The 71,527-nt window shown below is 45.8% G+C and overlaps 2 protein-coding genes and 6 non-coding genes across 8 annotated transcripts; 3 read left to right on the top strand and 5 right to left on the bottom strand.

The window, feature by feature from the left end:
- The first annotated feature begins 2,351 nt into the window (after window positions 1-2,351).
- On the top strand, window positions 2,352-6,375 carry LOC8026440. The gene is made up of 3 exons (XM_002403658.4): window positions 2,352-2,750; window positions 2,858-3,071; window positions 4,243-6,375. The coding sequence occupies exons 2-3, from the start codon at window positions 2,865-2,867 to the stop codon at window positions 5,239-5,241; spliced, it is 1,206 nt and encodes a 401-aa protein (XP_002403702.3). The 5' UTR covers window positions 2,352-2,750; window positions 2,858-2,864; the 3' UTR covers window positions 5,242-6,375.
- A 1,335-nt stretch (window positions 6,376-7,710) lies between these two features.
- Window positions 7,711-23,930, bottom strand: LOC8026441 (coiled-coil domain-containing protein 130). Its single transcript, XM_029971952.3, has 7 exons — window positions 23,662-23,930; window positions 23,006-23,139; window positions 17,697-17,871; window positions 16,812-16,896; window positions 13,247-13,419; window positions 9,611-9,749; window positions 7,711-8,214 (listed from the first exon to the last, which is right to left on the bottom strand). Exons 1-7 carry the CDS (start codon window positions 23,662-23,664, stop codon window positions 7,958-7,960), a joined length of 966 nt encoding a protein of 321 aa, XP_029827812.2. The 5' UTR covers window positions 23,665-23,930; the 3' UTR covers window positions 7,711-7,957.
- Window positions 23,931-24,368: 438 nt separating this feature from the next.
- Window positions 24,369-24,452, top strand: Trnal-cag. The gene has a single exon. It is a non-coding gene; the product is annotated as a tRNA-Leu (tRNA).
- Window positions 24,453-25,430: 978 nt separating this feature from the next.
- LOC115313066 lies at window positions 25,431-25,594 on the top strand. The gene has a single exon (XR_003917295.2). It is a non-coding gene; the product is annotated as a U1 spliceosomal RNA (small nuclear RNA).
- A 10,060-nt stretch (window positions 25,595-35,654) lies between these two features.
- Window positions 35,655-35,725, bottom strand: Trnag-gcc. The gene has a single exon. It is a non-coding gene; the product is annotated as a tRNA-Gly (tRNA).
- A 910-nt stretch (window positions 35,726-36,635) lies between these two features.
- Window positions 36,636-36,791, bottom strand: LOC120849291. The gene has a single exon (XR_005717899.1). It is a non-coding gene; the product is annotated as a U1 spliceosomal RNA (small nuclear RNA).
- Window positions 36,792-47,486: 10,695 nt separating this feature from the next.
- On the bottom strand, window positions 47,487-47,558 carry Trnam-cau. Its single transcript has one exon. It is a non-coding gene; the product is annotated as a tRNA-Met (tRNA).
- Window positions 47,559-49,173: 1,615 nt separating this feature from the next.
- Window positions 49,174-49,245, bottom strand: Trnam-cau. Its single transcript has one exon. It is a non-coding gene; the product is annotated as a tRNA-Met (tRNA).
- Window positions 49,246-71,527: the final 22,282 nt, after the last annotated feature.

Here is a 71,527-nt window from a genome sequence, read left to right on the forward strand (position 1 = left end):
GCAATCACTTTCAGCAGTTTGTACTCCACAAGAACTCGCGCGTCGTGCATCGTCCAGCTCTTCACAAGACACAACTTCGGTTGGTGACGGAAAATGATAAAGCATGCATGCACGTGTGCTGTGTGGCGACAGACAGCTAAGAATTCGGAGCTCATGCCATGAAGGCGAGCAGACAGTAGACGAGCATATTGGCAATGGCCATCACGATGACCCGGGAACGAACGGTCTCACGAGCGATGTCGTCGTTGTGGGTAACTAGAAAAACGAGCACCACAAGGAAGGCGGACGAGGCAAGCATGTAGTGCATGCGGCAGGCGTGCTGGAAGGCCGGAAGGTTCTCGATGCCCGGCGACGCCAAGATGATGAAGATGGTGAGCGCGGTAGAGTAGACGACGATGAGCAGGAAGACAAACGGGATGGTGCTGAAGAGGCAGACGCCGAAGCCTGTGGCATGGTGATAACTCACAGTGTCCCAGACGGACAGAATGCCCAGTACCACCGTGATCGCTTGAACTGTCGCGAGGCCCGCCAAGCACCGCCAGTTCAACGCGAAAACATCCTTGTGCATCACGCCCCCTATCCTGCGGTCGGCTCGGGCTCTCCACGATGGTGTGATGGTGTCCCAGCCGTGGTGGCGTCTGGTGTGGCTGACAAGAGCTCCTCTTCTTCTTTTCTTCTTATTTTGTGTGTCTGTGCGTGTGTGTGTGTGTGTGTGTGTGTGCGCGCAAATAATGTTGCTAACATCTGCGCTCAAATAGCAAGACACTTCTCACCATAAAATTCACGGAGTGCGCACCACTGCAGACGCTGCTGGCTATCGGAACCGACCAAACATATGTATACCGGAGCGTGGTGGAGCTCGGTCAGAGGGTCACGTGACACGGTCGGCAGTGGCGCACCAACTTGTTTTTAGGGGGGGGGGGGGGGGGGGAGACTCTATCCCAGGGCCGGGGGGGGGGGGGGGTGCCCTTGGTATCCCTTGCCCTTGGGCGCCGCCAGCCATGCAGCGCCTCAGGTCAAGGGATACCAGCCAGACGCCCAATGGACAAGGAATCCCTTGCACTTGGGCCCTGCGTAGTGGCGGCTGTTTGGGGGGGGGGGGGGGGGGGGGGGGGACAAAACGAATGCTTTGCCTTCCCACTCTGAGAACTGTGTGTGCGTGTGTGTGTGTGTGTGTGGGGGGGGGCGGGTCTTGACCCCCCCCCCCGGTTGGTACGCCCATGACGGTCGGGGTGCTAGATTGAGTCGATGACCTTGCTGTGGTGTACAAAGTAAGCGTCCCCTCCCCCCCCCCCCCTTACACACACACACACACTTTACAGGGTTCTTTTAAGCGCCGAACGCTCATTCTCCAAACGAGATGCCAAAGTTTCAGAACTATAGCCATGATCTTATTTAAAAGCTATGTGATTTCCTGAAATTTTCAATGGGAAAAGTAGGCGCGTGGTTTCAATCGAATACCGCAGCGTCATTCCCATCATCGACACTGCAAAGACTACCTGTAGGTCTTGGTTTCCCCTAGCGCTGTGAAAAGTGGCGTAGCAGCGGGGGGTGCTGGGGGGCCATGGGCCCCGGGTGCGTACCAGGCGTTCCAGTCACGTAGGTGGGTGCCACCTCTGGCAGCACCCGGCACTTCCACCCCCCTCCGTTTTAGTGGCTGGTTGCGATCTCGCTGTTCGCTAAAACGAAATTCGCTCACGTGTTATAAACCCCTTCCTAAAAAAAAGATGGCTAAGGATTGGTGTAATTAGAATGCCTTCATACACAAGCGCGCTTTTGGTTGAGTGGTAACATCTTAGCCATTTTTCCGCCCGATCGTTTTTTTTTTTTTTTATGCATTTTGAAGTGCGCGCAATACGGTGTCACTCAGTTCGAGCGCATAGCTTTGGCTAATGCATAGACGCCATTTTACCGCCTAAGCCATGCACCGAGTGCGCGAGAGCGTCACGCGCTGGCACATCCAGGGCAACAATGAAGTTCACCCCAACAATGGACGTCTTCACCCTGAGACAGACAGACATGTAGGCATCCAAACCTAATCCAGTGTTCAATCGGAGCTTCCAAGCTGGCAACGATCGACTATTTTTACCATAATTAACTCCTCCCCCTCCTCCTCCCCTTCCCTCTCCCCCTCGTCCCCCCCCCCCCCCCCCCCCCCCCTCCCCCCTTCCGCACCGCCTCAGATGACTAGATAAGGTCACGTAGTCTTTGAAGTTCAATAAAGGCTGCAGATAGATGCCGCCCCAATACTTCGTCGGCTTCGTATTTTCCTGGACGTGTCCGCCTCGGTGAAAAAACGGCGCCATCGGTGTCATTGTCAGCGCCAGTGCGAACATGTCACGCCATCTATTGCGCTTCCGAAACACCGAGAGGAAAGAGGCTTCGAGAACGTTCGAAAACCCGTTGAAACAAAAATCAATGTGCTGACGTCAAACTCACGTGGCTGCGTCGTGTCCCTCTTGCGTCACGCACAGAGAGCGCAGAGCTCAGCCAGGCTCAGCCACTCAGCAAGCTGCGCCATAGCCTTTGCAGCCAGAAGCCTTGGATACAATTGACAAAAAACAAATCTTAGAAAGATAAGGTTTGCCGAAGCCACGTAGGCTTTGAGGTCACCTTAAGAAGTTAGCGACACGATCAGCTGTTCGTTGAGTCCTTGCGTGGACAGACGCATCGCCAGAGACATTTAAATTTTTGCTTTCGGATCCCCGTGTTTCGGATTGAGAAAAGAGCTTTCCCGAAAAAAATAACGGGTGAGTGTTGCGCAACTCAGCGCGGCTCTGTTTCTTTGCCCGTGCTACCGATGCTCAACGGGTACCAAACCTAACAAACCTATTCTGTTTTATGGCTTCTCGGATAGGCGAGTCATGGCTTTCACGAAGCCCCTTCCTGCGTGGAAAGTGTGCAACCTGTGCGGAGTTTCTCCGAGGATTGGAGTCGTCTTGCCTTGTTCGCATACGTACTGCGAGCTGTGCTTTGAGGACTTCGCTGACGGAGGATGCTGCCTGATCGACAACGAGCATTTCAAACCGGATCAGGTCTGGCGTGTGGTGTTTCAGCTCACCACCCGAGTGGTAAGTGCGTCGACTGCTTGCTTCGATTTGCCGCTCAAAAACGAAACCAATTTTTGCGGGGAGTACGCGCCCCTCTGGATAAGAACCAGCTTTTGTCGGAGCACGCGAACGTGCGTAAAGATTTTTTAAGAAAATATACGTACTGTAAAGGATATAATACCTGTCTAATATCGAAAGAAAAAAAATCTATATATTTATACACCAAGGTACTGAAATTTTGAGGTAAATGGACTCGAGAAGGTCGAACAGCTGTCAGTCTCAATAAGATCACCCACTAGAAACTACTGGTGATTGTAGCTGTAATTTGTAAAGATGTATTCTCGGGAAAATTCCCACTATACTGACGTACCGGCAAACGCTGGCAGGCTCAGAAAGGCTGAGGCACTTAATTAGGGCACCACTGAAGTTTGCACACAACACAATGACCAGCAGCTGTAGCCCCTCTGGTAACCTAGCCTGTTCAGCTTGCTTGAGACATAGCGTCAGAGACATTAGGGAGTTTTAGAATAGAAAGCCCCACAGCTTCGGCGTCATGCCGCAAGCACAGTGCAAAACCTCAAGCTGCTTGGGGAACTCCAAACCATGGGGCCCCTTATTCTAAAACTCCCTATTGAACTGAAATCTTCTGGGTGAAACTAAAGCAGGGGGTCCACATAATAAAAGCTACCATTTTACAAGTTGTAAGCTAGCCTGCAGGGTAACATGTCGACCTCCTCTTTTGTTGGTCATGCCACACTACTCTAAACGGTTTGAAAATGGGAGTCTTTTTACCCCCAACACCCGAGCTGACGAAGCCGAATGTTTGGCCCAGAAATATAACCAGTAAAGTACAACTAAGAAAAATATTACCACGCCAATCCCACATCCTTTTATGGGCTTCCATTATCCAATAAACCACTCTCACCAAGTGTTCCACACTTGCGTGGTGCTGCCTTAGCTGTACTTTGCAGAAGGCAGGCGCCATTGCACAAGACAGCTCGTCACCTTGTGCCATCTCAGGCTCCGCTTGCACGGAACTGCAGCTCAGTTGCATGTGTAGAAAGGCTAGTTACTACAGTGCATGCCAGCAGCGGCAGCCATTTGAAACTGGCTCGTGTGACCTGTCCATCTGGTTTGTTCTGCAGACAGCCCATAGCAGAAAACCTTCCCAAACCCGACGATTTATTTCCAGGTAAGCTGCTGGAACGCCCAAAATGGCTGCAACTTTGTGGGCTCTCTGAAAGACCTGCGGAACCACTACCAGACGGACTGCGAGTTCCACGCGGCCTCCTGTCCCCGCTGCAAGGCATCCGTGCTGCGGAGGGACCTCGTGGCGCACTTCAAGGCCGGCTGCGGTGTTGCCCCTTCGACCAACGACGATCCGTCTTCCCCTGCATCCGACTCCCTCCGGATTTCTGACGTCCAACGGGCGTACTTCAACGCGAGAGAGGCGTTGGGAAAGGTGGCAGACGACCGCACGTGTCTTCAGCGAGCCGTCGACAACCTGTCGGGGAACCTGAAAGCCCTGACGCTGCGGCTCGCCGAAGAGAGCGACGTTGAGGCAAATGCCGCCGACTCGAGGCGGGTCCAGGAACTCTTGCGCGAGATACTGACGGTCCTGGTGGTGCGAGTTGCAAGCGGCAACTCCACATGCAGGATACACCTTGGCGAAGAAGTAGAGCAGCTCAACTTGGACCTGCCCGCCGTGATACAGGGCGTCTCGAGGGAGCTGTACCGCTTGTTCACAGCCAGAGCGTTTGAGTGGGATCTCAGATGGCCCGACGCAGCTACCTTCGAGCACAGCTCGTGGGGAAGTGTGTGTATTGACAGCGGGAAGCGGTATGCACACGGCTACTGCGTTTCTCAGGGGGTCGTGATACTGAGTCGCGGCGACCGGTTCAATGTCTTGCTCGGCTTGACTCTGCACAAGGGCCTGCACGATGACGAGGTTGAGTGGCCCTTCGGTAAGGTCTGCGTCCTCCGCATAGTTCACCCCGATGATGCAGAGCGAACGATCAGCGTGGAAATTGACACCGGCGACTGTCCGACGCACCGTGCTTTCCAGAGGCCGGTGAGGGAGAAAAATGCGAGCTTCGGAACGGGGGTCGTGGCGACAAAGGCGCAACTTGAAGAGGAAGGGTTCTTTGTTGACGGCTCGGTGCTGCGGTTGCGCATGGAGGTGATGCCGTGACGAATCTCTTTCCGGTATAAGTGCTATCTTCAGCTTACTTCAGCATGTGTCTTGGGACACATTACAATGTCTTAAAGACATGAAGTCACAGGTCTAAAGGCCCGCTCACACACTAGTGACCTCTTATAACCGAGTTCCTTGGAACCTCTTAATATCTCTTGCGATGAGAGCACACACTAGTACCATCTATTGGGTAGCAGTGTAAACTTGGCGGTTCTGCATATTTTCTATTTCTCTCGTGCATTATGCTTTCTTTCTTGGCTCGAAAAACTTTTGTGAACGTTATAAACAGGCCTTTCTCATAGGCATTACGCATATTTGACTTTGAAAATCCCGCAAAATTTTCGCTCTTGTGAAATGTGGTTCCAGGGTCATCGCATAGATGGTGCCAGCGTGTTCTCTCATCCTAAGAAATTAACAGAGGTTTCAATAGGTCTTGTCTCTCTCGGTCATACTCGGTTGCAAGTGTGTAAACGGGCCCTAACACATTGTCATGTGTCCCGAGACACGTTACAAATGTCTTGGAAACGTGGCATAGGTCCCAAGACACATGCCAACTCACTTCAGTGTGTGTCTTAAGAAATTTCCCGTACGGCCGTTGTAACTTGTTTTGTACCCCATGTGTTGTAGACTGTACTTTCGTGCTGCTCATTGTGCCGTTTGCTTTGTTTTCATGTGCAACCCCCATTTGCAAGTTTTTTGTTTGATTATGCTGCTTTTGGCAGAGAGTGCTGCAGCTGCTGGGGCTAAACAGAGTGTGCTCCAAGCATTAGAAAGGACCTGAAGATTGTTTTGCAAATTCTCAATGTGCTACCATGCTTGCTACCATCCTAAGGTAGTTTGTAGGTAAACATATATAATGTAAGAGTGTGCAAATACTGCTCTGAATAGTACTACAGCGTCATCCGTAGCTTCAACACTGCAAAAAGCCAGTATGTCGTGGGTCCGAGTAGCACTACGAAAGCTATGAATGACACGGTGCTATTCAATTAAAACCACTGCTTGCACGCCCCTAATACAATGCACATAATACCAGGGAGTGTCTTTACTCATCGAACTTTGTATTGTGTCATACATGTAATGTGCCATACATAGTCATCTGATAATATATAGAAATGTTTTGGCTGTGAAAAAGCATTTGGTATATTTTTGTATTTATGTCCATTTTGTCCTTGCCACATTAGCACCAACCATCTACTCAGCTTGTCCACTAGGACTCTACAGACTCACACTGAAGAACAATAGACAACTTAATAATTTAAGTAGACTGTTTTAAAACATTTTTTTCTCAAGCAATATATTAGGTTAGAATAACCTATCTCCACTCAGTCCATATGACTATCGTTCCCAGCACAAACTGAATGCCACATAGTCAACAAACCTGGATTTCCCTGTTGTGTTCACCTGTTATCAATGGCCTTTCTCCTTTACCCCTTTCCTACTGTATGCTGTCTTGGGTAGCAGTAGTGATAAATAATAATAAAAAAAAATCACTTGCACTGACCTATGTCTCCACTTGATTTTGCACAGAAAAATTTGTTCTAGTCTGCCTTAAAATATTGCTCCCAGCTGTAAATGGGGAAGTAGGGAATTTGGCTAATGCAGTAAGACAGTTAACTTAGGGACTTTGACATGTGTTTGCATCACATAGACGTGATTTAGTATGAAGTTACCCTGAAATCATCTATGCATCCAATTTTGCGGTCTAGCGTTAGGTGCCCTTTGAAGGACGCACATTTTTAAGGTCAGCCTGAGGCAACCTAAAAGCCGTTTTAATTTTGTAATGTATAACATTTTAGCTTCGTCAAGCACGCTTTCCCCCGCGGTGAAGGCGCACTGTGGCAAAGTTCCACCCATGATGACTGTGTACCGGTGCAGCTTTCCCGCAGAAAAACCCCTCCCAGGCTGCTTGGTGCGTGTGTGCATTTGTTCAAAGTTGGCAGACTTAAAAATAAAAAGAAAGAAATGTCTATGCTAACGTTTAGGACTCAAAACAATAAGAAAGGCATCTTGAATCTGAGGGTTTTGTAGTCATCATTTAGCAGAAATTTCAACAAGGTAAAATGGGAAATTATTAGCCACAAAAGCAAGAAACAAAAATTAGCCTTCTTCTGTGTAAACATTTAGCACCTAAAAAAAATGAATCCCCGTTTTTAAAAAAATTGCTCAGCCCTCGGATACTGTCGCAGTAAAATAATTCAGTAAACATTACACCAATAAACTTTTTTTTTTTTTTTTTTTCTCATTCTGAGGTTGTGATAAAGCAGCCATGGAAATCATTTGTATGAAAACCTGTGCTATCTACAGGATGCCATGTATACCCGCAGCGGTGCAGTATCATTATAACGGCAACATTCCGAATACATCGGCAGTTTTCAAGTTGGGCAATTATACAGACGTAACGAGATTGCCGCATGGCTCAAGTAAAGATAATTAGCTTAGATTCGGCTTTAGTGGACAAAACTCCTGTGCAAGAAGTTCAAAAGCTTTATTTCTTAGTTCTTATCCCCAACCCTCGAGTAATGTATCCATATTGGCTGTCTTCCGTACAGAATTAAACAACAGAGTCAAAACAGCTGTTCGAGTAAAGACAATTGCTGCTATGTACAAAAGGTAATGGAACAGCTAACGAGTCCGCATTTGATTTAGGTTTCGCCATATTTACACAGCTGAAGGGGAGAGAAAAAACACACTCCCCCCCGCGCGACTAGATAGGCTATGTTTCTTCGTCGGAGCTTTCGTTGCAGTAGTCTACGGATACCAGAGAGCAGTTGGTGCTACTGGGCTCCTTCGAAACAGAAGGCTCAGTTTCGTCCACCGGGTTTGGCTTCTTGGGGTGTTTTACGAGTCCCGACAGCGCCGAGCCCGTTTTCTCGGTCGGTGCCTTGGCCCTCGGATGCTGCGCACTGGACGGTGGAAACAGTGGCCGCTCCGTGATCTCCGTCCTCTTCAGCCTCTGCCTTTCGTCCGAGGCTGCGAGAAGAAAGAAACGTTTCACGCTGTCTTTCTGTAGTCCATAATGACGAATCGATGTCAGGATCACAAATAATAAATAACAAGCGTGGCCCCAAAAAGATTTGGGGAAGCTTCACGTCTGACATAGCTTTGCCACTTACTAAGTGGCGAGGGAAGTGTCCTGCTTTTTCGGGGTGTAGCCGAAGGGGGAGCTTATGGGCTGGCTTCACCCGAAATGCAGTCGACTCTATAATATACAGTGTGCTAATTGTGAATTTTGAGTTTGAAGAGAGTTGAAAGTGAATGGTGGTTTTGGGCAAATCCCGCAAGCTTTGTGTCTTGCGGTATTACTTGTGAATCGACTAACCAATAGTTTCTTAAAGTTTTTTTATTACTGTGCACCATGTTTGAACAAAAATTTGGCTGAACTCCTGAAGGTTGTTCCCAACCTTCCACTTTTCCACCTCTAAGCTCAGTTAATAATATGTGAACCGTGGCATGTAAATGAGAGATTTGTCGCAGCTATCCTAATCACAGTGATTTGTAAATCTCCTTGCTATATGCAAATATTTTTTCTTCTATTTCAAATTCGACAAAAAAAAACCAAGCACAAATGATGAATGCAGGCTGTCAAGACATCGCTGATATACACTCTCGCATAATCCCGGTGGGTTAGCCCCGTTGAGCGCGCTTCTCGCCGAGCACTTGAGCATTGTGGCACAGAGCTTGCGGGATTCAAGGGTATTGCTTCCCCGCAGTACACGGGTGCTCAGTAAAAAGTCCACCCAACATGACCAACCCCCCGGGATCAAAACTTAGAAAAGTATGAATATCGCAGTTCACCTCGAAGCGAATCTGGAATAGCGTATTATACGAAACTACTATTCGAAAATTCTAATAATCGTACAACACTACTACAGTGTTTGCTTTAGGCTTTACAGACAGTTTTTTTTAAAAAGCCGTCAAACTACACCAATGCAGTCTGTGCAGGTAGGCGAGTTATACGGCCACAGGAGATAAATAGGGGGCTAAGTGTCACAATAAGTCAGTTAATTAACTACAACTCATTGATTCACAGTTTAGTTGGTGAAGATAAACATCTGGTTTGAACTTGCTGAGCGTCATCCAACAGCACTAAATCAGTGAATTTTAGAAAGACTTGGAACGCGCGGGAAATGCGGTGGCGCGATAAAGTTGCCACTCATGCAAGAGGCGTGAGGCTAGAGGTGCAAAAACGTGCCCGCGCGGTCTTTCCGCATCTGCATTTCCGATGGCCAAGTGCGAACCAGCCTACAGATGGCGCCAGTGGGATCTCTCGTTGCAAGCGGCTACAAATAAGCATGGCCCACTCGAGTGCACTCAGACAGGAATGTAAGAACCAGCTCTCACGGGTAGGTCAAGTAGCGCCACTTACTGTGTGTCGGCATCAGGGCAAGCAGCTTGGCTATTCGGCCGTCCTCCGACGCCTCTGGAACAAGGCTGATCTGAAGAGACGACTTGGCGAGCAAAGCTCTGTCCTTCTCTGCCTGGAGTTGCAGTTCCTTCTTCTTTGTCTGGAATGGGAACAAAGTCCTTTGAACTAATGCATCCTACACACCGGTGGACTGAGCACGCTTCTCACCGAGCTGAACTCTGAGCTAGGCAAAACGAAAAGAGCTTGCTAATTTTAGCGAGCTGCACATAAAAACACCGGCCAAGTACTGGTCATTTTAGACTAACCTCACAGGGGCACAGAAACAAAATTTCGGCACTTATTGCTTTGCCTAAATATAGACTAATGAGCACCTCAGAAACACCAGGGCCCGTTTGCTTGAAGCCGGTTAACTGCAACTGCGGCAAGAAGTTAACCGCGCTTCCCTACTAGGTACGCACAAGTACCTAGCCAAGTCTGAAGAGGGCTGGATGCGCGAGCCCCATGTTTTATTATAGGGCTCATGTCACCTACTCATTGTAGCGAATACAGTAGAAACTTGTTGATATCTGTCTCGGGGGACCGCGAAAAAGAAACAATGTATGATCCATGAAAAGGTAAAAAACTTTCAACATTTCCACTCTGGTGAAGAAGGAAGACCAGCAAAGCTGTACTATGGTGAGAATGAAGTAATGGCTGACCAGCCGCAAGTTGGCAAGCCAGAGTGGAAAAGCTCCAAAGGTTGCCGCCATCGCTCATAGATGGCGATAGCTGTCCAGAGTTCTGTGTCATCAGGTCATTTGAGGACAGACACGATCCTGGGGAAACTAGCCCTTAACAGCTCTGCTGTAAAAATGAGAAAGTTCTTGGGGAGCTAGGAGCTCGGTGGGACTGGCAGTTTTGAACGTAAAAGCCGAGGAAACATAAAAACCGGGAACGAATCAATGAGGTCCTATTGTACAAGTGATTTTCGTGGAAGCTTTCTGAAAAAGAGGGACCCGGGCAAACGCTCTGTTGAGTTTCCGCGGCTCAGCGCGGCACATATCTGAGCTTAAGACACACTTTTTGTTGCTCGTGGTACAAATAACGGGTAAGGTAAAGCCAAATTAGCCCGTGTCTGGCAAATTATTCAATGTTTGGCTGTCCGAAGTCAAGACGAGCCTTGTTGAAATTTACTTCCCAGTGCGAAAGAAGACGACGAAGTTCAGTGCTAGGAACGACAAAGAAGTGAGTAGTGAAAGGCAGACGGCGCATTGGCAGCATAGTTCGCCAGCATGCAAGAACTGTGCATATGAAAATCGTCTACTTCGGCTCCAGTGGAAATTGCTACGCGGTCTGCTTCTGCGTGCCATCAAAGCCCAGACGATAGAGTCAAGACAATCTACAAGGATTCGAAAGACGTTGCCATGTTCGTTATTACCGCGTCTGTCTAGGCTTAGGAATGGACAACCTAAGAATATGGGACGAGATCATTGCCCATATTTTGCGATTTAAGAGAGTTAAGGCAAAGCAAAAGCCATCTGCCCTGTCCATTGCTGACAAACATGCACAATAGTGCAGCAACTACAACATATTAGTTCCGAAGTGACCGACGCTCGCAGGGAGGGACACTGCCATGTTTCCCAACCGTCCCTGCTGTGCTAGTCACGTGAACTAGAATACCTCCTCGTAGAAAAATGCGGTTAACTTTCTGATGCGTTTAAACTTAACCAGGTTTGTTTGCAAACAATCTGTGCACTTACTGCGGGACGCTGTGCTATAGCGCGACAGAGGACTGGGGCACCAGCGTGGTGTACCAAGTGCCGTGAGACGCTGGTGTGCTGGTCCATCAGTGTGCGAACAAGGCGGAACTGTCGAAGCTGTCCGCATTGCTTGTACGTCGTGTCTCACGCTTGCGCAGCAGTCATATTTGTAGTAAGGACTTTTACTACGAAAGGAGCGCGAACAGCGCTAAAGTAACACACAAACCCACCAACAGCGCGGCTTGACTGAACAACTGAATCGCTTGACCGCGACCTCGCTGTGAGCAAGCCGGTGGCAGTGTCATTGATTATACACGCACGATTGCAGGAAGCCTGCAGCATGAGCTCAGACTGACGGGATCAATGAGACTGTGCGGTCGTTCAGTCCTCGGGTAGTTTCTCTAAGCGAAAGCGTAACGCGTTGATGCCACCAAGTGACAAAGCTCATAACCATGGTATCCTTGGCCACGGTACGAGGTACACATATAGGTGTGGGCACCATGCGCGTCGCAGATGCCTGATAAAGTCCCCTCCTTGCCTTGATTGCAACTGGCCCCACTAGATGACTCTTCGATAAGCGGCTAGTGGTAGTCTGTTGCGGGTCCCGTTTCCCAAGCTGTGAAAGACACGATCGTTCTTAAAGTCGTTTTCTAGGCGTGCTGCCACATGTAGAACATGGCACTTGCGCTGCACGTGTTGCTTAGACAAACTTCTGTCATTGACCCTAGTTTTATGGCTTAATGGCGGCAAGACCAGTTTTATGAACACGTTGAAGTGGAGAGATATCTGGCACGGTGTTCGAGCCAAATGTCCGTCAAGATCGGAGCAGATGTGCCGAGCGGAGAGTGCATACGCCCAAGTGCCATGGCAAGGGAAAACTGTGTTTTACAGCAAAGCTGTTATGTGCTCGGATCTGGAAAAAAATGCGTCCATGGATGTTAACAAAAAAACGCCCATTTAAATTGTGCTCCTTCGTTTTGATTGGTCGTGGCAAGTATAAATGAAAAAAGTGGCAACCTGCATGAGTCAGCCTTCCTTGGCATTACTAGATAGTGAGGTCCTGATCCCTCGTTATCATCTACGGTCACCGACTTACCTCAGCTAAGAGTGCGCTGTGACGAGGCTGAGTGCAAAACGCGCCGATCCAACCCTCTTTTCTTTCGGTTCCGCTATGCTGATAAAGAGACTTGGGCTCAACCGGAAAAAACTGTCTTCGAGGTGTGCCTCGAAAAACTGGGTTTAGAACTTGCCCATAAGTGACCATAAGGCAGTGATCATTTTATCAGACAACTAAACAACAAAGTCATGTCCGTGTCTTTATTGCAATTATATGTAAATCGTATAGATGTCGTATAGTTGTCGTCAAGATAACAGCTTCGCTGGTCCTCCATCTTCACGTGAAGTGGATGGGCTCTACAATGTTTTGTTTGTTTATTTTTTCTCAATTGTTCCGTCTGACCCGTGAAGACACTGTCGGCATAGGCTACTTGGGTGCGCCCCGATGAAATTTTATCCGGTCGATCGTGTCATAGCGTTTGCCGTGCTGTGTGTCGCGACCTAAAGTGTCTTACACTGTGCCCTTGGCCCTGCTGAGGGTACTGGAACATTCAGTATTGTTTTAACAGTTTTGTGTTCTGGCCGCCAAGCACAACATAGTTTGGATGCGTCGCAAATAAATGACTGCACTCGCTGCTAATGATTATGGCTTGGCACGAAGTTGTGACGACACCTGGTGAAAACCGTGCAGATCTGTCAAAACAAGGATTACCTTTTACATACAATCATATTCAGAATTCACAACACCTGGCGACCGAAACACGAGGCTGCGATAGACGGTCAAAAGAAGGTTTAGCTGGAGCCACGAATAGTTTTATATGGAGGGTAAGTGGAGGCATACCCTGAAGCCCTTGCGCAGGAGCTGGTTTGCGGTGTAGTCGTCTCTCCAGCGGTCTTGAAGGTGCTCTAGTCTGGCAAGCGAGGGAGTGGCTATCTTCACCTTCGCCTTGTCGTCCTCGCCGTGCTCCAACTTAAACATGGCATCCGTGGCCAACTTCTTTCCAACTTCCTTGTCTGTAGACGTGGGCAGAAGGACAAAGCAAGTTGATCTATTAGTATCTCTGGCTAGCCACCAGTTTTACTGGTTTGCAAAGTGAGCTTTCGAGCCTCAGCATGGTCTCGTGCACTGCTATGCATGCGTTCACATTGTCGATGCCCTTACGTTTTCTCCTTTGCTATCCTTGCCCATCATCACCTTATGATTTTGAACAACAGACTATACTACTTTCACCCCTGTGCTGCCGGTGCGGAAAAAGCTACATGCTCGATGAGCCAGTCGTATGTCCATCTTTTGCTATGCGATTGCGCTCCCTTCCATGCCCACTCGCAGGGGGCGGAGTCCGGTGAAGAAAGGGAGGCGGTCAATTGGTCAACAATCATGTAGCACCCACTGCACTGTCAGCTTATAGGTGAACAGAGGTTAGCACATAACTTTGTAGAATTAGTTATCAAGATTGCCTCCTTCTTCAATGTTCAATCTGACCACATAATTAAGCTCCAGTGGACAGACTGATTGCTCTCTGGAAGACGTCCAACATTTTGTCACTCAGTACCATGGGATCACACTCATATATTCATGATGTCAGTGTTTTTTGACCAGCATTGTCTAAGGATTTAACAGCCCCTCCACTTAGATTACTCTGTTTCAGCTAAAAAGTAACAAGGATAGAAATTACGAGTTGAGGTTGTGCCTTGTCATTGTGGAGATCATGGATACCCACTAAATGAGCGATAAAACCGCAAGAAATTAGTGCAGGAATTAGAAAACCTTTTGTATTTCAAGGAACATGCCTCTCTACAGATGAATAGCCAAGGAACCCCTCTTGCTCTCAGCGCAAGGAAGCAGTACAGAAGCCTGCAGGAATCGGAAAACCTTTCTATTTCAAGGAATATGCCTCTCTATGGATGGATAGCCGAGGAGCCAGTCTTGCTCTCTGTGCAAGGAAGCAGTACAGAAACCTGCAAACCTTGAAACAATAATGCACACATTATGGAGTGTCTGGCGCATGCCCCTAAAATCCCGTGTGAATGCCCTGCCCCGAGAGATTGCCTGTCCCGTCCTTCTGGCTTATATCAATAGGCTAAAAATTACGAAACATCGCACACCATCGATTCCTGTTGGAGAGCATGTGATGTTCGATGGGAATCGCATCAACTGCGCAATTTGCGGTGTAGGTAGGTGTGACCAGCGGGTTCGTCAAGGGTTCTACGCGTTTGTAGCACCATGGAAACTGTTGCCATGTCCGCAATCAACGTGCGCAAAATCTGTTCCTGTGACATGAGAGTTCCTAGGGGGCTCCTGCGTGCTACTGCACCACGAAACATGAACCTGCTGCGTCCGCGATCTGTGATAGTAGTTGTCGTGTCATCTAATTGATAGTGGGTGCCGTGGTGTTTATTTTGATCAACTTGTGCCCTGTCATTCCCAAGGATTGCCCACCCTATATTATCACCATGAGTCTTTTCAAAATGGGTAGGTAGTCATATGGGATTTTATGGGAATTATGAATCAAGGCACGGTTCAGACCTTCTCAAAGAGTGCTTATGCCAGAAAAGCACCTTGCTTAGGGGTGGTACGACCAAGGAAACTTGCAAGCTCAGGAAACCCCTTGGGATACTCTGGGAAACCCCTACCGTAATATCCTGAGAGATGCCTCTACTCCGAAAGAAAACGCATCACTATTTTTGGCTTGATTTGCTATTTTATTTTAAACAGTGAAAGAGAGTCCACTCCTAGCAATCGTAGCGTTCAGATCAATGAGGACCTCGGCATAGATGGGGCTAGTTCACTATGATGGGATATAAGCGAACATTGCTGACTGGGAAGCGCAGTCATCTTTGCTTCATTGTCCCTCACTGCGATAACAAGTTTGGCTGAAAAACATGATCTACAAATGGTGTTTTTTCTACTTTTCATGATCGTACACTGAAAGTAAGCCCACTCCTTATTTTGACCCGATTTACTCTCGATTTAAGGAGGGCTATCTCTCTGGATATTACGGTGGGTTCCTAGGAACCTAAGGCTTTCCCAAAGTACTCATACATTTCTGGTTTGCACTGGTAACAGTATTATCATAACTTAAAGTTAAAAAATGAAAGCCGCTTACAACTCCCTGTAACGCCGAATTAGAGCGCAGCTCTTGAGGAGGAGGAGGGAAGGGCACTGGGGGGGGGGGGGGGGGGTTAAACTAACCAGGGGGGGGGTCACGTTACCTTGGGGGTCACGTGACCCCCAATGCCGATGATGTCATCACTGACGTCACTGATGACGTCATCAGTGACGATGACGATGCGGGTACCGATGACGTCATTAGTGACGTCACTGATGACTTCACCAGTGATGATGACGATGACGATGCGAATGTCGGTGACGTCATCAGTGACGACGCTGATGACGTCATCAGTGATGATGACGATGACGATGCGGATGCCGGTGACGACATCAGTGACGTCACTGATGACGTCATCAGTGATGATGACGATGACAATGCGGATGTCGGTGACGTCATCAGTGATGATGACGATGACGATGTGGATGCCGGTGACGTCATCAGTGATGATGACGATGACGATGTGGATGCCGGTGACGTCATCAGTGATGATGACGATGACGATGTGGATGCCGGTGACGTCATCAGTGATGATGACGATGACGATGCGGATGCCGGTGACGTCATCAGTGATGATGACAATGACGATGTGGATGCCGGTGACGTCATCAGTGATGATGACGATGACGATGTGGATGCCGGTGACGTCATCAGTGATGATGACGATGACGATGCGGATGCCGGTGACGTCATCAGTGATGACGATGACGATGTGGATGCCGGTGACGTCATCAGTGATGATGACGATGACGATGTGGATGCCGGTGACGTCATCAGTGATGATGACGATGACGATGTGGATGCCGGTGACGTCATCAGTGACGATGACGTCATCGGGGGGTCACGCGACATCGGCGGGGGTCACGTGACCTCGAGGACGGGGCCACGTGACCTCAGGGGAGTCACGTGACTTCGGGGGGTCACGTGACCCCCCACGAGGTCACGTGACCTTGGTGGGGGGCTCGCGCGGTGCATTATGGGACATTTCCCATGATGCACCGCGCGGTTACGCCGACGCCGACGGCGACGCCGCTCAAGCCGGAAACGGGCCCCTAAGAGCTGCGCTCTAAAACAAATATGCACCAAGAGAGAGCAGAACAGTGAGAAATACCACCATCATTCAAAAGGTATAATGCCGCTGAGCTACCACTAAGGACAGACACGAGTGCACACCTCAATATTTGGTGTCGTCACTGAGTTGGCTAAAACTAGACGCAACGTCCAGTGTCATATCTTAACGCTAGCAGTGGCTGACGCTTCACATGCAGGAAAGCTCTAACGGAGAAACGAACGTACCGTCCGGAGCAACTTGCTCGTTTTCGGTCGGATCCCACCTCCTCTCTTGGCGCCTTGCACCGCACACAATCTCGTAGTCCATGTTCTGGAAAGGGATTTGTTTCACGGTGAGTCCGCAAGCTTACGGATGCAACTGATAGAAAAGATACATCAAAGGAAATGAGGCAAACTGCAAATATTCTTTCATGAGATTGTCAAGGCTTTATGGCTGCGTTTTCAGAAAAAGGTCGCCACGCACGTGCGCATCGTTGACCCTCAGTTGCACTCCCGTGCGAGTTCAATTTCGGTTTGCTCTCAGTCACTCCCAACTGGGCTGCCAATTTTTGTTTTCTGTGTGTAGTTCTGTGCATGAGCAAGCAATGAAAACAATGTTTTATCTTGTGGTGACGCTTTTTGAAGGCATGCAAAAATATTTGTGTTTAGGCGACTTTTGCTTCGGTGTGCTGCTTCGTTGGTATAGAATGGCGAATCTATCTAGTAGTTCTACCGCATGCTTCATGGCAAAACTAGATCTAAAAATTACTAATGAACTCTGTATTTGATAACTGTGAAAACAAAAAAGTTGCACTAAAAAAAAGTTAAAAAAAAAACGCATAGTAAGGCCATTTATAAGAGTGACCTCAGTGTGTGAGGTCGAGGTGCCACTGCATAGTACTGTGTCTCAATAAGAATGGTACTAGAAAAACTGTCCTAGTTTGGAGGCATGCAGAATTTTTGCCCATAGAGTTACGTGTCTTGCACAAATAAATAGCCCTCGCAAGGCACGCTACGGTGTTACCCAGACCAAAAGTTGGATTCGGCATGTGGAGAAAAAGAACCCCGAGATCAAAGGGTTAAAGGCCTTCTAAAAGTCCCAAAGTGGGTCGACTCCGCGCCATGGCTCACCTGCGGGTCGGTCTTGATCTCGAAGTGGTTGTCGCAGAGGTGGCACTTCATGCGGAACTTGTAGACGGGGGTGGAGTAGTACATCCCGACCTTCGACTTCTCCGCGTTGTACCTCACCCCGGTGCCAATGTGGTTGCCGCAGCCGTCGCACCAGATGTTGTACGGCATCTCGAACCTGGAAGAAGCAGAGCCAGAGCGGCATGGATGCTTTGAGTGAAGGAAACCAAACGACGGGGTCTGGGACCGTCCTCTCCCGCCTAGAGCCACCAAATGAGCCACGCTTAAGAGTATCGGCACTCTGTTCCCCGATATCGTTGTGGGCGCCACCATCTTGGTGCTTGTGCAGAGCAGACGCAACTGCCAAACGTCACGATTCAAAAGTGCGACTTCCTCGGCACAGTGTTTGGTGTTGCTTACGTGATATTACTCTGCTCTGTCGCAAACTGTTTGAACCTTTGTGAGGGACAGAAAAGCGTTTCCTGTGATTTCAGATAAAGCTTCGGATAACTGGCAACCACGATTTTAAGCCCTAAGATGGGAAAGTGTCGTTACTCTGAAGCGTAGCTTATTTAGTGGCTCTAATCCTGCCCGTACATCGAAAGTGATCCCAAAGTGGCAACAAAAGCGCGTCGCAGGAGTCTGCTCGTTGCGCCGTCGGACGTTGCGATTGATTGTGAAAATGCCAGCGAAAAAGGCGAGCGGTTCTGTAAGGGTGGCTATCGTTGCGGCGTCTCTCGTCTGCTCTGGTTTCCGTTGACAGTGTGGCTACGGAGTGACACTTTTTATGACATCGTCAGACGGAAATTGAGAAACCACCTCTGGGGACGCGGTACACGGGCTAGTCGGAGACCTGCTCCGGGCATCGTAACAAAACGGGCGGACACTTGACGGCTGCGATTAGACGACGTGAACAAGGAATGCGTAAAAGGTTAGACTGGAGAGATACGCCGATGACTAAAGGAGGTATTTCACCATTTCTTTTCACGATCATTGACTTGCCTCGAAATTGGCCTGACAGACCAATAGATTAAATTGAACTGTAGCCTCCTTTATTCTAAAAAGTCTGTCAAATTGCGAAAGAATCTGGCCGCTGTAAAGGGGAGAGGAGGGACAAAGGAAAGGCAGCACGCAGGGGGCAACACCGCCTAGGCAGGGGGCCTGCTCTGCTGCCACCAAAACTGCCGCAGCGGGAGTTTGAAAACACAGACTCTCTCTTTTTTTGTGGGAAAGGAGAAAAAACATTGCATCGACCCTCCGCTTTCCGCTCCACTTCCGTTCCTCCGTGCGCCTGTAGACTCCTTTCAAAGCTTCTTTTCTCCTTTCTTTATTTCTCCGTTGCGGCTTGATCTTGTTTGGGAGCTCGCCAGTTCATCTGCTGCTGGCAATGCAAATGCAGATGCGTTTTGCGGAGAGGCCGCAAGCTGCCGCGTGGTGCTGGCTGAGGGGTCACCCCAAAAGTGGCTCTGCGTTACCATATCAGTAACCGTTCGGCACTGCTCCTCGCCTTTTTTTAGGCGGCTGGGTGCTCCGTGGCTTTCCCGAGGAATTCACAGGCTTTCAAGAATAAAGGAGGCTACGATTGAACGAATAGCTCCGATTATACACAAAATAATTGTTTCTTGCAAAGTCATTACATTATCGATTTTGCTCCTCACCATATTTTCAAACTGAAATCTTCACTTGCAACAGTGGAAGTGTTGAGCCAGTGGCAGGCACAGGTTCACTCTCCGGGCAAAAAAAAAACTTATTCTCAAGTGATTTCAGGAATTTTGATGGCCGGAAGTGAATGTTGTGGAAGTTCACTTCAGCACTTGCTCAGCAGAGAGCCAGCCATCGCCCCACCCACCTCCCCGAATTAAAGAAAATGGGTAAGACACTCTTTTTCCTAGACTGCTTGTTTCTGCCTGCCAATGACGTCGCGCCACTGGAAAGTGTGTGAAAATTAAATGTTTGTTTTGGCATTGCTTTTGTTTTCCGTTTTCTCAATATCCGTTCAAAATTTAGTGACACAAACTAGAATGCTCCGAACAGTGAAGCCTGGGTATTCAGAAAATGTAGTTTGTTCGGCTGCCTAAAAAGTCGACGGCTAACGAGAGTCGTCTTTACAACTAATGTGAGCAATGTCTGCTGAGACTTCGGCGACCCGCAGCACAAACCACACTAGATTTTCTGAAACAGTGCTTAAGAGAAAAGAAAGAACAATGCCACAGCACTCGTAGATATAGTTCCACATCAGAGTAATGGCGTTTAAATTGGTGCATTGCTTAACAACCATTATTTGTATTTGTGATAATTAAAAACAGCGCAAAGATGGACAAGGGACGAGCAGACGCACACAGACAAAGCACTGGACTGCAGCGCTCCGTCTGTCTGCTCATCCCTCGTCCATCTTTGCACTGTTTTTAATAGTCACAAATGCAGAAGCAACTCGCCCAAGTTTCAATGATACTATTATTTGTAGGTTCGAAAAAATACAGAAAGCACTCTGAGGTATAAGTTCTTACAGTTTAGGATTTGTTCGGAAAGCTCTCGTATCTAAAATGGCAATAGACCTTTCCAAAAAGAGCGCTCTGGCCGCCGCCATTTTGCGAATCGAGCGACCCCTATCAGCCAGAAATTTCTGGCACCCGCCTGAGCTGTGGAAACCCGGTCAGCATGACTCCCCACCTGCATTTTGCATTCGGAGTTCGCCGGCTTTTCTTGGAAGTTTTTATTTTATTCGCCTGTTTAGGATGCTTACCCTTTGTATGTTATTTTCCAGTGTGTGAACCAGGGAATACCAGGGCTCGTAGCCCGCTCGGCCTTCGCAGGAAACGAACGAAGAGAGCGAACGTCAAGCAGCCCGCGACGCAGGCAGTTCGACGTGCTTGGAGGATTATTTCCATCGAGATAATCTCCAAAAAGCCTTCCAGGCTGTGTTCCGGGTCTTCGCAAAAACTAGCTGATAGGGTCGGGTCCGGGGTGTGGTGACATAATAAGCACGTTCGTTCATTTGCTATGAAGCTGTGCAAAAAAGGAGCTCTCTTCTACATGTTCCACAAAACACGCCGGATTCCGTCCGATCGTCGTGAAGTGACTATCGTCGACACTGTATATTGGACATTCTGTGTCATTTGAGACCTTTCTCAAATCCTGTTCGGATAACGCGGCACCGAGGGGTACGTACAATATATTTTTTGTTCGATTGATGATTGATGATTTTATGTTGTGGGCGGGGAATATCCATGCAGTACGGATATCCTGTGTGGTCAAATATTTTGACCTTTATAGATTGACACGGCTGAGTTTACGGTGCCGTAAAACAATGAACATAAAATGAAACAAACATTCCAGTTGCATTTGTACTGTCGCGCACGGACTCACCAAAACAGCTTTCATTTCTTTGTTTTTGTTCCCAAAAATAGAGCACTGCTTTCTTAAACACCTCTATAAATTATGCTCGCCACAGAATACAAGATAAAAAAGAAAACGCGGCAATTCAGCCGCCAACAGCGTCCGGAATTGCGCCAACGCAGGCTGCCACAGCCTACTGACGAGAAACTCCACAGCTCAGCGCAGTCGGGCAACACTGACGTACACTCTCAAAACCAGGGACACGCGCTGTAAATCGCTTCGTTCGAGACTGCCGCTGGAAAGGTCTATAGCAAAGAAAAAGAAAAAAAAAAGGAAAAGAAAAAAAAGGTTGGGACATTTTGCATTACTCCCGGTAGAGTGCTAAAGCAGCAGTAGCTCTGAGTAGGGACTGCTTCTGTCTCCTTTTTAACCCTTGGAAAATTGACAAGGGGACTAACTGTCAGTGTCCAGTCAGGACGACTGGTCAATGTGGCTGCATTGACGGGTCACGACAAAAGACAACTGAGCATGTGCTGTACTCCGTTTCACCTAATGAAGGAGACCGCAGCGGACACTACGAGCCATCGCAGCCAGTCCGGAGCCAGAACACATCACTTGACTACGTGGTCCCAGGCATCACCGAGTCCCTCCCAAAAATCATGCGACACTCATACAGCACTAGACTGGCTCCGATGGTTCATGACGTCTGCTGCGGTCTATAGTGAGGTGAGGCAGTCTATACATGCCTTGCGCCTACGTCACATGATGACGTCGAACATCGGTATCCACCATGCTCGTGGTTGACTCGCAGCGACAGCAATGGTAAACTGTGCCGCGCTCGGCTGTGGCAATTACCCCATATCCCGACAATCGTACGATCGTTTCGTCGGCATGCCCCGTGAGACAGAGTAGCCGTCAAGTTAGAGAAACTACGAGCGGCAGAAAAGGGATTCGGCCGCGGATTACCGAGTTTGAGGGACGCATTTCAAAGCTAGCGCTGAGCGACGGCACTTTTCTACCGTTGTTTACGTTCGCGCACGCCTTGCATCGGTTTTTGCCCGTTCATTGTGTAGATTGCCTTTGCCTTTCGTTACATAATGCCGTTTCCACGCTTCGAGCGCATCTTCGGGGCTTTCGGCTAAGTACGGGCGATTGTCGTGCCGCGAGCCCGGCCAGACGTGCGATCGGTCGGCAGCGGCCCCCGCGTGTGCAACTCGCCGAGACGCCGCCGCCGCGGCATCGGTTTTCTGCCATCCGCGAAAGTATGCAGGCGAGCCGGTTAGGAAACATCATAATATAAACTCCGAGACAATGAGAGTCGTCTTGTCCATTATTTGATTTACCCTTGTCTCAGCGTTTAGATTATGACGGTAACCTTGCGTTGTATTTCGCAAAATCGTAAACATTTTTCTACAAGCGACTCCAGAGCGCTCGTCAAATTTTCAAACGCGCAATTAAGCTTTTTTATTCATTTATTTATTTATTTTCTATTTTTTTTTGCGACGCGACAGTTTTTTGCTTTAAACCTTCGTCGGCGGCATATCGAAACTTTCTGCTCGTAGCGCAATCGCAACCAATGCCGAAAACTTCCGCTCGTACTGGCTAAACGTCATCATCGTAAGCTCGGCGCGTTTTTCCAAGTTCACATGTAACACAACTAGGTACCTTTGTTGAATATGATGCACGTCAGCGCATGTACGGGCAGTTAGCGGCATCATACGCCTTGGTAAGCGCATCCGCGCGGTGTCAAGTCAACTACCAGTATAGTGCGGGGCCCCGTCCTTCCCTAGCGTGACGTCACTTGCAAGGCATGTATAGCCCACCATTCCGGTTCAGTTTCAGAGCGATACTACTAAAGACAATGAAACCCATTGAACAGTGTAGCTAATACACAATCAAACTTTGTAACGCCAAAAAATCGAGAAAGCGCAAATCAAACTGGAGTCGAGCATCTTTCAGGGACTTCGGTCACCTACCTGATGACAAGAATGCCCAGGTGGAGTTTCCGAGCCCTGTCCCGCAAGGGGTGAGAGTTTCGGAATTTGTTGATGGATCCATGGCCAGGCGTCCACTCCGGTGGGTAGTACTTGTTCACTGCTTTCCTCTCCGCCTGGTTTAGTGGAAAAAAAAGAACAACAAAAAAACATTAGAGTGAGGTGGCGTTTTTATTGCGGCATCCAAAAATGACTATGTGATTACTAGCGGAAATTTTGCGGGGAAGGCGGTTACATTTATGACTACACTCGTATATTAAGTATGACAGAAACGTCTGTTCCGTGGTTTATTTTGTGTGCTGTCAACATCACACTGCAACAGCTCCAAGACCAAGAAAACTTTTCTTTCCTAATCTCGACTGACAGCCTATCCAAGCTTATCCTGTCGTTGCGATTATTCCTCGTTATATTTTCGTTTGCACCTCAATATTACGTGATGTTTTGTAAATGTAAGTGTGCGTTCACTTGTGTTGACGAACGCAGTACGACCCAGGCGTAAAAAAATCGTTTGGCAGACCACCAAACACTTTTGTGAACAATCTAATGGATGAATATTTGAGGAAAAGGTAGTATTGCAACTCTCACGAAACGAACTGTGACAAGCTGCGAAATGGAACATACGGGAACGTTTTACTCACCATTTTCCGACGTCAAATGTCGTTCTCAGTCGTAAGAGCGAGGAACAGTTTGTTATTGCTAGATCACCGGAAAAGGTGTGGTCAATATTTAGAGTATTGATGTCTCATGAAAAAAAGGGGGGTTTCGCTTAACGTCAACGATAGTAAGCGACTGTAACGAATTGAACTGCCCGATCTATCGTTTTCGATTCGCCAACCTGCGCAAACGCTACGATCCTTCTCGTCGAAGGACGGCCGCCGCCATATTTATCACGTTCGGACGGACAGGTTCGGAACATAAAACACAATAACAAGACAAAAACCCGCGAAACCAAATGCAATCTTCACGATTAGTGTTTTTTTATTTTATTACGATAGCATTTTAATGCCATGAAAACATTTTAAATTGAGCAGACCTGTTTAAGTATTTTTAGGTTAACAACGCAGTCTTAATTGCTCGATAGCCACGATCAGAGCTGAGTCAATCCAATCCAACCCTGTGCTCGCTGCCGTTCTTGGGCTTCTTGGGTTCGTCGCTGGAGACCTCGTCCGTTTCTGGTGCTTACAGTTTTCCCTTCACACCCACAGAAGTGCACCGGAAACATAAGAAAACACCAATGTACTCAAAAGTCAGTGGCGATCATTGTTAGCCATTTTGATTACCACTGAAACTATCAGTTGGTAGAATGATAAGTTGGAAACCCCGTTTGAAAATGTCGCATTCCGTCGTCAGGATGGCCGAGCGGTCCAAGGCGCTGCGTTCAGGTCGCAGTCCGGTCTTCCGGGCGTGGGTTCGAATCCCACTTCTGACATAAATTTTGCAGAGTGGCACTGTGCCCCCCCAAATAGGAAGCTCCACATCTCTTTTTGTGTGCAGGCACCGGTCTACACGGGGAAGTTATAACTTTAGACTTTAAAAAGTGTCTATCGTACCTACAGTCTCGTTTTTTTGTTATTCATGTTTAATATACACCACATCGTTTGCGCTCTGACATTTATTTCATTAAAACTTATATAAGATACCGATGAATCGAATGTTCCTCGGTGATCAATCATTTTTGACACAGGGTAGTGATGGCCTCTTCCAGTTCGTAGGTGACAAGGCTTGCCATGCGCAAGCAAAACAAGGAAACCCTACGCTATGCTTGAACGAACTTGTTTTAACTGGATGCGCACTTCCAGTACATAATTTCACGTTTAAGTAATTGGTTCCTTAGATCCACCTAGATTTGCGACTATTACTTTTTTTTTCTTGGTAGGGAACAGAAACGGGATAACATTTGCCATCATCTGCACAAAATAGAAGGGTTTCAAAACCAAAACGCTGAACGGCCATACTAAAAAGAGAAAGAAAAAGAAGACTTCACAACGACGTCTCAAACACAGACGTCGTTGCGTTGTTCTTTTTTATTATTTTTCCCCTTTGGTTTGGGGTTTTGTAAGTATGACGGCGTAACAATCCCGCCATGGCCCACCGGCCACCGCCAGCAGTGTTGGCAACGTTCACAATAGTGCCATCGTCTTTTCATAGATGGCGCCACGTAAGCCGGCGCTCGTGGAATTTTAAATGATATTATAAACGGAAAACATAAATAAAATAAAGTTCATAATTAAATATCAAAAGTTTCATATAAGGGATGAAACTAATATGGCCGTTTGTTTACCTTGTTTTATATTAAACCTAATAAAACTTCAAATTAAAACAGCAACGCCATACAAGTCCACTCAGTCACCGGGTAGATATGGTAGCAGGTCTATGTAGCGTTAATTTTTTCGAAGGTTATAAAGGCATACTTACCTGGTGCTGGGACTACCCTGATCAATTAGGGGGTGTCTCCAGGAAGAGGCGCGGCCATTGCACCTCGGTCGTGCTGACGCCTGCCACTATCCCAAACTGGGGCAGATGGGGCATGCAATTTTTGGTAGTGGGGGTCTGCGTTCGCGCTAACCCCCTCATTAATACAATCGAAAGAAAGATAAAATGAAACGAAGTGGTGACGTAAGCGGTGGCTAAGCGTGTCGCATGGTATTGCCCGCCAGAGACCTTTGCAGCCGGTGCTGCGTCCGTTCAAAAGCCGCCGCGCCTCGTCACATGCCATCCAGTTCGGTTTTGGACTTACGATCGAGACCTCTGTCCCCAAGCGGGAGGCACTCACTTGATCGAATGCCGTTTTAGCGAACGCCCACGTTTCATCGAACGACACTTTAGCGAATAGTCCCACGCCGCGAAGCGGCGTTTTCGGGTGGGCCAAGTGAAGCGCGAGACACATGCGCGAAAAAACCATCCGATCCGACGTCCGATCCGGCAATGCGACTGGCTGATCCGAAAAATTTGGTCGCTTCAGACGCCGGATCGGCGATCCGACGTGCGTCCAACGCGCCAGATAGTTTCGCACGGCGGACGGATTGTCGGATGCGTCCAGCCAATGACAACACAGCTAGCGCGAACGTCATGATGACGCACTGAGTCTGGCGGGACGAAGCGAACGGCGGGGGGAAGGAAGCCGGAAGCGTGGATCCCGCTGACCCATTCGAGAAATACGGCTTCGGCAAAGAATGCACGCGCTAACGAGAACGAGCTTCTAACTTCGCTCGTGTGAGCGAAACCGTCAATCTAGAACCAGAGATCTGTGAACGCGGACCTCCGCTGGAGTGCTTGGATCTCCTGGGCGGAGCCGAACGGATAGTCGTGTCGCATGCAAGTTCGGAAGCGTGTGTCTCAAACTGTCGCGTGCGGCGATTCGGAGCGGCGTTCGTACTGTCGGATCGGACGTCGGATCGGACGATTCTGCCGTCTATGTGTCTCGCGCTTGAGTTCATATTTTTGTAATGAGTTGCCGCAGACTGTCGCCGCGAAGCGGCGTAAAGCGCAGCGCGACGGATGGGTTAACGCGCGCCCCCGTTATTCGCTAAAACGACCATTCGCTCAAATGTCGCCGTTCGCTAAAATGTCATTCGCTCTTGTGATATGGACCCGTCCCAAGCTGTTGCTACGCCGCAGCTAACAGGCTACTACGCCTGTGGAAAAGTCCGCGCGGTTGGCGAGAGCCTTTCAGTGTTCCCTCTAGAACAGAAAGTGAACCTCGGAGGAAAGTTCTTGCTTCACCGAATCTGTCGAAAAGATTTCAACCTCACGGGAGCCGCAAAGTTATAAAGTTATGCGATGTAAGTGCTCTGTACAAAGCTTGCCTTCATGTACAAAGACAGCTGTTTAGAGCGAGTTATGCACTGCACCCCACCACGTGGCATGCCAAACGGCTAGAGTCACTGTATATGCTCCGCAGGCAGGGCCTATAGAGTTACTCTATAAGCGGCGAGTGCCACTCGGCGCCCACTTTCACCGCTCATATGTTCCATGCTTTAGAGTTGCGTAAAGCCGGTGTCAAACTGCTTATAAACGATACAAAATCTCGGCTGCAGGAGCGGCGTCTATCGCCGTTTCGATCAGACAGAAGCGCGTGGCGTTGAAGTAGGTTGAAGTGCGTGCAAGCCAGGAGATAACAAAGGACGCGCGTGCGCGCTGCGTGATTCTCGGCAGCAGGCACCGCACGTGTGATGTCACCTCCGTGGCCAAGTTTTCGTAACATCGACTTCCGAACTTTGCACCCCTTTCCAAGCGCGGTCAAAGACGTAGTTCTACGTCAAAAACTGTTCGAATTTACGTCTGTATCACTCAAAACGCCCAGAAAACTAAAAGTAACAACGCCTTATTGGCTAGATAGTGACATTTCGTCTAAAAAAGTTTCGGAATCTTCCGAAAAAGTCTGAAACCGAACCTCCGGAGTTTCACCCGACCACTAATCGTAACTCGCTCAAGAGGTTCGAGCGAAAGAAGTACTGAAGCAAACGAGCAAACGCAGAAGACAAAAACGCGAAGAGGGAGGGAGTTTTTAGATTTTACGTCTGCCACTAGGGGCGTTGCCAGCCGAAATGGCAATAGCTTGCCCCCCCCCCCCCCCCCCCCCCCCCCCCCAAAAAAAAAAAAAAAAAAAAAAAGGCCGCAATTTTAGTGGTTGTATTTCCCCACCAGAGGGAAATCTCTGTCACCCCGGCAGTTATTTTTTTAACAAGTACATTATTTTCCCCGCCGCTGTTGCACAAAAATATCAGTGGTGAGCGAACACCTGTTTTGCAGCCCGAGCCACCCGCGCGACCAAGCAACGTGGCAACGTCGAAAATAAAAATTGCAATGAGAATCGCACCACGTGAATCAGGGTTTAAAAATCATATCTGGAGACAATCCGTTCGTGAATCTACGCGAGTTCCACCTGCGCTCCTCTGGAGATGAGCTTAGAAACAACAGACATGTTGCAATCTTTCGGGGCATTCGTATAAAACATCCACCTTTTATAAGAAGGACCAAAGCACTTCGTGACTATCGAAATCCGCACTCTGCTCGAATTAAGGACAGAATCAAGCAAGGAAAGAAAACACCTACTTGTCGATCCCCGGGAACGAAAACAAAACTATGCCAAAAGTTTACTATGCCAAACACCCTGATGCAGTGTCGAGCATAAGTTCCACGCTTAGGGATGGGCAGTATTTCAAATACAAGTATTTGAAATACGTATTTTAAATACTTTGTGTATTTTGCATTTGTATTTAATTACAAATTGGGTAATGTATTTGACGTGTGTATTTAAATACTAAAACGTGGGTATTTCAAATACAATTGTAATTAAATACAATTTTGTGGGCGAAAATACATCCCTCAAATTTATTCTCACTGTCCAGAGCAGAAAGAAAACTACGTCCTGCACCGAGTGCAGTGTCTCTCAATCAAGCACAAGCGTTTGATGACTTTGCGATTACGGTGCTAGTCCAGGGCAAGAATAGTGACGAAATCGACGTTCACAGGCAGGCTGGCTAAATAAGTGCCTGTGACAACTTGTGATGCTTTCCGCCTGATTTCCATCCATATTTTTTGCCTGGAACATTCTAAATGCGCTGGTCGTCAGATTTTTGTAACTGGTGCGAGTTGCAACAATAAAAATTCTCTAGCTAGTGCTGCGCGTCTTGGTCGTCTCGGTTCTTTGTTGGTCTATACCAAAATGTAATCGACAAAAAAAGCTGCTTGAAGCTCTGTACTTTTTTCACCTACTACGTCCAAGCTGATTAAATTTTTTTTTGTGATTATATTTCTATTACGTTACTAGAGCCTCGCACACTAACTCCCGAGTGTGCAATGCAAAATTAAAACGAGAAACCCAGAAACCCGTTGCAGGTGCCCTGAAGTCGCTGACGCAAATTTTGAGGAATGTATTTAGAAAAGTATTTGGAGGAGACCAAATACATTTGGTTGTATTTGTATCTTGTACTTAAATGCTTTCTTGGAAATGCAATTAGATTTGTAATTAAATACATTTCGACGAAGTATTTTGTATTTGCATTTCGATACATATTTGCATGAAGTTTGCCCATCCCTGCACCCTACTTATAACTCAATCGTGCCCATCGAGCACGCTGTTGCCATAACACTACTTGAGCCTGGCACGTTCGGCGATGAACCTGAATGAATGTTGTAGCACCGCTGGCAGATTGCCGAGCACTGTGCAGCTGGTACAGCACCCGTTCATCATCGTCCAGACTGGCGATTTCAGCGCCACGTTTTGAGGCGGTGGAAACAAGTACTCTACGCTTGAGCGATGGAAGAGCGTTCCGATGAAACATGGATGTTAAAGGCCCGTTCACACTCTTGCTACCGAGTACGACCGAGAGAGACGAGAATTGTTGAAACCCCTTAAAATTTCTCAGGACGCAAGAACACACTGGCTCGCTGGCGCCATCTATGCGGTGACCCTGGAACTACATTTCACAAGAGCGAAGGTTTTGGGGGATTTCCGAGGTCAAACGTGCGTAATACCTATGAGAAAGGCTCGTTTATAACGTCGAAAAAAGTTTTTCGAGCCAAGACAGAAAGGATAATGCGCGAGAGAAATAGAAAAGATGCCGGACCGCCAAGTTTACACTGTTACCCAATAGATGGCGCCAGTGTGTCCCCTCGTTGCGAAGTACCAGGAAGTGGATACAATGTGCACTGGAGGACGAGACGGCTGAGCACTTGATACTCTACTGTAAAGGGCTTCACCCTATGCCTACCGAAGACAACATAGATTTAATAAAGTCATTGGGTTTTAGAGACGGCGAAGGGAGAGTGGATTTCAAGACTGTAGAGATTACCAAGCAAAGATTAAGTGAATGGTGGCAGAAAGCGAGACAAAACTGGGTATTTTCTATTAAAGGGACCATGAAATGATTTTAAAATCGAATTTCATCCACCGCACGTCGTAAAAGGTGTGAAAAGAAACACAAAAACACAAAACTAGGGAGCCAAAAAAATTATTTGCTATAGAACTTTTAAAAGAAAACTGGACTCTTTTGCGCCTTCCTTCCTTCGCCTGTTCACTACGATGCATGCGCGGAAATGGAGCACGTCAGCCGAATCCAGGTCGCCTATTGGGTAAGAGCCTACCTCACCAGCACCGCGATCGTAAACAATAAATAGCCGGCGAATGTTTCCTAAAAGTTTTGTTAAATAATATTCAGATCCACATTTTGTAGCATAATTAGAGATGTGTGGCGAAAATTGCCAAATTTGATAATGCTGAGAGCCAAGCGCCATCTATCGTGTGGTAAACGAAGCAACTACTGCGCGTGCGCAGTAGGGCAGGGCCGACTTAGAACGGTTATTTCCTTTGGTTTCCTTCCTCTCAAAACTCTGACTGACTGAACGTTTATTTTTCTATGTGTTCATCTCGCGCGTGCCGACTTCAAGCAGCAAGAAAAAAAAAAATGTACTTAAAACAGACCACGACGAACAAGAACGCTGGATCCACAAACACCCGAGAAGAGCGACAACAGCCGCGAATCCCGCTCCGACAGCAGGCACTCCGACTCGGCGCAGCGTTGCTTCGTCGCAAGACCGTCTGCCTGCCTACGACCGGCTGGCGTGCTGAATGGAATATGCCCGCGCGACCCTTGTGGACCCTTCCCGTATTATAGTTTGATCGCTGACCTCAATTTTAGATTAAGAGGTGAGGTCAATCTCTTCCCCTTGTTTTCCGAGGCAGTGTTGACGAACACTCGTCGAAAAGAGACCCTCGTCGATTCTCTCTTCTTGTTTTGTGTGATATAGAGCTGAAATAAACGCTGTATGGATTACCTTCGTAACACGGTATGTACTCTTTGTTATTGGTATGCCATTTTTATACTGACAGACTGCACGTCACTGTCGAGCTGTAACAGTTCGTGGGAGGTATACGTGCAATACCGGTCCAACCTTTCTTTGCCGAGTGTCGCGTCAGTATCGAGTTGCAATCGTAAAAGATCGGTCCCGAAGCGCTTACCAACAGCGCGAATACAGCACTTCCATCAAACGCGCGCGTCCGCTCCGAGTGTGAACAGGTATTTACGCGGCTCTTGCTGACACTCGTAGTTCAAACGTATCTTTTTTAACGTCGGCTCGCTCCTGCATCTCCGAGACCGCGAAAAACGCCGCGGCAATTTGTTTCCATCTACGTCGCTTTGCAAACGACTGACACTGGCCGTCTTTTACCAACAATGACAGTTGGGTTGACTTCTGAAGTCTTCACCGGAAGACTCGCTGCACTTCCCAACAGGCATACCGGTGTATGGGACTAGTCCCATGCTGTCGCTGTAGCGCAACGTATCTCATTGAATTTCGCTCAGCTGCGATGCGGCGATGAGAGGCGCCGATTCAGAAAATACGTCGGTGACATCGGCGCAGTAAAACCTACCGGCGCACCCCAACTCGTCGCCGCTAACGCTCCCATCTCCTACCGCCGAGAGAACTTCCGGTTCCGGAAGCAGCGTACGTCACGGCTTCTTTTGCGGTCAAGAAAAAGTCGATATTTCGTTAATTTTTTTGTGTAGAAGTTAATAAACCGAGACGAAAACGGATGCCTGTTCGGCATTCAGTGAACATTGACGGTTTAATGTAAAAGTTATCTGGAAAAAGTAAAAAAGTAATTTCATGGTCCCTTTAACTGATGGCAAGGGGGTTTATAGCCTCACTTTCTTTGCAGTGCGGAGTGAATATAGATTTCACATTTGAATATTCTAAGTTTAAATGGTAAAACAAAATGGCTAGGTCGCGTAAGCTACCGCCCGATCCAAAGGGCTCAGCCGGATTCATCCATCCATCCATCCATCCATCCATCGTTGTAAGAGGTTTCAAGGAACCCAGTTTTAAGAGACGCAAGAGTGTGAACGGGCCTTAACGGTTGTACGACAGCCCCAGTATAAAAGGCTCTGGGTTGTACCTGTCCTAATGGCCAGAGTGGGTGATTAGCATATTAATTAGCTCCTGACGTCATCGTGACGTCATCATGACTCCTGGCGGCCTCTACCTAGGTTTCCTTGACTGCCGGTAGCTTCGCTGCCCTGGTTGAGTCCGAAGACAGCTATAATTAATAAGTTGGGAGCACCGTTTAAAAATGTAACGTTCCACCCGTCAGGATGGCCGAGCGGTCCAAGGCGCTGCGTTCAGGTCGTGGGTTCGAATCCCACTTCTGACAGCAGTTTTGCAGAGCAGCGATTTGCCTCTCATAGGATACTTGCATCTCTTTTTGTGTGAGTGCCCGGGTCTGCACCAGGAGAGCTGGGATTCGTTTTCCGACCATGCAGACTACAGTTTTGCCAGTCATGGGCTTGGTCTTCTCCAAAAGAAGATACTCTTTTTTCTCCTTCTGGGATCCGGACCGAATCGCACCTTGTAGCACGTTGTCAACAGAACATGAGCATTAAAGTCAGAGTGAGTGAATAATATGCTGCAGAATGCAACCGATAAGAACAGAGGCACAGTTTTGTCTCTCCCCATCCCTTCCTGCTGCATACCTCAATGCGTTCAACGGTGGCTCCTGTGACGTATATTTTTTTTTTTTTTTAGAGTTGGGGGGGGGGGGGGGGATACTTTAACTTGCAGTTTCAGTGGCAACTTTTTGCGTGAGACCATGAACTTATTGACTCTTTGGACTGAGAGAAAAACAAAAGGAACGTCGGGAAGCAGGCAGAAAAGAGAGAGGGACAACAGACTCTTTATTCACTCCCTCGCCTTGCGAACTGCGTAAAACCAAATAGACAAAAGAACAACAACATAACTTGTGGAGGACAGGGGTAGCTGGGAACTGTGGATCTACAGTGTATTCCTTGGTAATCAATTTACCTCTTTTTTATATAAAAATATTAATATTGACCTTATAAAATTGCCCATTGTCTCTCTTCTAAGATTGTTTATTTCTTTGGGTTACAATTTTTGTGAAGCTCTCATTTAGTTCTATGGCTTCTTGTTGTTCTGGCGCTTGTAGAACCAACCACTAGGATTGTGACAAATTGTAGCGTCCAACGGTGGCTCCCGTAACGTATATTTTATTGTTTATTTATTTATTTATTTATTTATTTTTTTTGGGGGGGGGGGGGGGGGGGGGGGAGCGGGTACTTTGATTTGCAGTTTCAGTGGCAACTTTTTGCTCCCAGAGCTTCCTTTTCTGAGACAACGAGTATCTGTGTCGTGTAGTCCGTTATTTCATTTTCCTGGTCTTAAAGCAAAGCTAATATACGTATATGCAATATAATATATGCAAACATTTATACGATGGTATTAGAAGAACGCTTTATGAATGCCGTCCCACACAAACCACTTTTTTTCTAAACCTTTCCTCGATGATATATTTATTATATTGAATAGATGAGAGGACAAACTTATTGAATTTATTTATTTATTTAAAGACCTTAAGAACCCTGAGTCAGGGTATTACATTAATTTTGCGAACAATTTCAAGCCACATATTAAATTTACCTGTAAACACTCTGATATGGAAATATATACTTTCTGGATATTAAATTTAAGATCACAGGAGATAGTTGAAAAGCGACATTATATAGAAAGCCCACAAAGAGACGCCAATTCCTCCATTATAAAAGTTGTCATCCCGCACACAACAAGGCATACCGCATGGTCAAATGCTACGCTTGCGGCGTTTATGTTCGGAAAACGCTGATTTTGAAGAGAAAGCTCGCACATTGGGTGAAGTTTTTATAAATAGAGGATATATCCATTGGCATTAATAAATAATTCGATAGTGAATAGCCAAATGGTTCCCCGCAGTGATAGTCTGTTACAAAAACAAAAACGAAATAACTATAAATTACGACTCATTTTATCCTGTCAATCCCAACTACCAAACCCTTAGACGTCATATGAATATATTACACTTCGGCTTGAAAAATATAATTCCGCAGCCACCAGGTATTACGTTCAAGAGACCGCGTAATTTTACGGATATTTTTAGACAATCAAGAAATTCCATTGGACGTGACATTGTTTTTGTTGGTTGCGTAAAATGTGACAATAATAAATGTAACTTATGTTCAAGTATTTTGGTTGCTGACTGCATCAGAAGTACAGCAAACAATTTTACTTGGAAAATAAATGACCCATTTAACTGTAATCCTGAAAATATAATTTATATAATTCAATGCAAGAAGTGCCTAATTCAATACACAGGAGAGACTGGAGCGAGTGTACGAAAACGTATGAACTTGCATAAAAGTAATGTTCTTACACTCGTACCAGGACCAGTTTCTCGTCACTTGGATTCCGCAAATCATAATGGTATTTCAGATTTCAGTTTTATTATACTTCAAGGTAATTTTAGAGCCACTAGAGACCGTAAATAAAAGGAATCTCAGTTTATTCATAAATGTAATACACTAGAACCGAAGGGCCTTAACAGATCAAAAGGAATGTTACCTTCGTTTTTTCTTGATATTTAATATAGATCTTCTAATCGGTGCCGCACTTTTTTTCCGCTTAATCGTTTAATGCGACACGAGCAAATATATATATATATATATATATATATATATATATATATATATATATATATATATATATATATATATATATATATATATATAATTTTTTAATGATTACAATAAGAATGGGCACCTGATATTGCCGTAGCGTTGCACGTGCCCTCTTTTTTTTTTTTTTTTGAACCGCTTAAAAGAAGAGAACAAGGAAGTGGTCAATCTTGCGACTGACTGAAAAGCCAGGCCCGAAAGGCTTCAAGTCGCATCGCCTCTTCCCGTTGTTCCTCACGCACTCGTGAGTGCCTTTTTTTATCCAGGTTTATATATATATATATATATATATATATATATATATATATATATATATATATATATATATATATATATATATATATATATATATATATATAAACGAACGTATGCAGATGAATGAACCTTACTTAATCCAATGAATCGAAAAATCAGTTTTACGAACCCGCCGAAAGCAGTCAGGATTTCAACTCTGGGCCTCTCAGTGTCCGGTATATACAGGGTGTCACAAAAGAAAATTTACACGACCTTTTTTACCGTAAAAATAAACTAGGCATCGCCGAAAGCTCATTCTCCGAACAAAGGTAGAGCTAGAGGTAACAACCAGATGCCAAAGTTTCATCCCGATCCATCAACTTAATCAAAAGTTTTCAGCGATTTTCTGAAAATTTCAATGGGAAAATGAAGCCCATTTTTGCCCGTTTTCGGTTTCTGGTGCCATAGAGCCCCATGTGTTTTAAAGCTCCGTCGGCTGCCATTTTCCCATTAAAATGATCAGAAAATCACTTATAACTTTTGATTAAGTTATCGGATCGGGCATCTTGTAGGCATCTTGTTGTGACCTGTGTAGTTTATTTTTGCGGTGGAAAAGACCGGGTAAATTTTCTTTTGTGACACCCTGTATATATTCGCAGATACATGGTGTCCCAAGTCACCAGGCTCAATCTAAAATGGACCGTAAAAATCGATGCCTGCAAGTAGCAATCTAGACTTTTCATCAAAGGCCTATTTCACAGGTCAGTTTTTGCTTGTAAAATTACAAAGCGTACGGTGGTCACAGTCGTTATCTAGTGCGCACTCGCACTAAATAACAACTTGTTAAAACTAAAAAAAAAAAAAAAAAACGTAAAAAAAAAAAAAAAAAAAAAAACTGCGTCGGCCGGGAATCGAACCCGGGCCACCCGCGTGGCAGGCGAGTATTCTACCACTGAACCACCGACGCGCTCTAAAATGGCGCCGCACGTGAGAGATCCGGTTCGAGATATTCTCGTGAAGCTCCAAGCTGTCGATGTTGTTGAAGGTTTGCTGTGTTTTCCTGCAGGGGCCGAAAATCGGCTTAAAATGTTAGATGTTGTTTAAAGTTCCACAAACTTTTGAACTTCGTAAATTAGAAACACGCAAATGAAAAAAAAAAAAAAAAAAAAAGGCTAGCTGCAGGTCGTGTCCTCGACTGTTCATTCTTCTTCTACTTTGAAACTTTCCTCTTATCCTGCCTCAGTCTCGGGCTAAGAGCAAAATGGTTAACATCCACCAGCTCGCCTGCGCAATGACTACATTATCATTGAGATACGGTTTCGTGCGAACGAACGTGTCACTAGTTGTGTGCAGTGCAGACGGGGGAAGGGGCCAGGAGAAGAGAGAGAGAGAAGCGGTAGACGAGGGCAATGCAGCGTTCCTCCTCTCGCCTGGCGTTGCCACGGCCTGTGCTGGCGTACTGCACGGAACTAGTGACGCGCAGTATAGTGGCAGTTTACTATCATGAACCTGGCAGCGGGGGTCTGGGCATTTCTGGCATGTGCACCAACGAGACGGCGTCATACGCTAAACCATAAGACGGGGAAAATCCAGACCACAATTAATTACAGCAGTGAAGAGCGTAGCGCAGCGCACGCAGGCACTAATCGATCGCAGATATCAACTGCCCGATCATTGAAAGGCGCATGTTCTGCGCTACGCTGCGTTCACTGTGATCAACGTCTGACTAGACATAACATATCTCGTGTTTGTGCACAGCGGCATGACGATCAGCTTCTTGTACAAGTGAAAGTGAAATGCGATGAATAGAGTCACGATTTATCGCTTAAAAGAGCGTTAACTTCTCCACCATCCCATCTTTCTTTGGATTTATTCTAAACGGGGCAGCGCGAACGCAGTGCCCGCACTACCGAAAATTGCATGCCCCATCTGCCCCAGTTTGGGATAGTGGCAGGCGTCAGGATGGTCGAAATGCAATGACCGCGCCTCTTCCTGGTTGAAAAATTTTATTTTCACCAACATAAGTCATATAATTTACAAACACTTCCACATCACTCACATCACTTCGGTCTTTGTCCACACAGAGGTACAGGTAAACTCTTAGCTAATTGGCGTACCACCTACCTCTATTACAACCTTAAAAAAGGATTGGATGGGGGTAGTTTCTACCCATCCTCAAAACCTAAAATTTTATACAAAGTCTAAGGGTGGGAACTTGAGCGCCACGTGGCCGCTCATCACGTCTACAAATTGGCATGACCACCTTCTTAAAAACATCTCCTCTCCCAAAGTGAACAGCTCTTGCTCCAGATGGCTTCTTAATTCGGCTCGTAATCTACCCAAAATCGGCCACAAGGCTCGTTGTCTTCGTCCTACCACCACCGCCTGGTTCCTATTTTTCCACAAGGCATAATCCCCTGCAGCCACCAACAGTTGTGCAAAGTTCCCTGTCGGGCATGAACCCCGCTCCCGGTGCCACAAAATTTTCAACCCTCGAAACCCGCAATCTATCGCCCTCCAAAAGGTGCGCGTCACGACACATTCGGTAAATGCGTGCTGACAATTCTCTATGTGCTCACAATTAGGGCACAACGCATTCACATCCTTCCCCCACCTTCGGACTTTATCCTTTGTCGGGAGCACCTCCCACCCTTTCCTCCACTGGAATTCCTGTACGTGGCTCGGTATCCTCGGTGCTGTCATACTATTCCAGGGAAACCCTTCCATCCCTCTGCGTCTATGAGGTGGAACTCGCGCAATCGCCAACTCCTCCATCACCCGTACCGCCGGGCTTGCCCAGACGTCAAGTTCGGGATCGTGGAACTTCAACTGTCTCCACAAGGCTAACATTCTTTTAAAAAACAGGGGAGGCCGCTCGGCCGACGGGAGCAAGTTCCCAGACACCCTTGGCACTATCTCGCGTCTCTGTGGCCCCAGAAAATACAGCGCCAAAGGACGCGCCGGATTCTCCTCCTCCTCCACAATCGCCAGCAAAGTTTTTAAACCTAACACCCCCACAAGGGTGCTGACGCAGGGGAACCCCCACCCTCCCTTGGTTCTGGCCAAACTTATAACCGGCTCGGCTACCTTCACTTGTTTGTCGCTCCAAAAAAAGGAGTTCAGCTGGCGTTGCACTCGCACTACAAAGTCTGCCGGTGGAACGCCCACCCTGGCCGCGTACCACAGCCGTCCACACAGTATTGTCTGCGCTACATATCGTTTCTCTGCTAGTGGCAAATTATAAGATTTTGCCATTTCTATTTTTTTTTCCATTTCAGTTTCTATGTTATTCCATGTTATACACGACAGTCCAGTGGAATTATATGTGATACCTAAAATTTTTACATGAGGCCCCCAAGCGACCTGCGGGAGCGGTCCATAAGCCCCTCCCAAACGCAGTGCTTTACTCTTACTATGATTAAGGCGAGCCCCCGACACTAGCGCATACTCTTCAAAAAGCTTAAACACTCTATGTACACTATCTACGTCTTCGAGGTACAACGTTATATCATCTGCGTACGCCAGCGCAACTGCCCTCTCCGATCCCGGCATCGGCAGGCCCCGCACCCATGGATCCTTCGTAATCTTTACCAGAAAGGGGTCCAACGACAAAATGAACAGCACTGGGGACAGCGGACACCCTTGTCTCACCCCCCGAGTTACTGGAAAAGAACTAACTATGCGGCCATTGATCATCAACTCGCTAGTCATCCCCCCGTACAATTTCCGCAGTGCCATTATAATTTCTTGCGGTACACCGAAGGCTTCAAGAACCGCAAACAGATATGCATGTTCAATCCTATCAAAAGCTTTCGACTGGTCTAACGAGACCAGCATCCCCTTCGCCGATCTTATTCTTGTATATTCTATCAAGTCCCTCGTAAGAGCCGCAGCGGCGAAAATACTTCGGCCCGGCACCGAGCTCACCTGCCATGGACAAACTACCTCAGGCAACACCCTTTGCAGCCTCGCGCAAACAATTCGCGCCACGAGTTTATAATCTGTATTTAACAATGTTACAGGTCTCCACGAATTGGGGTCCCCGCGGTCCCCGCCTTCCTTTGGCAGCAAGACCATACGTCCTTGCCCAAACGATGTGGGCACCTCCTCCCCCAACACAGCCTTTCGGACCATCTGTACCAGGTGCCCCTGTAGGAGACTCCAGTACGTCTTGTAGAATTCCACTGTTAGCCCATCTGGCCCCGGCGACACGCCGGTCTTCATATGTTTCAAGGCCTTAAATACTTCCTCCGCCGTCGGCGGGTTGACTAAGGTCCGTGTCAATTCTGGGGGTATCGTTGGGAGGTCGGGCAGGAATCTCACAAAATCCTGCGAACCAATAGGCGTCCCTTCAGATCGTGCCAAGGCCGCGAAGTGTGCTCCAAAACGACTCAGCATAAAACTTTTGAAATTTAGTTACAAACTTTGCTTTATGTATGTTTTTGGTTTATAATGTCATTTCAAAACGACCGAGCGCTGGCACATGTGGCGCCATCTATGAGAAGACGATTAGACTATTGCGAATGTTGCCAACACGGCTGGCAGTATGTTTCCTGAGGCGCGCGCGGATTGCCACGCCATCATACCTCCCCATCCCCCTCTCATGAAATAAAAAGAAGTAAAATAAATAAAAAGGGACCATGCAACGACGTCTGTGTTTGAGACATCGTTGTGGAGTCACTGTTTTCTCTCTCTCCCCCCCCCCCCCCCCCCCCTTCCCGTCTCGGTTTTTTTTTAAAGGCCGTTTAGCTCTGGTTTTGAATTCGTTACATCGCACGTCGGGAAATTAGAGGCCCAGATCAGTTTTTTGCAGATGATGGGCAAAGGTCATGAACAAAAAGTAAGGGCGCAAACGAGCTGGTGTACATTGCACATGGTTAAAAAAAAAAAAAAAAAAACCCGAGACTGCGGGTAAACGACACAACACTAGTGTTGTGTCGTTTACCCGCAGTCTCGGGTTTTTAGTGTTGTGTCGTTTACCCGCAGTCTCGGTTTTTTTTCAACCATGTGCAAAGGTCATATTGTTTCTATACCCTACCAAGAAAAAAAAAATAGTTTGAGATTTTTTTTAGATCTAAGTAACCAATTTCTTAAAATGTGGAATTATGTACTGCAAGTGCGCATTCAGTTAAACAAGTTGGTTTCTTATTGAAGTTGACGAAACAGAAAAACAATTTCACTGGAAATGTAACTGCACGTCGCGCGACCTCACCGGAAACAGATTTAGCTTGACCCTAAATTGGGCATGTCATCCAGCCTGCACGCTCAGAAACAATGCTTTCGAGTAGTGATATGCCCGCTTTGGTGGGAAAAGAAAGACTCCGGATATTATTTTATAGCAAGAAAATGAACACATCGAATATGCTTACTGCAAGCATGGTTAATAAATTCGCGCAAAGCAAGATCAGCACATTTTAATTACAAAAAAATGTCACACACTCTCGCGTTGTTGATTACATTCTCACATGTCAAAGTTTGCTCTTCTTCCGTTCAAAGCTCCACCGGCAGGTGTCGCGACAAAAACCGAGACTTTCAGTGTTTACAGTGACCTTGACGAATCTAATCTTTCTTAGTCCAGTTGACAAGGCTGAAAACAACAGACAAACAACTCAAATATCTGTAAAAAATAAAGTGCCAACTGACAATATTTGTTTTTGTCTAATGGCATCATATTTTTCTTAGACGTAGCAGTTGAACATGAGCAAATCACTTTAAACAGAAACACTTAGAGTAATTAAAAAGTGAAAGTTCTTTGAATGACAACTACGAATTATACCAAAGATCTGATCGGTGGTGGGTAGCCAAAGCTTCTTTATTTGCGGTGTATAATAAGCTAGATTTTTGGTTGTGCACATCTTTTTAGTTCCAATTTGGACACAGGCAGTGTGTGAATTTTGTACCAGTATTCAGTTAAAAGATCGCAATTAAAGAGTCCAGGCAGGCTTCTATCCAGTGTCAGTTTCCGAATCCAGTGTCAGTTTGCGCTGTCATAATCTTTTTTTTTTATTTAAAGATAAAAAAACCCGTGCTGTTTTTTTTTTTTTTCGTTATTGTGAGTGCACTTTTATAGTAAGAGCAAACTCCCACGAAAAACAAAGTCGGTTTAATTGTTTTGCTTGATCAAGGCAAGCCTTCTCATCTACAGACTGGAAGAAGCCTGTTTCATAGCTTTATAAAATTTATTCAGAAATGAGAGTGATGTACCAGAAACGATTGATCAAGAAGCATTCGATTTATGGGAGGCTTATATTAGGTTCGACTTACCACACAATGGCTTCACTATTTCTCCCCGCCTCCTTTTTTAGCTTCACCATATCTGCAAAGCTGGCTGAGGCTTCTTGTTATTATTATATAAATATTTTTTTCACAATCTCCGTAGACCAAAATTTCATCTCGATCAAAATCGCGCGGCATCTGTGCTTCCCGCATCACTGCGCGTTATGTTTACGCAAAGACCCGACAGATGGCGACACGGGCATCGATCCGTGAATGTTCGCGACTTTCGCGAAGCGCTGCCGCTAGTGTTCCGGGTGCCTTCATGTGCCGTTTCCGGATCAGATGCCAAAGTTTCAGAACTTACCCGGTTCCCTTATTTAAAAGTTATAAGTGAACAGGGAGTTTTCGTAGACCGTTTTCACTGTCCCGCAACGTTCTTCGCAACAACCCGCAACGAGATCCAGGACTCTGTGCAGGCGAGGCTAGCGGGCGCATGCAGAGCGTCTTCCTACCGGAGAGCGTAGCGGTGCTGGGAAATCGGTGCACGAAAACTCCCTATCTCCGGACGTGAAATCGTCGATAAAACGAATGATGACGTCACACGCAGGCCTTATCTTGGAAAATGAACCGAGGCGAAAGCCGAAATGCTGCACAGTGCCACTCACAGCCTACACTGCCCATTATCTCAGCACCAACCAAAATTTGTGAAAGGAGCAAAATTAAATTAGGGAGTTTTCGTAAACCGTGCTTTCCCCTCCGCTGAGCCCTCCGCAACGAAGAAGCCGCTGCTGCGCCTGGGCGCCGTTGGCCTTGGTGACTCTGGAGTTTCGGGTTCCGGATATCGGAGCGAGTAGCGAAAGCTAGAGAGTTTTTGTAGTTGGTTCCCGCGGTCCCGTAACGTTCTCCATAACCCGCTACAAGATACGGGACTCTGCAGGCATGGCTAGCGTCGCGCATGCGCAATAGTGGCGTTTTCGTTCCGGAGAGCGTAGCGGAAGTGGGAAAACGGTCTACGAAAACTACCCATTAGTGAGTTTTCGTAGACCGTTTTCGCCGTCCCGCAATGCCCTCCGCAACCCGCTACGATACCAGGAACCCTACAGTCAAGGCTATCGGCGCGCAGGCGCGGTAGCAACTTCTTCGTTGCGGAGGGCTTAGCGGAGGGGAAACGCGGTCTACGAAAACTCCCTATTAACCTTTTATCCCCGCTAAAATTAGCGGGAACCGTTTCCCGCTGAAATTAGCGGGCCACACCGCACGTTGTACGCACACCTATACCGTCACGATACGAGACGGATACGCTTTCTTTTCACCATAGACATACAGGTGGTGAAAGGGTGGCCGGAGAAAAAAGTTGCAGAAAAGCAGCTTGATCTGCTGCGACACCTCGACAACAATGGCTGTTTTGTCGCCGTACACACACACACACACACACACACACACACACACACATGCGCGCACACACACACACACACAAACACACACACACACACACACAAAAACGGTGAGTTCGATGTCCGAATACAGAAAAACAATTCGCCGGTGTCGCGACCGAGTCTCTCAGCCCCTGGAAACAGAGACATATGTCGAGAAAGCAAAGCGAAACGGACAGTAGGCGTGATTAGAGGCCATTCCTGTGCCGTGTAACCTGCTCTGAAATGAAAAATGGCTCAATCTGGAACATGAGCAGGGATCCCGAGCACCCATTAGCGCGCCCGCGCGCAGGACAGTGTGCACTCCAAGTGTTCGCTAGATAAGCTGTATAGCTTCAATCTTCAGGTACAGATGGCCGCGTACCCACAGCAGGCGACAAATTCTAGGCGACAGTTGGGACCGTAGTACACGGAACGAATGCGCCGGGGCAATTAAGGACATGATTGCGACTCAATTGGCGCCCAATGACTCGGGCGGTCCGTTCCCCCGGTGTAATTATACCCAGTGTCCCCATGTTGGGGACGTTTGGTGCGGGTTTGGCGGCAAAGTTGTTATTAGCCATAGGGATTTATTCGGAGGCTCGCGCTCAAGGGGCGACTCTCAGACTCGGAAAGTGTGGCCGTGGCAAGTGACGCGCACCTCTTGTCGTAATTCGGCTTCGATGAGCAATAAGCGGTGTAATAATTATGGAGCCCATTTGCACGAGCGGAATGTCTACCTTGTGATCTCGCCGATTGCCAGTTTCCAATCGGTACCACGAACCTTTTATTTGTTAATTTTAGTTTTTGTTTTTAATTTTTTTTTTTTTTATTATTTAAACAGGGCACTTCATCGATTCTGATTCGAACAGTTTCCAGCAGTTTTCTCGCGTATAGCTACCGACAGTTTAAAAAACGAAGAGGGTGAAAAACTGTGCGGAAACCCAATCTAATATATATCTAACAAATAGTGACCGATGACTGGATTGTCGGACATATTACTGCCAAAATAGTGCTTATCTGCCTCGTTATTTTTTTTTTGTTTACCTTGTCAAAAGCATAAAACTAAAATAAAAAAAACAAAAAAAAAAACGACTTTTTTAGAATAAGGTTTGTTCACATGCTGGCGGCTAAAATCCGTACGACCCCGCAGCACACTGACGCCATCTTTTAGGTAGCAGTGGAACGTCTTCAACTTCCGTATATTTTCTATTTTTTATTTCGCGCATAATTTTTTTTTTTATATTTTTTTTGTTTAGCGCGAACATTTTGTGGCAATACCGTAAACGCCTATTTTTCATGAACTGGAAAATACTAGAAAACCTTCGGCTCTAGCGAAATGCAATTCCAGGGTCCCCCCATGGATGGCGCCAGCATTCCTGTATGTTCTCTCGTCGTGAGAGATCATGGGAGCTCGGTCCTAGGCAGAAGCGCAAGTGTGTGAACGGGGCTTTACTCGAGCGATTGCGAAAGTTTTTTTGAGAATCCCAAGCAGGTTCCAGCTGGGGGATGCGGCAGATGATGGGGCTCGTCATCAAGTGTGCGGAAGTAGGCGTGAACGGCAAATCGGACGCATACGAAAAAAGATCCTTTACACTTTAGTTGTTTTCACGTGGGCAGCCGATACTTGTATATGTTAAACATGGTGTATATTCCGCCATCTCGGTGAACTCATTAATCTCCATTTAATCTCCGTTTGTGCTTTAAATAAAGAAAAAGAACGAAAATCCTGCTTGTAATGGTTCTCTCAAAGACACTCCCTCCGACCTCGAGATCTCTTATCTCCTTATACGCTTCTGGATGTTCGCTAAGCGCTTCATCAGTGTCGCTCTGCGATTAAAGTGCGTCATTTAGCAAACATATTTTTTTCTTGCTTGACGTTAAGTGCAGGGGGCAGCGCGTTAGAAGCTATGAGACGATATAAACCAGAATTTCGCCACCGGCCTGTGTGCGCTATGGTCAACCCGGCTGGGCAAGCCGAGCGAAACTGCGGTACCCTGCACAGCACCGCGCAGATGATTGCGAAACTGCTGCAATCTGCGAGTAAGGTAGTAACAGGGTGAGTTATTACTACTGCGGGTAAAGATTTTTTCGAGGAAGGCTTGATAACATCTTTTTCATCGAAAGTTCTATATAGCGCGCCCACTTATTGGCTGAAACGTAAATGAGGAGGGGGAGCACATGAGGGCGAGGAAAAGGGTGCCGTGATTGGTGAAAGATGATTCAACAGGCCAGGTGACGTTAGCGCGAACCAGCATGCGAGCATGGTGTGATCCGGAGTAGGTTTTGCGTGACGTATAATTCCATGGGAAGGGCGCGCAGTGGCTCAGTCTTCAGATGCGATGTCTCCGTAAAAGAGACCACGAGATCTCGAGGAAGAATTTGCGCGAAAATGGCACCGCACTCAGGCAGACCGAGAGTGTTGTGCTCGACGGACGAGCAGACGATCGAGGATTCTGGCAGCAGCCGGAAAGAAGGCCTAGTTTTTTTAACGCTGCATTGAGTTCTTACTGAAGCTAACTTTGATTTTGCCTTGAAAAGTGAAGCGGACGCCACGGTCGAAAAGAGTTTGCCGGCTGCCAAGCGTCTGAACCGCATGCTTCGCCGGCCATACAACGCAACACAGCTCTTTCGGAAGATCCCAGAAGGCCTCTCGTCAATCCCAGAATGCACCGCGCAGCGCGGGGAATTATGAGGCCGCTCCGGTGTATGCTCGGGCCGGTTCGTACGCCCCGCATATTTCCCACTGCGAGTTCAGAGCACACACACAAAAAAGAGAGCGAACACATCCCAAAGCCGATAGGCCCGATGCGTACCATGCTTTGTTATCGTCCGGTTTCCTTTGCGTTCTAAAATCGCAAGATGCATCTAAACAAACATGAATCGCTCCTTTTATTTATGGGTACACTTCCACGAGCTGTACATCGGAGTGCGTCGGAAAGACGATGGGCAGCGCTACATAATTCCAAAATTGTCCAATTGTAAAAAAAAAAAACAAAAAAAAACAAACAGAGAGGATATTGAGACGCTTAGACAAGACTTCGCCAACTGCGAAAGCTAAAAAAAAAAAAAGAATGATTGGGGAGGATTCCGAACAGGTCACGCCTCTAGGGGTACGCTTCAACTGTAAAAACAACAAACCGATTTTTTTTTTGATCCGAGAAATTAAAGATGACGATTCAAAGGCCGCTTTTCATGCGGCCAAAACACTGGTCAGAGCGAAGCGGTCGTGCCCAAAACGAGCTCGGCGACGTTCCATTTTTATTTTTGTTATGCTGAGTTAGTAAACGCCGGGCTGTGGGGACCACAAGCTCGATAAAGCACCCACCATATAGTTCGGCCTCCTGCCCCGAAGCTAACCGCGGCATCTCGTGCCTGGAAGGCACAGACTAGATTTAACGTCCTATGCGTTCCATATAAAACGCAATTCTGCATAAAACGGTTTGATAAATAGATCAACATACAAATGCCACTTTTTTTGGGGGAAGGGGGGGGGGGGGGGGGGGGCTAGGTCTTTTTTTTATAGTAGGCAGTTCGTAATATAATCATCGAGGTAAGAATGCTGGTGAGTTTCCCCTCTCTTCAGTAGGTCATCGTCCGTCCCGGTTCGATTCGATTCCCGTCTTTACAGGGTGCACATAATGTAGCCGTCGACTTCAGCACTCTGACGAGATTCTAAGGCGAAATTCGGGGTTTCGGTACTCTGGGAGCATTCAGGGGGGCTCTATACTTCGTTTCACCGCATACGTTGGTTCGTAGCGAACTCTATAATCGGTGACAAATTAGGAGTAGGGATGTCGAAAACCTGCCCAGGTTTGAGTTAGACCAAGTTTGACTTTTTAGAACTTTTAACGTGACGTTCGAGAAAGGTTCGACTGAAGTTCGACTTTTGTGCGCATGCGCAAAGCTAAAAATAAGTTTAAAAAAAATAAACTAGTTGACTCAATCTGGCGGAGGAAAAGTGCAATATATGTTGGGTGTATTGGCATCATCGGGTCACATTACTAACTACCGAAAGCATTAAAAGAGCATGTTTTTTCTTTTATATGGTTTCAACATGGGTAACATTTTATAAGATAAAAAATAAACTTCTTTATATTTCATTTGTTTCCCAAAATTCAAATTCGAAATATTCGTGTAAAAGCCGGGCAACACTGTCCATAAGTCGAACTTCTTCGACCTTTGGTGAAAGGTCGAAGATTCGGCGAAACAGTCGAACTTTGAGGTTCGACATCAAAATCGAAGTTCGACGAAAGTTCGCGACACCCCTAGTTAAGGGTAAAGTGGAAGCTCCTCCCACCTCTTTCCACTTCAACATAGCGAACGCTGGAGAGGAGGTCGCCTCCTCTCCAGCGTTCGCTCTGCTAAAGTTGAAAGGGGTGGGAGGAGCTTCCACTTTAACCAATTAAATGACGCCGAAAGTGCAACGTCGCTGCGTTCAACCCTTTTTCTGTGGGCGCGTTTTTGCGCATGTGCAGTGCCGAAAGCAGCGCCACCTCTGTGGCGTGACATCAGACAGTTGAGTTGGTCGTCTTCTAGTCTTTGATAGCGCTCCGGTATATTGTATAGGTTAAGTGAACCGAGGTCAACAAATATAACCCATTAAGTACAAAACGAGCGTGTTGGTAACGGTAATTAGACATGAGGAAGATACATAGAAAGGGGGGACGGACAACGTTATCCGTCCCCCCTTTCTATGTATCTTCCTCATGTTTAATATAACGAAGTTTTCCAGGAAAAGAAGGGGAGTGTTACATAATTGGCAGGTGTCAAAACGCACAATAGGGACAAACAAAAAACAAAAGAAAAACTTGTTTATATATAGACCTTTTCCACAAGGACGCCGCCATCTTGAATTGTCGTCACTTCCAGTATGGGCGAAAACATTACTTTGCCGTCACCACGCCAATAGAAGACATTTAGGATATAAGCCTAACCGTCACACATTCTGGTTTTGGCTGCCCTCTATTTTTTTACTAGTAACAGGTTGAAACGTTTTACTATTTTGTCGTCGCCCATACTGGAAGTGACGACAATTCAAGATGGCGGCGCTCCTGTGGAAAATGTCTATAGGACCCCCCAAAAAAAAAAAAAAAAACTTAGCAGAGCGTGGTTTCGATCCACGGACCTCTGGGTTATGGGCCCAGCACGCTTCCACTGCGCCACTCTGCTGCGCGGAAGATGGCGTCAAACGCAGAAACAGAAAGAATGTAATTAGCACGGGTCTATTCATCGCCATATCTCACTCTGCACCTGTCTGTTTCAAAATACCTCCACTACTACTACTACTACTACTGCTATTAATATTATTATTGTAATAAAATCATGTGTTCGAGCAATTAGGAAACCTTTCATTCAATACAAGAGGACCATTTAATCTGTTTAAAAGAGGCAAGGGAGTGCTAGACGTGTGGTGCGAGACGCATGTCACATATGGCACGACGTTCTTCATCAAGTAAATCGTTCGGGAAGCTATACCTGAACTACATGCTTAAAATTCAATATTATTTGATGCACATTGTAAACATGTAATAAAATGAATTAGATGAAAATTGCTTTTTGGGGGTCATTAAAGAAAGACGTTGCTGATAACCGTTAAAACCGTTTAAAGTTACACAGACCTTTAACGGCTATGAGATATATTCATCTGTCTGCTTGTGAATTGTCTTTCTCTATAGTATAGCCCAAGAGTGAGGCTTGATATGTTATGGTGCATATATTTTTATGCTCTTTTGACCCTCCTGCTTAACGGCAGGGTATACCTGTCAATTCGTTTCCTTTACACGGCATTCGTAGCTGGTGGGGAACTAACATTAATTTCGACCTTTTAGTTGTGTTTTGCCTTGTGTTAAAGAATCGTTGCTGAATTCTTTTAAATTTAAACTTGGAAATGGACCAGATTCGGTGTGGGACATAAAAAGTAAATAAATAATTAAATAGATAACACCCTTAAATCACAGACACCCTGAAGAGTATTGCCAAAAATACATGAAGATTTTCTTAAATGATCTTTTTTATTATTTGGTAGCGCTTTCGTTTTGATTCATGTAGCAAATTGCGAAGACAAATACTGCATTTTATGAAAAAAAGATGGGTAATATCAAGGATTAGAGAGCATTAGAAAAATTTTCCTGGCGAACGAAGCGAATAATGTTTCAATGCCAAATTCTAATTTCGAATTTCAATGTCGTACTATCGATTCTAAAAAAAACGAAAAAAAAAATCCAAACTAAACAATAAAATAAAGATACATTGCGAAAACATTTACACAAAGTTACTGAAAAAATATCACCATGGTCATTTTTCAGTTACCACACAGGCGAATAGTGTTCACAAAGTTCCGTTTCATGTTCAGAAAAAAACAAAAAACACCTAAGTCAAAATTAAATTATGGAGTCAAGCCAATATTGTTATAAACGAAATGATGTTGTTAAAAAACACCTACATGCCACTGTTTCGAAAACTGGTTTTAGTTATGACACAGGTCATAGTTGCCAACGGTAGCATAAAAAGCTACAACGCGAACTCAGTTTGATGGGAACAAGCAATGCAGGGCCTCTAAACTCGTCAAACACAAAGTTGGGACCGAAGTTGACGGAGCGCACCGATTGACCTGTCACGACGATGACTTCGCACTTTTTTCGCCTACGTCCAATCGGCGCGCTCCGCGAACTTTCGGCTCCAACTTTTGTGTTTGACGAGTTTAGGGCCCCAGGATAATAAATGTTACTTTTTTGGTTTAACTCAAGAAAGTAAAACGTGAAAAAAGAATTAAAAAAAAAAATTGTAGCAGAGCGTGGTTTCGATCCACGGACCTCTGGGTTATGGGCCCAGCACGCTTCCACTGCGCCACTCTGCTGCGCCTCCTACTGATGCAGGATGCCAATTACAATATCACTGAACTCAGAAGTATTTACATTTTTGTCATTTCAATGGTTCGATGTAGCTCAAGACCTACCGTCGCTGTATATCCAAACACACTGTAATTGAATGCATTTTTAAAATTTTAAATTCTTAGCTGAATTGTTTTACGCGTTGTGGAGTACACCAAAAAACAGTAATAATCATAACAATTATGAACAGAAGGAATTAGGGCACAAGCGAGCCGGTGGTAGTTGAACACAGGGTGTCGAACCTGAACCGAACCAAACCGAAAACCGGAACAGAACCGTTATTTTTAGCCGAACCGGAACTGAACTGAACCGAAATCTTCGCCGTTATCTTGGAACTGAACCGGAACCGAACCGAAAAAAGATATAACGGTAACCGGTTCAAAACGGTTCAAGGTAATGTTTCTTTTTTTCTTTTTTGTTAATATCACAAAAGGAACATATGGGAATAAAAAAATTGGCTGCTGTATTTCTATTGATCAAATCGTCATCTACAGAATTGCAATGTATGGTAAATTGTGGGTTTTCGTGGCGCTTTTGTATTGGTACTATGATTAACCATGTGTCACGTTGTCACGTGACGTCATGGTGTCAATACATGCTGTCAAATGATGTCACGTGACCCCGTGGAGTCACGTGACTCATTGCGTCAACTCGAGTTAATTTGTGGAAGTCACTGGATGTATTAGCCTTGTTGACAGCATGACGTAACATGACATCACGATTTTGCACCCAGAGTCACGTGGCTCCGTGACGTAAGCGATTCTCATAACCCTGAGTCGTGTGTTCGGGTTCATGACAGTCAGCATCGCCAAACATTCGGGTAACGGCTCATGTTCAATTAAATAGGATAATTAATAGCCCAACTCTAACAATATCTGAAGCTCAGCCCAACCTTTTGCTTTCCAAACCATTCCGCCTAGGCCATGACTGTGATGAACACTGGCGGCATATAATTAGCGTCAGATCACGTGGCCGCTTGTTAAATTGCGAGTTGGAGAGATATCGACAGGCTGTCTCTGTCCTTTATTTTTTCTGCATCTTTTATGAGGGAAAACTGAAGAATGTTTCCGCAAGCTATCAACGTCAGGGGTTATTTTTTAACACTATTTATTGAAAGTACAAAAAAAAAAATGTTGCAAGATTAATTTTACATTATTGAGGCACCGAAACATTTTTTCGTTGTTGCTGAATTGCATCCGAAAGATGTCCCTGAGAATAGAAGTTCTCAAATGACTAAATGCGACTTATTAATATGACGTTACGTAGAACACGTGTTTACGGAAGGAATAAAATAGCTAAAAAAAGAAGATACTTTAGTGACCTCAGAGGAACAGCCGATCGTTGGCAGTCGCTGTAAATCTCACACCAGCGTCGTTCTCAAGTTATTGCCCAAGTTTCGACCCCCTCTGTATTTTGCTTAAATGAGCTATAAAAATTATTTCTATACATGACTAAAAAATGAAAGCCGCTTACAACTCCCTGTAACGCCGAATTAGAGCGCAGCTCTTGAGGAGGAGGAGGGAAGGGCACTGGGGGGGGTTAAACTAACCAGGGGGGGTCACGTTACCTTGGGGGTCACGTGACCCCCAATGCCGATGATGTCATAACTGGCGTCACTGATGACGTCATCAGTGACGATGACGATGCGGGTACCGATGACGTCATTAGTGACGTCACTGATGACTTCACCAGTGATGATGACGATGACGATGCGAATGTCGGTGACGTCATCAGTGACGTCGCTGATGACGTCATCAGTGATGATGACGATGACGATGCGGATGCCGGTGACGACATCAGTGACGTCACTGATGACGTCATCAGTGATGATGACGATGACAATGCGGATGTCGGTGACGTCATCAGTGATGATGACGATGACGATGTGGATGCCGGTGACGTCATCAGTGATGATGACGATGACGATGTGGATGCCGGTGACGTCATCAGTGATGATGACGATGACGATGTGGATGCCGGTGACGTCATCAGTGATGATGACGATGACGATGCGGATGCCGGTGACGTCATCAGTGATGATGACGATGACGATGTGGATGCCGGTGACGTCATCAGTGATGATGATGATGACGACGTGGATGCCGGTGACGTCATCAGTGATGATGACGATGACGATGCGGATGCCGGTGACGTCATCAGTGATGACGATGACGATGTGGATGCCGGTGACGTCATCAGTGATGATGACGATGACGATGTGGATGCCGGTGACGCCATCAGTGATGATGACGATGACGATGTGGATGCCGGTGACGTCATCAGTGACGATGACGTCATCGGGGGGTCACGCGACATCGGCGGGGGTCACGTGACCTCGAGGAGGGGGCCACGTGACCTCAGGGGAGTCACGTGACTTCGGGGGGTCACGTGACCCCCACGAGGTCACGTGACCTTGGTGGGGGCTCGCGCGGTGCATTATGGGACATTTCCCATGATGCACCGCGCGGTTACGCCGACGCCGACGGCGACGGCGACGGCGACGCCGACGCCGACGCCGACGGCGACGCCGCTCAAGCCGGAAACGGGCCCCTAAGAGCTGCGCTCTAATACTACTCAGAATCACTCCCAAACGTTAATAACTGAATGAACTTGGCTTTGCTGTTTTTTCTAGGCAATGGCAGTCGCCAAACAATTTGAGAAATATGAGCATCGTTCATCCCCTGCCTATCTTATGCCGTCAACGTTAATCATACTCCCGCGCTGGGGTTTGTTTGAAAGGAGGAAAACGCGCGCTGAGCTCCGGGCATTGTTAGAGTTCGACTATTCTCATCACCGCAGTCGTTGGACACGAGCCACTACCCAAGTGTCCGCCGAGGCATTGATTGTTACGAGCCGATGTACGGCGCTCACGCAGTCCTCCTGTCCAATCCATGAGCCGCGCTCGACTGTCGACAGGCGGGTGGTTTCAATCCCACAATTACGACATCAATCTTTGGGAAGGCAAGACTAAAAGAAATAGTCTCGTTCAATCCTCGCAATTTCACCTCGACAAAGAAGCTTCTGAACCAGTGGCGGCCTATGCTTGTACACTTGGGCCAGAGGACCAGTACGCCTTGGAAAAGTCATGAACATTCGAACCCGATATCGTTTCATGACCCCTTTAAACTTCACGGGGTGTAAAATAAAAGCAATGAAGGGTTGCGGTTAACAAGTGGCAATTAAAATTGTCAAATTAACAGACAAAAAACGAAGGAGGCAATTCCCCAGGAATACTTTCAGCCTTTTTATTCTGGTGAAGAAGGAAGACCAGAAAAGCTGGTGCGAATGAAGTAATGGCCGGCCGCAAGTTGGCAAGCCAGAGTGGAAAGGCTGGAGGGGTTGCCGCCATCTAGAAGTTACGGCGGCAACCAGACTACCGGCAAGCCGGTTGTCTAGTTGCCGTCGTCATTTATAGATGGCGGTAGCTCTCCAGAGTTTACTGTCATCATTTGTTTGCTGACGGACGCGACACTGGGGAAACTATATCCCTTAACAGCACCTCTGTATAAAGGAGTGCGTCTGTGTGTGTGTGGGGGGAGGAGAGGGTAGTTTTAAAAACATTCTGTGTTGTAAAGGTTCCTCTTCCATTCATCTTTGGCGCAGACCAAAAAGCGTGACCCCGGAAACTACTTTATTTGCAAAAACGCTCTTGCCAAAAAGCACGTTTTTTGTCGTGCCAGACGCTCGCGCCGTTCCTCACGACGATGCACTAAGAATAATAATACGTGCCTCTCAAATACTTGGCTTTCACTGAGCCTGAACCTCCTGCAGGGTGCCTTTTGCACAGTCGAATTCGCTTTTCTCAGCAAGAAGAAATCAGAATTACCCCCAGCCTATAGTCTGATGACGTCACGTGCATACCACGCTAAATAGTTCAGCTTTCTGTTGAAATGTGATGTTCGCAACGCTAGTAATAGATGTCCTAATTGTAAAGTTGTGCAGTATTTATAGCAGTCTCGCGATGAGATATGGCAGCCTAGAGAAATGTTAGAGCGCATGACAACTCTAGCATAGTGTTGTAAAGTGGGGGCCCAAAACGAGTGCAGGTAAAACCGGATATAACATTAGCCTCCCGAGGCATAATTTTGCGAAGTTTCAAGCTCACGCAAGCTGATGAAATGTAATTTATACTAAGATTTAAAAAATCTTTGTCTGCCTTTCGCGCTATTTATGTAAAATCATGAATTTCTTTGCGTGCATCTTCACGCATCTCTTTTTGCAGTAAGGCGTTCTGCAAGGGATTATTTGGAAAATGACATTAATTATCTCTCTCTTTTTGAACATTTCGTGTATTTGACTTCCAATCCATCATGTGAGCACAGAGTCTTTTTGAGCGTACCCTGCAACCCGATGTTTCACACTGCCAATCAGCAAACAGAAAAACACTTTTACGCAGACTCTACAGCTCGTGTAGTTTCGAGTATCGTCCTTCCGTGTCGGTCTCAAGCGGTTATGTGAACTTTATAAAGTAAAATTTATTGATCAATATAAAATATATTTATTTACTAACTGAATAATTCACAACATAAAAAGGGTGCCGACAACCCTAAAGCAATGACCCCCAAATTATTTGAAAGGTGTTCTACCAATCTTTTCCGGCGTTTTTATCCTCGACAGGCACGTTGTAAGTGATATGGGGCGGCCTTACATACATTTCTGATTTTCAAGCTAATTTAAATACCTATGTGTTCCTCACACATATAACTTCTCAAACAAATAGAAGTCTGTTATTGCCTCTTTTATCTGGTGAACATTACTTTCATGTGTCTGTGGGCTGGACAAATAAAAGTAAACAGGGGCGCGCGGCGGAACTATGACGATTACGCGCGCAAACCGTCAGAAAGTGTACAATTGAGTAGCTGCCATGTCGAGTAGAACCTCAAATACTACTTCGTTTTACTTAACAAAAAAATAGCCTTGAAGGACGCTTAAGCTTCGCCTTTAAAAGTGGAACGCGATGGCGTCAACGGGCCTCGTTTGCATCGCATTCACATTTGCCGCGCAAGCGTGCCTCGCCTGGCCTATGTGAAAAGCGTCTGACTCGCAACTAAAAGGTCGTGGGTTCGAATCCCGCCTAAAATTCTTAATTGTTTTTCTTAAGGCAAATGAATTACTTTCAAAAGTGAAATCATTTGAAACATACGGCGACCTTTAATTCGCATTACATGTCATGTTTTAATCACTCTCATTCCACGCGTGATGTCACGCATCACGTAAGCATTGTGGGTTGTTTGAAATTCTTGCGCAAGGGTATGTAGTTCTGACGTCCTGAACCTATCGACCAATCAGGATTTTGCAGTCACGCCACCGACATCGGCTTTTGTGCGACATGAGCCCCTTAACGCTATCGTGTTAAAATCATCAATTAGCAAGGGTGATGCTCATTTGCAAATTAAATTGTCCGGCATCCTGTCAAGAATAAACCTCAACAGCCAGGCTATGCCAGTTTATTCTGTATAAGAAAATGTTCACTTGGGCAAGCGCTATTTTGGGCCAGATTCGATCTGAGTGCGAAGGTCCGGATATATTAAAGTGAACAATTGCGATTACTTCTTGCTGCATGATTAGTCGCTTGCATGCGGTGCTGAGTGTAAACAATTTTAGGTTAGAACAAGTGTTCCTCTCAGTGTTCCTATAAAAAATAGTCTGAAAGGAATTATTCTGAAACTTTTGTTACATTTTGAAATTTTCATTGCTTTTAGCTCAGTTGGGTCGTCATCATATTGTGAAGTGTATTTCGTAAACCTTATTTCATGATATATATTGCCACGAGGTGCTCACTTGATAATTTTATGAGATGTAATTAATTCCTTAGTTCAAGGACACGATTTCACTTTTAATACTGCACTCGACACAAAGTCGTACCGAACACGGGTATTTCAGACGACCTACCACACTTCGTGACAACGTTTTATACCGTTGTAAATAGATCAGCTTGAACTTTAGAATTTTACCTAAACACGAAGAGAGGACAAGAAAATACAGTATAGTTCTAAATTTCAAGCTGATCTATTTACAGGTATGTAGCAACACGCTCAACTCTTTACTCTTGTACTTAAACATTTTAATTCGGGTAAAATATATTTTACTGGTAAACAAAGGGATGTTGAGTCGTATGAATACGACGTTATATATGTTAATGTAGATCTTCTACTCTTGCGTCGAAATTAAATAACTGAATTTAATATTTTTGGTACCTAAAAACAAAAGTAAATTGCACGGACGGTCGAAGACACCATAAAGTTAATCGTTTCACGGCGTAAATAGTGTATATTGCCAGAACAACCTGGAAAATATATTTTCAATTTAGCGGTTCAAACCGGTTCGAACCGGTTCAAACCGGTTTGAACCGTTATTGTTTGCTCCCCGGAGCTGAACCGGAACCGAGCCGAAAGCCGTGAACCCGAACCGGAACCGAACCGATAAAAATTTCGGTTGGACACCCTGGTTGAACATAGTACAAAACACCCCGAGACTGAGAAAAGTAAAGGACGGACAAGCACAGAAGTCTTAAACACAGCTGAATTTATCTGACGAAAGTTGGTGTTTATATTTCTTCAAAAACCCATACAAACATGAAAGAAAGCCTTTCCACTGAAACACGAAAGCACAAAAGGGCAATGACCACCGACAGAAAACACGAAACATACGGAGAACGAATAATCTCTTCCAGAACTCTCTTCCTTTGTGAAGGTGCGCACAAAACGAAAAACAAACAAACACTAAAACCCTTTGTTTTTGTGTCCACAAACGACCTCGATCATTTTTAAATATGGAGGACGCGTTTTTGCTTTTCAAAAGCCCATAGTTTTCAAAATTACACTGTTACAACGCAGCTTTTTTTTCTTATTCTTTCTTTTTTTACTAAATTAGTCATGTTTATTCGTTGACCCCATATGTTCATGAACGGACGGAGGGAATCTGAGGTAAGAAGTTTTAGCCAAGCTGAAACTTCTGCCGCTATTTTGGCGTTATTAGTTTGGATGAACCACTTTAGTTTTTCTACAGTATTTTATCAATCGCGAACTAAAATGCTTGTGCGGCCAAAATGCATGTTGAGCTTCATGACTGAATCAACAATCAACACAATGTCTTCGTTTTGTTTTTTTAATTTCGGGCTCACAGATTTAACAAATGCACTAAACAGAGAACGTGTTTTGGTGTTCCGATGAGGAAAAAAATGTTTATTTATAGTCCGATTTGACATGCGAAATTACATTTCAAACTTTTAAGTGACGGGGTATTTCATTACAACATCTTTGCATAGTGATTAAAGTATCATACGTTTCCTGTCATACACGACGTTCATTGTTCGCAACTTCTTTTCCGGCATCCATCCAAGAACAGATATTTTTAGAGAGTACTATCGTAAACTAGTTTTGGTCTCATAAGATAATTGTGTGCTAATAGTTTGACATTTGTAGTAGCATGCTTCAACTTAATGTCTTACCAAAGCCCAGCTTTCTGATGGTCGCCAAGGAAATGTTGTTTATATGGCTCGACCAATTCAAGATCTTATTATTAGTCAATCGGAGGTATTCGTACTCATGAAATTGAGAAATTGTAATAATCATCTTGCAATGAAAAACAAAAGGCTTTTTTTTTGTTGTTGCTGGTAATATAAAGATGCGCTTTATTTTTGCACGATTGTTTTTTATATTTTACGCATCATACACGTGCGCACCAAAATTCTAGGACACTTAAGGCCCGTTCACACACTTGCGACCTCTTAAACCTGGGTTCCTTAAAACTTCTTAAACCAGAGAACACACTGGCGCCATCTGTTGGGAAGCAGTGTAAACTCGGCGGTCCGGCATATTTTTTTTATTTCTCGCGCATTATCCTTTCTTTCTTAGCTCGAAAAACTTTTGTCAATGTTATAAACGAGCCTTTCTATGGGTATTACGCACATTTGACCTCAGAAATCCCGCAAAACCTTCGCTCTTGTGAAATGCAGTTCCAGGGTCACCGCATAGATGGCGCCACAATGCCAGTGTGTTCCCTCATTCTAAAAACATTTAAGAAGTTTTAAGAAATCTCTTCTCTCTCAGTCGTAGTCGGTCGCAAGAGTGTGAACGGGCCTTTAGGTTCCATCAAAAGATGGTCGTCGGAGGTAGAAAAAAAGAAAGTTTGCAAAGAGGCGTATGAGCGTTTCTTTGTGGTAATTTCTGCGCGGTTACGTGAAAATGCTCTAGTCGCGGTACGCTGTGTGAAAAAATCGATTGACGTCGGTCACCGTGCTGCCTCACCGGACTCCGCCTGCTCTTTTTGCTGGCTTTAACAAAATAAAGGATGCCACCATATGACTCTTCTAACGCAGCATTGATTAACCCACGAACGTTGTTCCCTGGCCACGTCTCGTCGTGGCGATCGACTGCACGGTAATCCAGTAAGCAATGATTGCGACTACTGCCATACACGAGGGTGCAAACCATCTGGTGAAGTTACAGTCGTGTTCCGCCGTCCACTGTCGGCGACATGAGGTAGAAACTTCTCTGCTTTCATTCTCCCCTGTGGTGGCTGCATCCGAAAGCGCCGACGTCGGGGAGAACAGACGGGCTTTCCGAACACAACACCATATGCGGACCGTTCTGAGGTTGTAATTCCCATTCTTCGCTGAGTCGGAATCCAAGCGCTAAATGTTAACGCATTTCGTCGAGAATCAGCTTAACGACAGCAGCGATTTCGGCACTATTTGTTTTTATTTTAAAATTGGACAAGGTACCTATACTGTTACGAGGCAGCCCCCTCGAACAAGTCGTCATCAGCGCCCTTTAAAACAACACATCTGCAACTGGTTTCTGGAGCAGTCCAGCTGAAAAGAGTCGAGTCGCGTGACACGCCGGTAAAGAAAGAGATCCTTCCTCCTCACAATCATAATGCAACCTTTACTAATGTCAAGTGAATTGATTGGATAAAACTCTCGCGACTTCGAGTGTTCATGGCGAATAGACCCTCCTTCCCGAGGCGTGGCGTGAAGAACAAATGCACGTCCATTAGCGAGCTACACAAGGACGTTTGGGGGACGTTCGGAGACAAATGGTAACCCCATTTCTTGCTTTATTTCCTGGAGCGTTCGGTCGCCAGAAGGCTAAACGGCGGATAACCTTCGGGCGAAGACTGCGAACCTTCCTGTTGCTATACCACCGTTAACCATGAAAACGCTAGATTCTTTCAAAGCGTCATCTGTTGTTATCGGTTCGTTGCCATGTTGCGGACATAAGTATGCGTTATGAGAGAAACACCATCGACATGAACTACCGCGGAGTGCTCTGAGCGTTGCTAATAATACATTTTACGATGCTATTTGCGAGATAATATTAACCCTTTTTTTAAGTTTGGACTTTTTTTTTTGCTAGAGTCACTAACGTACGCGTAAAGTATCGGCACTCTGTTTCCCGACTTTCGTCTGGGCGCCGCCATTTCGTTGCTCAGTGCAGAGCGGGCGCAAGTGGCGATCGTTTGAAACGACTGGCGTCAGAAGGCTTGGGCGATATCTTTTTTGGTTTGCCACCGACTGTTTTAACATCTTCTGGAGGCCGGAAAAGCGTTGCGTGAGCGTAGCCCAATCTATAGTGGCTCTCTTTACTAGAGTCACTGCAGTACTCTATGCTTGAGAGTAGGGACACCTGAGACATCTGCTTAAAATCATTGTTGCCAGTTTTCTGAAGCCTTTATCTGAAACTGCAGGAAACAGATTTCTGCCCTCCAGAAATGAACAAACAGTCCCCGACGGAGTAAAACGAAGTTGCCCTTAGTTTCCGGACACCGTGTGCAAAGCTCGTGGAAGCCGCAGTTTCGAATCGTAACGGCCTCCCGTTCCGCCCGCTATGCACCAATATGGCACCGCCCACAAGGAACGATTCCGAGTCAGAACATCCAACGCGTCAAAACATCCATCGAGTCAAAACATCCATTTGTGGATGTTTTGTCTCGAAGGATGTTCTGACTCGACGGATGTTGTACCCGATCGATGTTTAGACTCGGATGGATGTTCTGACTCGATGGATATTTTGACTCAATGGATGTTTTGACTCGGATGGCTGTCATGGATATTTTGACGAGTTGAATGTTCTATCGTTTTTTGCCTGAAAGGAGAGAGCTGTTGTGTAAACGACTTTTAACGATATGGTAAGCAAGGACCGTTTGCATACGCTCCTAGATACAATTTAATCATTTATGAAGGACAAAATTGATTTCGTTATTTGACGGAAGTGGATAGGATATGTTCTTATTTCTTTACTATCATTCAATCTGTGAACTGCCTTTACGATTTTATTATCTCATTGAGACCTTGTCAGTTAATTAGGCTATTCAGTAAACGTGCGTTTTTATATGTATTCTGTGATTCCGATTTCTTCAATTTTCCTCTCCCAGTGTTAGTCACTTTTTTGTTTATTTTCTGTTTTGTAAAATCATTGCTGTTGTTTTCCTTGATCCGTGCTTGAACCAGTTTTTATTAATAAATTATAAACATAATATTAAAGTTAATATCGTCAGGGGCATGTCTTTCGTTTGTTTTATCACTGTATTATTGGGTGTACGTTCGTCAGTGTCCCTGTGTCTTTCTCGTAGCTTAACGGAGTGTAAAACAAAACAGTGTTTCCGTGGTCCACTCCGTATTAAAATCAGATGGGACACGACGGCGCAGTGGCAATGGCTCTCGAAAGCGGCGAGCGGTAATGTGACGTAATCACGTGACGGGGTTTAAGATTGGAATTTACTTGCACAGGGGGGGGGGGGGGGGGGGGGCAAAATACGCTGCTTTGCCGTCTCGGGTGGCGTTTCATTCGCTATCGTTTGACCCGCGCAGCTCGAGAACACATTACTCTGTGATTCGTTGCAGCTACGTGACCCGCACACAACGGACAAGGCCGTTTGAATTCATATAAAAATGCTAGGTATTTAGATCACCTTTGGAAGAAACCAGCGTGACAGACATTTTTTTTATTTTTTTATTTTAGCTGGGTGTGTGTCAATCTGTTCCTAAGAGACTCGGAAAGAAAAAAAAAAAACTATTTTTTCCAGGCAATGTGGTGTAACAAATTTTAGCAATTCATTCAAAAGCAACGTGATAAAAATCATCCAAATGATTAATATTATATTAATATTCGCAGGAAAAGTTAAAGCACTCTCAATCTTGTGGTGGTGAAACATTTTTAAGACAGAATGACTCTGTTTTAAAAGTATTTTGCTTCGCCGCATTAATACAAAAAAATTTTTTTTTTACATCGGGGGGGGGGGGGGGGGGGGGGGGGGAGAGCAGCAGAGCGCGCGATGGGCTGGCTCCGAGTCTGCGCGATTGCTCGAGGGACCAAAAAACTGTGGTCGGTAAATTATACAACATAAGCCCTTGAAGGAAAATAATTTCACCTGGCCAGTCAATTACTTCCAATTTTGTGTTAGGACTCTGAATTTTTCCAGACACTCTTGTCCCAGACGTTCGCCGTGAACAATAACGCTATTCCGAGAGAATCGTAGCTTTATTTCGTGTTATTTTTAAACTTAGTGTCACTCTCGGACAAAGCACTCTATATGAATTGGCTCAATCGTATATAAATAGTAGTTTTTAAATTACGGAAGCACTATTGGAGCACATTTTGCAGTTTTGGTTTTTCCATGCATTGTAACTTTTTAGGTATTTGTACCCTGTCGTAGTGTCTATACACTCAATTTTGTCCCGATTACTATTACCAGACGCAATGTAGTGCATATCGTTCGTATAAAGTCTATTGGTTGAATAAGACATCGAGACATCGGGAGGCATTCAAACAGTTTTATTCAAGGAAACTGGCCCATGCGTGCTGTTCAGTTCATTCTACGGTAGAACTCAGTGGATTGGGATTCTGCCTAGATAGTTAAGGACATCCTGAAATGTCGGGACTACAAATGACAAATAGTCAAATGTACTCAGTGACAAAAATAAAACACGAACACGAGAGACCCTACATCCAGGACGTTGACCAAGGTGGTTGATCAAGTGTATCCCCGAAACTGGCACTTGGCGAAATTCGCAGTCTCGAGCCAACAAAACTTCATATAGTGTATTGTTTTTATTTTTTTTCCAATTCAAGTAATAATGTTTTGAATCAGATGGATGTTTAGCCTCTGATGGATATTTTGACTCAATGGATGTTTCGACTCGGATGGATGTCTTGACTCGTTGGATGTTCTTACTCTGGTGTCACGTGAACTCTTGGATGTTTTGACTCGATGGATGTTCTGACCCAATGAATGTTCTGGCCATAAACGACAAGGAACCCGCAAAATGGTAGCTTTTACTAATGTCAGGCCTCATCTGGCGAAACAAAAAGTTTCGAAAATGAACGCAGAAAGAAAAAACAAAAACAAACTATTCGCCAGAAAAAAAAAAAAGAGAGAAAAGAAAAAAAGAAAAGCGTGTATCACGACTTTGCAATTTGCGCCGCTGGTATGGCGGTGCTGAACCTCGCGCGAGACTCCTTGTTGGGCACGCGCCTATCGCGGCCGCTTGACAAGGACTCTTCTGGGGTCAAAATGTTGTTATTAATCCGGCGTACTATCGCTAATGACGGTGATTAGCGTGTCGCTCTCGTTAAATGTATAGCCGAGTTTGCTCTGGTGTGTGTGTGTGTGTGTGTTTTCAGCTGTTTTTTTTTTATTTGGGGCTTTCGAACGGCCTTGGAGTTGGTTGTTCCTTTTGTTCTGGTATAAATCACCAGACCGCTGCGGGGAGCATACCTTAATTTTAAACTAGTGTTTCTTTGTTTCTTTATGGCATCTGCATTCCGGTTGAACGTTTCTATGAGGTGTCGATTTAAAGTGGCGTCACGGTGGGTTGCGTCTTTGTGTACTTGTATATAAAAATCGGCATATTGACTTCAACTGAGTTCAATTTTAATGTTTATTTTACACTCAGAGACAAAAATGGACTCCCCCTACGTTTGTCAGCACGGGAGGGCAGAAAAACTAACAAAACATTTAAACAGGAATTAACGAGTTTTATACAATAAATAATACGCAGTTAGCGAGAGAAACAAATGGTACAACGCATTTCTGTTTGCAAGCTCCATGGGAACGCCTCTATCGTCCTTAAGAAGTTCAGTAGCATGGTGTGTACTAGAGAATTTGTAGCCTGTAGTTTATTCTATAAGACATGGCACTCTCCGGGTACCGGCGCTGCGCACTTCGGATGCAACATGTTTCTTTCCAGTTACGTTAGCAGTTTGTTGCAACAGATGATTTGTAAATTTAAGACATGCCGCATACATTGTAGCAAGTTCATAATTATAATAGTCTTATTTTCATGACCTTATGCGTATAGAAAGGTGGTTTAGTGTGCGAGTAGAACGAAGCATTGACCACGACGCGAATGATATTTTTCTGCAACACCCAAAAAGGTATTTACGTTTGGACAAGTTCGTACTTCAATTCCTTGCCACAGGGGCTGTGCCAAGTGTCGTGTACGAGTTCACATGAAATATACAATATGAAGCAAAAACAAACAAACAAACAAAAACCAATACGCCTCATGGGGCCTAAAACAAGTGTACAATTAAAGAGAAAATTAGAGCAAACAATAATTGAAGCACTGCAAGCTCGGATACTTTAGTATAAAACAAAATTACAACCGTCCACACTTGTTATCCTATTCCGTGACCCACTGAACGAGAGAAATATCGCACTTACCACTCTTTAGTGCGGAAATTCGAAATAACGCTAGCCAATACGTCTGCGATGAATGAAATTTGCTGGAGCGGGTTATATTATGGTAATCACTACTGCGATAGGAATGTAGAAAAAAAAAGAAAAAGAAAAAGTTACCAGTTTTATTAGTCAACTTGAGATAACGAATTGATAAGAGTCGATATTGCATTTGCACTTTTGCATTTAATTGCGTTATCATGATAAGACTCCATGATAAAGTGAACTGATTTTAGACTCCAAAAACAATTATCTATACAGCAAATTGGGCGTATTTGTTTATTCGATAAACGCTGTCTCTCTAATAACAACTCGTCCGGCTGTTTGGAGGGAAAGAGACGGCGGTCCTCTTCGAATGGGACGCCGCTGCTCATTTTAATATTATTATCATCTGTTTTTTTGTCACTGTGTGTCGTCCTGCCCTGTCGCAGCAAAATAATTGGAAAGCAAATCCGAAGACCAAGAGCATGGTTAGTTTGGTGGTGGGGTAATTGATGATTAGGTCGGGATAATAACTCCCACCGCAATCGACGAGGCTGAGCGAGGTCTTCGAGCCGCAAATACCAAAGCTTTTTACTTCGTCTTTTTTTTTCTTGTAGGTACTTAATGGTGGAGAGGAGTGCAGAGAAGAGGTTAGACGTCATCCAAAAATACCGACGTTATAGCTTTCCAGTGGCGACAATGTGTTACAATAAGTGTCCTTCGGTTATTCTAGAGGACCGCGACCGTGTGTTACAAGATTTTTCCTTCGGTTATTGTGAAGACCCACGACCATATTCGCTTCCTGGGTTCGGTTAAAGGAGACATGGTTCCTTTTTTAACGGAGATACAGAGAAACCGGACAAACAGAAAGCGATACATACTCAAATGAGCACCAAAATCGTTTAATGAGGACATTTTTGTTTTTAAACATCTGCTTTTTTTTTTTTTTTTAGTCTTTGATTTTGACCACAAGAGTATCCAGGATTTAATTATCTGATATGACGTGTTTCAACCGTGGGTCATATTAAATACACGATTTTATAATATGAATAGTTGCATTTTTTAAGTGAATATATATTAGAGGAATGTGTTTGTACGCCAAACGCATTTGAGGTATGATACAGAAACCATGGTTGGAGACGGATACCTTTCTATTTCCCTGCATATATGAAGGACTCAAATCCGAGCCACTATAGTCATTGATAGCTAACAGGGGAAGGTCTTGGCATCTCATTACCGTCCAGTCATATCATTATCGCTCCGCAGCCAATGAAACTGCGGCATGAGAGCACCGAAGGACGAATTATGGAGTAAGAAGCGTGAACGTAAATTATGCTTTGCGTCTCTTAGTTGTCTGTGCCTATAGAATCTTATAGGATGACATCGAATGCGGCGCGCAGCAACGCTGGAAAGGCGTATACTTTCCCGAAATTCGTTCAGAACGTGGCGAAATTTCGAGTAATATAAAATTATTTTCCTACGCGGACAACACCGAAAAACTGTTTTGAGAGACGCGTGAGCCCTGCTGTCTTTGTCGAAATTACAGATTTCGGATAGTATGGACGGGTTCACGTTAATCCCACGGCGGCAACACTATACACGGAAAGAACTCGCAGATTGGCCTTCTCCCGAATCATTTCGCAAGCATGGACTTGGCCCGAGGTCAAGTACGGCCAGAAGTGTCAACGGTGCCAAGGGGGACAGCGAATTTTGTAGCGTGTAAAGTTAATGACACTAATGAGGTGAAATAACGAAAAATAATATTCCTACAAAGAGGGGAAAAAAAAAAGGTGTGAGCGCAGAGCACTTTTTTGATGGAGAGTCGAGGGTTCGTGGTGTCGGTGGCCTCGGGCGGTTGCAGAAATCATTGAATTACGGCGGCCTTTATTCAGTTTTGTGCCGCGGCCGGGAGGTGGCGCTGATGAGAGGCAGGAAGAGCGCGACATTACGGCCTGCGTTTAAGGACCGCATGCGAAGGAGGCTTAATCTTTCGTGACCGTAAAGAAAGCATGAGGAATTTAGTCTTGACCTGGCTTCGCCTGGGGAAGGTCAGTCCTTTTTTTATATAGGACGGTTACAATGTATCCTAGCTCTGTAAAACGAACAGGAGAAATCGAATCCTGCTCATAGAGTGTTGGAACTTTTGCTGAGTGTGCATTTAGGGGGCAAAATTGTCCTCGCGAACTTTCAAGGCGTACTTTCCTTGCTGCGAAAAAATGGCACCAATAAATTCACCAAGGTCCACGGCGGACGTGTTCACAGATGACCAAGTTAGTGACATTTGGAACTTGTGGCGCCATCTACCGATATCCGCAGGGAGCAGACAACAGAGTGCGTCGTCTGCTCACTACGCTTACCGGCCGGGGGATGGCGCCTTGAGTAAAACTGATAATGAAACCTTCCAACAGAGACAACTGTTACTTGGACACTACAGGATATATAGGTATGTAAAAAATGGGCACCGGCTTGGCACACGTTTTCCAATGAACATACTTGTGAAAATCCGCGTGAGGGCGGTTTCATTGTAATCTTGTTCGGAAAATCTTCGGGTACGTACCATAAACTCACTGGAAACACCAACGCCAACAGTTGCATCAACAACAACAGTATACGCCAACCTGGCTCTTTCTTACGGCGACAGTCGTTATCGCAGCCGATCCTCGGGTGTGCTTTGTTAGGGTCATTATGGTACGTGACACAACAGTGCCACGTGACGGAATGGTGTCACATGACAACGTAACGTCACAAGTCTGACCTTTTAGCGGAGGCATATACCTTGTTAAATTTAGCCAAGTAATCTTTCCGCTAAATTTGGCGGGAAAATGCTTGCGTGGTGCAGTTGCATTTTGTTTGGTCTGCGTTCGTCAGAGTGTGCAACGCCTCGGTTGTCGCCATAGCTCCTTTGCAGAAGACGGCAAGGAAACGGAAATATATTTTTCCCCTTCGTGCCTACAACAAAGTCACTCACGCTCATGCGCGATGTCAACTTTGGTGGCGTTAGTTTAGCAATCCTCCGGGCAGTTGTAGCGCGCCTGGCAAGCGCTGTTGCTTCTGACCACGCCCCCAGGGAACTCTTCTGGCTGGGGACAATTAGAGTAACTGCAATCTCCATTAGGCGGAAGCGGTCAGGTTACATGTTCGCTGGGTCGCATAACAGGCCTATTATGCGCGGCTGGTTAGATTAACTGGCGGAGTTAACTAGCTATCCCCTCATTGATGTGATGACTAGACAGCAATAATCAAACTAAACCAGCCCGCCTCAGGAAATGATTATTCGCGACGTCGTCTCGCGCTCATGATCGCAGATAATTTTACGGACCGTTAATTGCGCCGACTGCGGAACTTAATTATCATGACCTGTAGAGACGACCTTGAGGCTGAACTTCATGGAGCTAATTATGCGACGAATAACTGACAAACGTCGCCCGACGACACACCGCTCTCTTCGTGCGCGATGTTAGCAGCCACTGCAGTGTGTGCCGATACCGCGCGCACAGCAAAAGCCGCCAGGCGAAATTCCTCGGTTTTTCGCAGCATGTTCGTCCCATGTATTTGTAGTCCCATCTGTCATAATGCGACACGGAAGCGTTCCATTATCATTAATGCGAAAGCATTAACTGCCCCATGGAGCGAGATGACGTCATCAGTTTGAAGCGCGAAAACGGCACCTAGTTTCCCCGATCGCCGTCGGTTCCATTGGCTGGCGCGCGTCGACGGGGCTCCCATTGGCCGCTGCGCTCGTCAGTTTCCGCGACCGCTCACCCCATGGCGCTGCGTGTCCATCAGCGCACCGTTACCACGGAGCGTCCAAGGTCACCAGGGGAGCACACGCGCTGACCGGCGACGAAATTACGCAGCAGACGAAAAATTGAGCGGTCGAGCGGCTTGCATGCTTTCGCAATTAACAACTCATAAGAAGTGCTTAGGTGTACCTTCAGCTTTTTTATATTCAGATTGAATTTCCGAGAAGTGGTGACCGGTTAGAAAAACAAAGACAACCTCAAGAATGCCAACATCTCTTCGCGTAAAAAAGAGAAAACAAATACACGTTGATAGCCAAATGGAAAATTCGTGTTTCGTACTATTTCTAGTAAAAATGTAGGTGGCGAACTATGTCATCGCCTTCAGATCGCGCAACAATGCTCGCCCTAAAGAAAGGTTCAAATTTGTACAATGCAACGTTTTATCTCTAAGGATCGTATAAACCAGCGCGGGGCTCTGCTCACCACCCTTATAAAAACAAGTATCAATATTAGTTTTAATTTTTTTAGGCTTCTTACTGACTTTCGGGGTAGTACCACTGAATTTCTTTATAAATGCACTTTGTTTTGATTATTGTCCAAAAACCTTAAAAAATAATAGATTTTTGGTAGACTTATATATACATATATATATCAAATTAAAAAAGTAGTAGTAATGACTTTTTGTATTTTATAATTTTTTTCACAAAAAACGATTCTAAAACAAGTACTCATGCATGTTTTTTGTTTAACGGGTTTTATAAAAAAAAAGAAAAATTATCGACATTATTTTTTATATCACTTTATAAAAAGAAGAAGAATATTAACTTTTTATTCTTTTATTAAAATATTGAGGACATATATTTTTTAATTACTGAGAAATGAGTTCTGAAGAATAACAGCTTACATTTTTGAAAATATCGAAAGGGAAAAGGCGTTTTCTACAGATATTTTTTTTCTGCTTACATGTTTGTAAGAATTTTAAAAATGATCGTAAGTTGCTTTGCATTTCTTTCTCTTTTAACCTAAAATATCTTTTTTTTTTTTTTTTTTTTTTTTAGTTTTAGAGGACAAAGACAAAATAAGAAGGAACTTCTACCTTGCCTTTCCAGTTTCTATTTATTAAAACGTTCTGAGAACACAACACTCCTACCATACGCTGAAAAATGGCTTCAACTCGAGTATAGCGTTACGTCCACCGTAACAAACATAAAATTAAAGTTACGTCCGACATAACATAAAAGTTCGCTGTGCCTAGCGTTACGTCCGGACGGACCGCTGAAACGCGTTAACTTAACCCCCTTCCCCTCTCTTTCTCGCCCCTAAACACTGAAAAGCAATAAAAATTCTTCTAAGAGCTGTTCTTGTGGATGGTGTTTTAGTGACTGCGATGAAATACTATTCGTTGTATCAATGCATTTTAGTAAGGGATAGAGTCCACGAACTTCGAAACACTGTTTACCCCTTGAGAAACTCCGAAGAGGAAAATCGGACATTTGGAATCTTAACATCTGCTGAGGTGGTCACCGGTCAAATGATTACCTTCAATATGTAGGCTGTATAAGGCCCTGGACCAGTCAACGGTACTGTGATTTTGGTGTGGAGTGCTTCACTGAACACCAGAATCACAGTACCATTTCTAATATGTACCCGAAGGAAAAATCCATCAATGTAACCCTGTTTGGCAGTCAATGTTTTCTAGTGGACCGCTGACTGTACCTGACTGTACGTCAAGCATGTCTGATTGGCCAACAAGTTACTCTGACCGACAGTCAAACTCCAGTCAGACCCCGCTTGTCGGCTTTCTGATGGTTTCCTGGTGGCAGTCGGCCGCCGCGAAATGCCATCAGGATGTCTTGGTGGTGATTCTGACTGTACATCGATTGTCTCTGACTGTCCGTCAGAAAGCTTTGACGTGCAGACAGACGTACGGTCAAAGGACGTAAAGTTCGTTCGGATACCACTATTTCGTCAAATCTATGAATACGAAAAGTAATCTATGCACGAGAAAACGATTTTGGGACATGAGCCCATAAAACCGCTGACGTTAAAGATATGACACGCAACCGACCGACGACCTTGATCACAAGCCCGCCGAAGCGCCGAACACGACACTTCGCACTTCGCTTCGCCCATAGAGGCTTCGCCGAGCTTTCATGAACGATCGCTCTCGACCCGTTTTGTTTGCCCGCTTGCTCCAACCTGTCGATCCTGCCCGGGCTCTACAATGTCTTATGTTTTAGTAGAATTTCTACTCGACAAGACCCAGCCTGTTGTGAGTTCCGACGATGTAAGGGACTTTAGCGGTGTAGTTGAAGACGACAGGGTGTACCAGGTCTACTGGGCCGGTGATGCGTGAACAAAAGGAGCGTTCTACGACGCGAAAGTACTCTACATGGCAGGTGAGTAGAACTGAAGTACGGCGAGTGATGTACGAGTGCTTTGCATAACATGCTGACGGCTTAACTGCATTTGCAGCCAAAGCATTTCGTATAAAACGAATAGTCAAATCGAGTTTCTCTAACGGTGACGTAGCATAGGAGGAGAAGAAGAAGTTGGTCACTCAAGACGTACCAAATATGAACTCCGAAGGAGTGTCTACAACGGCCCTTGCAGGCCGTGAATTTTCTGTTTCTGCACCCACTGATGAGTACCAGGTTGTATTGCCCTCACTGCCGCGCGGAGCACTTGCACTGAACACCGTCATTCTTCACTGCGATAGCAAGAACCGCCCGTACAGGATTGAAGATTTCAAGCAAGAGCTGGAACGCCTGAACGTCCTGAAGGAAGTGGCTTCGATAGGAGCGTACCAGATGAACCACGTCTGGATCGTCACCCTTCGGTCATCAGCGGCCACGTACAGGTAAGTCTCGGCCAAAGAGCTCACGGTCTAGGGCAGACGGTGTCTTGTCATTGACCCGAGCAACGCCGAGGTCAGACTCAAGATACACTGGATCCCTTTCCACGTCTCGAATGATGCGGTACGCAAGGCTATGGAACCTTACGGCAAAGTCACAGAAGTCGCACGAGAAACCTGGAAAGCGGAAGGTTTTGAAGGCATTGAGTCAGCGACAAGACTTGTGCGGATCAATCTCAAAGAGGGAACGACTATTGACGGTATACCACACCAGTTACGGCTGTCTGGAGCGAACTCCTTGATTGTGGTTCCCGGGCGCGCGCCTTTGTGCTTGCGATGCAAGCACACGGGACATATACGTCGTGACTGTCGTGTACCGCTGTGCTCGGAGTGTCACCGCTTCGGTCATGAGTCAGACGATTGTATGAAGACATACGCCACTGCCGTTGGACGCCAAGAAATCGACCCGGTGCATGAACTGTTAATGGATGCTGACGAGGCAGAGAGTACGGCAGCCAGTACTGCCCCTGCAGCTCTCATCACTCCAGGTACAGGTGGGAATGCATGTCCCGCCAAAGAAAAAGAAGTGGCGGCTGGTCAAGAGAAAACCGTTGCTCTACAGAATCTGCCTCTGGCAGCTGAAGTGAAGAGTATTCCAGATCCAAGGGCATCTGAAACTGAGGAAAAATGCGACCTTGAAGACCAACAAACAAAAAAAGAATCACCAGAAATCGTTGACGAAATGCCTGACGCAAGTCAGGTAAACAAGAGACCCCTTGAAAACGTAAAGAGCCTGGAGACCGAAGACAAAGATCTTGAAGAGGAGGCCAAGTGGAATTTTGTTACCACCAAGAAAGGACGCTACAATGCAAAGCACCGCAACCGACAGAACTCACAGTAGCTAACAGTGACGGAAGCCTGGTACGCCTACGAAGGAAACCCGACGACAGACAATTTGAACTTACAAAAGCATGGTCATAAGGCAAGTAATTCGGAAACGAAAGGAAAATAACCTCTACGGGTAGCTCGCATACATAGTATCCATAACTTTAAGGCATGTGCGAAATGCAAGAACCTTGTTGTTTTGCATCTCTAAATGTTAGGGGACTGAATTATAGCCGTAAACAGTACCAGTTGCAACGGTTGCTAGCTCAAGAGCAACTAGATATTTTAGCAATTCAAGAAACCAAAATGTCTGAAGATGAGCAAGTTGAACGAGCCTTACAACCATTTCTTTTGAGATACGAAGTGTGTGTCAGTCATGCCGTAGGTACGTCAGCAGGATGCTTCCTCTTCCTAAAAAAATCCCTAAAGCTTACTAATTTGTCGGTAATTTCTCATGACCAAGGTCGTTTCATTGTATGTGATTTCACTATGTCAGATCTGTCCTGGCGAGTTATCTGTATTTATGCTCCAAATAGGACAAGAGAAAGAGAGGTTTGCTTTAACTATCTCCGTCAGTACTTGGAATGTGACCGCATTGTTGTATTTCTTGGAGATTTCAATTGTGTATGCAACTTTACAGATAGGTCGGTGCGTAGAGATACCAATGACAACAGCGCGAACCTTTTAAGCGATATGATCGATGAATGCAACATGGTCGACGTAACGGAAATGAGTGGACGGAAGGGACAGCTTCAGTTCACGCATTTCCAAGCATCCATGCATGCTCGGCTCGATAGGATCTACGTGTCATGCGACCTGATAAGTAATTTTCAAGAGTATAACGTGAAGTCCTTTTTTACCGATCTCTGCTTAGTAACGGCGACATTTGGAAAGAGAGCACGGTCGACGAACAAGTTCAAATGGGAACTCTGAAAGCTAAATGCAAATCTTCTCAAAGATGAAATGTTTGTTACTCACGTAAACGACTTATTCGAAAAGTATGCAGAAACAAATAGACAGTGCCTACTGGAAAGGTGGGAGCACTTTAAAGAGGACCTCAAGCAAGTCGCAATTGAACGGTCAACTACTATAAAGTCAAAA

The sequence above is a fragment of the Ixodes scapularis genome, unplaced genomic scaffold (genome assembly GCF_016920785.2).
Source record: "Ixodes scapularis isolate PalLabHiFi unplaced genomic scaffold, ASM1692078v2 PGA_scaffold12__126_contigs__length_90152505, whole genome shotgun sequence".
Lineage (NCBI taxonomy): Eukaryota > Metazoa > Arthropoda > Arachnida > Ixodida > Ixodidae > Ixodes > Ixodes scapularis.

What these genes read in the sequence shown, in the direction of transcription:
- LOC8026441 (XM_029971952.3), bottom strand. An exon ending in AGATCAAGACCGACCCGCAG is followed by an intron (nt 16,897 to 17,696) that starts GTGAGCCATGGC and finishes ATCCCTTTCCAG; the next exon opens with AACATGGACTACGAGATTGT. An exon ending in TCCTGCGCAAGGGCTTCAGG is followed by an intron (nt 9,750 to 13,246) that starts GTATGCCTCCAC and finishes TTCCCATTCCAG; the next exon opens with ACAAAGAAGAAGGAACTGCA.
- LOC8026440 (XM_002403658.4), top strand. Translation starts at nt 2,865, where the DNA reads ATGGCTTTCACGAAGCCCCTTCCTGCGTGGAAAGTGTGCAACCTGTGC. An exon ending in TTCAGCTCACCACCCGAGTG is followed by an intron (nt 3,072 to 4,242) that starts GTAAGTGCGTCG and finishes ATTTATTTCCAG; the next exon opens with GTAAGCTGCTGGAACGCCCA.